Source organism: Brachypodium distachyon, chromosome 1 (genome assembly GCF_000005505.3).
Source record: "Brachypodium distachyon strain Bd21 chromosome 1, Brachypodium_distachyon_v3.0, whole genome shotgun sequence".
In the NCBI taxonomy this organism is placed as follows: Eukaryota; Viridiplantae; Streptophyta; class Magnoliopsida; order Poales; family Poaceae; genus Brachypodium; species Brachypodium distachyon.
The window spans coordinates 53,454,053-53,505,131 of NC_016131.3; the positions used below are offsets into that span (position 1 = coordinate 53,454,053).

Here is a 51,079-nt window from a genome sequence, read left to right on the forward strand (position 1 = left end):
ATGTGCCGTCCGTGGTCATCGACGATCACCTCCGATCTCGCCATTCTGTCGTTTCCTTTCCTTCGGGCAGTGTAACAGAGGACGGCAAGGACCAGATGGTCTAACAGGGTATGAGGGAGGGAGTTTCTGAATAAATCACACCCGCTGCCTCTTCCTAGCGCTGGCTGGACCGCAGGTTAGAGACAAAAAATTTAAGGGGTTGAAAAGAAAAATCCACTTACCGGAAATTTGCGAAAAAAAAGCGAACCACGTCAGATGCGAGTGTGTCCTACTTTGGCCCAAAATCGTCGCTTTGGACTAAAATGAACTAGCCTGCCAAGTTCATGGAGCCAACTTTTAAATTTATGGAGGAAAGTGAACATTGCTGTCAAGTTTAAGGATTTCCCATGCAATTTTCTCTTTTTCTTCTTGACCCGGAGACAAATTAAAAACAAACTGCTTCCTCCGATCCTAAATTGTTATCGAAATGTTACATGTATCTAGACGCTTTTAAGAATAGATACATTCGTATTTGGGCAAATTTAAGTCAAGAATTTAGGATTAGAGAGAGTAGACTTTATTTTTAAGTACGCGGTAAGTACGCACGTATACAGAGAGAGGTTGATGCTCCTATTCATGAGTCGACGAGGGTGTAGAGCTAGATGCCTTCAGTAACCCATTTCACCATTTGTCATCTAGCTAGCATAGTAGTAGGCTCGGTTCGAAAATATTATGAACCTGCCGTAGTTTTGCATGTAGAATCCATGCATGTATATGGACGTGCATGTGTCTGAAAAAGTACTTTGACTCAAATTTACACAAATATGGATATATCTATTTTAAAAAACGTCTAGATACATGAAATATTTCAACAACAATTAGATCGGAGTGAGTAGATCAGCAGTCAGGAGATGACGCGGTGAACGAAATAGTTTGGGCAACGGTACTTTGGAAACAACATTCTTTACAGAGACGTAGGTACAAAAGTAAACGATATCAGTCAAGATACTTTTCACGTTCTTAATTGGATGGCTCGTGTAGGATGCACGCAGGACGAGGTTTTGCGCGCATGTTTTGACTCGCGAGGATTCTCCTCGGCATGACGCAGAAAAAGCACTTCAGTCAAGCATGCAAACTGACTAACTAGTGAATTTTCGAGAAAACGTACGTACGACCTCGACCTCTTAAAATGCAGTTTACAAGGAAAAAAAAAGGCAGTTTCAAAGCTCTTCATTACACGTGCTTTGTTATTACCATGAATAACGCGAAAATTTACAAGAATTATGACATGATGCCATTGTTGCCGAATCTTATCAGTTTGCAATTCTATGCCGCCTCATTTTTAGTCATTTTAGTTAGAAATTAATCGATTGTTCGGCCTTTGGATCTGCCTCGCGTTTTAAGATTCGGAATAAACAACGGAGAAGAGCGTGTATGAATGTTTTCTAGATACTAATCCAAAATGATATTGTCGACTAAGATTAGCGTTTTGCTTAGCTCTGGGTGATCCACGTGAATTTTGTGAGAGGGTACACGTAAGAGAAAGGATGTTTTTTTTTGGAACAAACTAGGTTACCAGGCCCGAGCTAATGTTCAAACGGCATGCATAGAGGGGGTGAAAAAAGGAATTAAACTCTTACAAAGTTACTTTTTGCCTGTTTGGACATTTCCATGCAACCAGCTAATGTCAACCACGTGAGTTGAACAGAAATAAATAGACATTGTGGACTGCGTTCATGTACAATGCATGAATTATTTTTCACACTCGTGTTCTGAAAACAGATTCTCAGTGTATAAACTAATGTTAAGCGACCCAGTATATTGCTTCTTTAAACACATATACCCTCAGTCCCATATTAAGTTACTCAAATTTGTCACAAACATGGACTGAAAATCAGCAACAGCTTAGTTTTTACGAAAACAATTACAGTAAGACAGTAACAACTATGTAATTTTGCGTGATCTTCCTTAGGCCCTGCTTGGCAGCTATGTAAAACTTTTCACCTGTAAATACTTGCAACTGTATTATTTGCGTGTACCGAAATTACCGGTGAATAAAAAAACCTGGGTTCGGACTGTTTGGAAGAACACGGGTAGATCGTTTTCAGAACTCATGAAAAAATACAGTGCAGAGCACCACCAAGACCAAATCAAATCAACAAAATTAACACAAACCCATAGAATCCATGTGAAAAGCTGAGTTATACACAAGAACATTGGATCATCGGATGGTTTTCGCTATCGTTGCCATCATCGCCGTTGGCTGCCGCCGTCGCCACGCCATTGGATCCCATTGCTGCCGCGGAGCGCCGCCAGGATCCCCTTGCTGTCGCAGTGCGCGCTAATTTTTTTAAAATAATACGATTTTTTAATCATTTTTAAAAATAATATGCGTTTTTAAAAAAATTTAAAAATAATACGGCCTCGGCCTGGGCGAGGCCGATTGGGCCCAGTCGGCCACGGCCAGGCCGACTGCAGGCCGCCTGTCTAGCCCGCGGGGCCCCCACACGCCAGTCGGCCTGGCCCAGGCCGACTGGCCCAGTTGGTTTGGGCCAGGCCGACTGGATTCAATTCATTTTTTTCTGGCCCAATTCGAAGTAATTCCATATTCTTTTTCGGATCCTTCCGGTCTTTTGAACTAAAATACTCGACAGCATGGATAAAAGTAACACGCCGAATCCGATTGCAAGTAATTAGTCTTCGCTGCTAGTTCGTTGCATGATCAACGCATACACGGCTGAGGCCCATTTTTGTCTCGAACCCTTGCGGTTTTTTGAACTTAAAGACTTGACAACTTGGATAAAGAGTAACATATATCGAGAAATTGCTGGACAATTTCTGTGTCGATTCTTTGCGGTTTGTTTGAACCGAAAGACTTGATATTTGGATAAATTAACATACATCGATAATGTGCTGGTTACGGAACCAACGCACGAGTAAATTAACATACATTGGTAATACCCCAATTGGACATAATTAAAGATACCAAATACATAAAAACACAAGCACTACTGAGTCCACTTAGGCCATTTTCCGCTCGTATCGCCACGTTCTTCTGCAGCCTTTGCTACGGCGGCCCTTTCTCTTTGCCTCTCCCTTTCTGCCTCACGAGCATCCTTGCGCCTTCGTTCCTCCTCTTGCATCTCAAGCGCTTTCTCCTTGTTTTTCCTTAGGCTTCGTCAATCCAACGACGTTGTTCCTCCATATTAAGCTTGGACGCATACACCGAAAGTGAAGAACAATCGTTGCAGCACCCTCACAGTTGGATACTCTGGGTGCACGAAGTGTTGGATGTCGACATAGGTGCCTGGATTACGGGCTTGCAGTTACGAAATGTTGTACTTAAACCTTACCCTGACCTTATGCATGATGTCCTTCACTTCCATTGCTTTGCTCTCCACTATCTCCGTGTAAAGCAACCGAGCAAGAAGCGTCGACGAGATGTTACGATGGTCTTGAGGGATACTGGGAATGACACATGTGTGCAACACCAAGTCACTCACAACCCAATCTGTGTCATACTTAGGAACATAGCCATGCACCCTCCCGGGACAATCTATTTGTTCGCACTCCATTGTCAGATATTTTTGTGAAGAGACTGTTGTTTTGAAAACCCTTTGCGTGGACATTGCCCAAGCAACTATGGCATCCTGCAGATGTTTCTTGTCAGGAAATTTGGCACCCTTCGCAATGTTGTTCTGATGATATTGCCATGCAGAGTCATGCCCATCGTTCACGGTCATAGCTGAAGAGAAGTGCTGATTCCATGATGCAGGAATCGGCACCTCCTCTTCGTCCGACTCATGAGACTCATCATCATAAGAACTACGACCATCTGTATCTTCATTCTTCATCTCGTTCTGCAAGTGACCATCTTCTTCGTCCGCATCTGCCTCGCCAGTGTACTCATCCTCTCCTACTGCCCCGGAGCTCTGGCCTGATTCATAACCACCACCTCCAGCATTCGACACAGAGTTTGCATTGCACAAGTCATAACTTGATTCACCCTCGCCTTCAGCTGGATTGGTCTCATGAGCGACAACCTGGATTAAGGCGACAGGTGCAGTTCCCCTTTTCTCGCAACTTTCTAACCAGCGCACCCACTTTGATGTCCGGTCTATCGGCCTCAAACCCAGAAAATATTTTAACTTGACTTGGTCCACAACGCTTGCACACGGACGGTGTATGTTTCAGGATTGACCGCTAAACATCCTACCAACCATTCCTGCAGCTGACTAAACGTCCATGTTTGAGGGGCCGTTAGATCCAACTCCACATACTTAAACTGACTCAGATCAGCTCCGTGCTCGGTTGTTAAGACAGTACCGAAACTGTAGTAAAAAACAAACTTCACTACACCGGACATCTCTGATACCTAAAAAGATGTTTAGACGCGTCAATTAGTAAGCAGTACGGCATATAAAAAATATTAATACGCGTCAAATACTAACCAGTACGGCATATAAAAAATATTAATACGCGTCAAATACTAACCAGTACGGCATATAAAAAATATTAATACGTGTCAAATGCTAACCAGTACGGCATATTAAAAATATTAATACGCGTCAAATACTAACCAGTACGGCATATTAAAAATATTAATACGCGTCAAATACTAACCAGTACGGCATATTAAAAATGTTTAGACGCGTCAAATACTAACCAGTACGGCATATTAAAAATATTAATACGCGTCAAATACTAACCAGTACGGCATATTAAAAATATTAATACGCGTCAAATACTAACCAGTAAGCATATAAAAAATATTAATACACCTCAAATACTAACCAGTACGGCATATAAAAAATATTATGGCGCGTCAAATACTTAGCAGTACGGCATATTAAAAATGTTTAGACGCGTCAAATACTAAGCAGTACGGCATATTAAAAATATTAATATGCGTTAAATACTAAGCAGTACGGCATCCAAAAAAATTATATTCTATCAAAACATATTACTCCCGGCCATAATATTTAGATGCATCAAATACTAAGCAGTACGACATTAACAGTTGTCCAAAATAATGAGCACTACCAAACGCTAAAACATACTTCTATATATACGTACACACATATCCTCATAAACATCTACATTATAGGATAAATACGTGAGAGATTAGGATTTACCCTTGAAGCGTGCGAACCCCAACCACGAGCAGCCTCACGGTCACCGGATGAGCACCACCACCACCTCCAAACTCCTCCAAACCACCACCATTGCCCAAACTTAGGAACACGAAATTAGCTCAAAATGTTCAACGAAAATAGTAGATCAAGGTGTCATTGGGTGCTAAATAGCAAGGGGATGCAGTTTTGTGGGTTAAACGGGAACAAATCTCACTAATTTTGGCTAAAAATTAGGGGCATTTTTGAGGAGGAAGAAGAGAACAGCAAGAACAGAAGGGAAGGGCAAGGAAGGGTGAGCTGGGCGCTGGGCTGCTCGGGCTCGGCCTGGGGAGGAAGAAGGGAAGAAATAAAGGGAAAAAGAGAAAAGGCGTGCGGGCCCGCGCGCGGTCGGCTCCAGTCAGCCCAGGCGAAGCCGACAACCCAGTCGGCCTGGCCCAAGCCAACTGGGCGCCAGTCGGGCAGCCCGGGCGCAAGCGGCCTGCAGTCGGCCTGGCCGAGGCCGACTAGGCCTAATCGGCTTGGGCCAGGCCGACTGGGCCCAATCGGCCTCGGCCTGCCCAAGGCCGTATTATTTTTAAAAAAAAATTAAAAACGCTTATTATTTTTGAAAATGATTAAAAAATCGTATTATTTTATAAAAAATTAGCGCATCCCGCCGTTGGCGCGGATCGCGCTACTGCTGCCGCTAGATCCTCTCGCCGCCAACCCCCGTGCGCCACTGGATCCCCTCGCCATCGGTGCGGATCCCGCCGGTCGATCCGCACCGACCACCGCCGTGACGTTGGTTCCCATCGCTTTAACCGTTGGCAATCCCGTTCCTGCCTGCGCCTCCTCGTCCCCCCGATCGGTGTGAGCCCATCGTCTCTCTATACGTGTGGATTTCTGACAGACAGAAGAAAATCCAGGCCTCACCAGGTCCGTCATATTTTACCGGGGCAACGGGCGGTAGAGGGGTGGAAAATATTACTAAAACGGCCAACCAAAAATCAGTCTTACCGGCCTGCGTTGGAAAATAAATGGGCTCCGGAAAATACCCCGGTAAACAGGCCAAAAACGACCATCCAAGCAGGCCCTTAAAATGAACTTGGATGATAACCAAAACAAAGTTAAATTTACTTCTTCCCTCAAATCTATATTCAGGGTCACTTCAAAAGGCAATGAGATGAGATGATTATGTGCTTAGGCTGGTCCTTTCATTCGTCCGTCGTCAGATCCTTCAACGAGGGACACCAGGGCAAGGGCACGCAATAACACGAAAGCCTTAAGCAAAGATCACGCACAAATATATACCAAAAGACGTTGGTTCAGGACTCCAGCAATGCACAAACAACAAAAGTGTGGTCAACCTTCGGATCCAATCTAAAGGGGCAGTATAAACGGCTGGTTGGTTCAGGCCCGTTCATATGTAAAATTGGCAACACCAACCGAGCTATCAAATGGCGTAGACACGAAATACACCTACAGTCAGCTAACCGCAAAAAAGCACCCTGTGAAAGGCTCACATCATACTTCAGGCCTAAACACAATGTTTATGACCTCTTTCAGGTTGTTGCAGGGCAAGATCTCGATGTCAAGATTGAGTGGCTTGAGCAGCTTCTCTGAAGTCTTGGGTACGACACACTTACGGTATCCCAACTTCGCGATAGCTATCACTCGCTTATCCATTCTTGGCACCTAAAAGAGGAAAACCATATTGCAGTTCAAATAAGCTGAGAGACATTTAACCTCTCGATGTCAGGGGAAAATAACACACAGGACTAGCAAAAATGGATATGCAATGCACATTTCCTTGTGACAGATTAATTCTCCATATTTATCTTAACACTGGAGCATATGATGCAAATCAAAACAGAACAAAATTTTCCAAATAAGGGAACAAAGCTGACCGATAATCCTTGTGCTTTGGGTCAGAAATCCAGTACTCCCTCCGGCCAGAATTACTTGTCGTTGATTTGTTGTACTAAATCTGAGACAAGTAATTCCGGCCGTAGGGAGTATCATTTACTTACGATGATGTAATCTAACAAGTGACACGTTGAAAAAACCTAGCAAATCAATATCCAAATGATGCTATTGCATATCTAACTACCAGGGAGTTCTGTTTTCTTAACAGATATTTTCAGGCTGACACATTATTGTATACATTAACATTTTACGACCCGTTTTTACTTTATTTTCTAGCCAAGTTATTTCCTGGTCACTAGTCGATGCAGCGGACGGGGTTATTCTCCTTCAAAAATAATCCTAGTCAGGGCACCGTGACTTGGTAGTTGGAACCATTGTTAGTGAACCCATCATTCCAATACCTTTTTCGAGAAAATTCAATGCATTTGTAGAAAGGAAGTTTTACGGGTGTAAGACTAGGACATTACTCACCACCCACGACAAGGCTCAGGAAATATGTAAGTCTGGCCAAATATATACAAGTAGGCCACTGAGTAGGGCTGACCTCACATCCCACTGAGTAGGCCAGATCTGGCGTTACCCAAACAACAGGAAGATGATAGCCCCAAGAGGCAGCCGTGAGTAAGGGCATCCTCGGCTAGGGCTTTATTGCCTCTGGAGTCAGCCCTGGAAAGTGACCAGGGAGGCCCGAGGGGTTTTGTTTCGAGTAACAGCTTCCCCGTAGTTCCATTATGAACCTGATATTCGTTTGAGTTTCTAGTGTCCTATCTCCTAGTGATAGTATGCTTAGCTGGGGACATATCTTCCATAAAAAATGGTCAGAGGTATAATTCCAAAGCACTATTTAGGCAGAAACTATTAATAGCTTAAAACACAACAATGTAATTCCAAGAAGACCTCTGCATAGGCTTGGGGAAAAAACATAGGTCGTTTCATTTCCGCATAACATTGCCTTTGTCAGATAAAAGCTCTTTCTATACCAAAAAAGTGGTACATGAAGAAAAAGAATGCAGACTTACAGTTCTAAGTTCACCACCAAGACCAATCTCTCCAATAAATGCAATATCATTTGGGATAGGAAATTCCAAGAAACTGAAAACATGGAGAAAAAGGGTTAGATGAACTGAACAAAAAATATTGACAAAACAAATCTCCCACCAGCTTTTTTTCAAGTAAAGAATGATCAACACAACAGAACCATGTAATGCGCTACATTAAATTGCTGTTGTATTGGTCTGGAGTTCATTCGGTAAATTTTACTTAGACCTTGTAAGCATGGTTGTTAGTATCACAATACGTATCGTAGTATAGATCGATACTGCTGACGAAGAAACGATAGTACGATACTGATACTGATAACCTTGCTTGTAAGTAGCCCCTAATGTTCTAGTACCAGAAACCTAACACAAGGGCCATAGGGCAGAAAAGAACTTAAGGAGGGAGCTATGGTACTAGCAAATTGCAATAACTATCACGTACCAGTTATGACTTCCCCAAAATAAACCAAAGAAGGAATTACCTGCTGCAAATTGAAGCTGCTATGGCCAGATCTCCTGCAGTTTCTTTCAACTTGAAGCCACTAACCACATTCAGGAAAATAGTCTGCAGTCTAACAGAAAATTCGTACCAGAAGCAGAATATGGGAGCAAAGCATAAAAGAAAAATCTAAGCACTTAATTTATCGTCAAGATTGGCCACAATCCTGGTGAAACTAAGGAAAGTGTCAGTCAAACTTGCCACAGTTGGACCACTACGCATTGTGTCATTGCCCCTAAATCAGGACCAGATATATGGCCTGACAATGGTACAAATTAGGTATCTTGAAAGGCCACTAAAGAAACAAGCCTACATGTGACTCTAGCCTAATGATAGTTTCTCTGAATTAATGCCAAAACTTTGCAAGTAAATAGTTAAGAGCTAGACAAATAGATGTTTGATGGACTTACACTATCATCAAGTTTTAGACCTGCCTGCTTCATAAGAACCTGCAGGATCAAGAAAATATATTATTTTTACTTTTTGATATTTTTGTGCAGCTCTACCACCAAAATACTTCAGCGATATAGAATAATGTTGCAACACCATCCATCCCACTGGATCTAGTCTTGCAGTACTGCCTGTCATCCATTGCTCTACCTAGGACATAGCATAGCCAATGCTTATGAAGGAAAAATGCTTTATTTTTTTAGTGCTGGTACGATCACATCCTACCAGCACTAAAAAAAAATGCTTTATTGTTTACTATGAAGACAACTAAACACTTACTGATATTATCACATCAGCCCTGCTTGACGGTATGCCAACAACTTGTCCAGAACGAGAACCAGAAACACACAATGCCTGAAATACAAGAAAAAATATCCGTCTCATGGAGAAGGACATGTAATTCTTAAACTGCAATCCTATATGTACACAAGGAAAGAATATATTCAACAGTAATAATGGAAGATATTCACAAGGAAATTATGTTTACGGTCCAAGTTTCTCAACTCAGCTGAAATATCCAGAGAGCAAAGATCCAAAGTAACAAACAGATGATCATCACAAAGTCCTAAGTAGAGTGAGGTAACAAAAACAATCATCAACGCCACAGTCCATGTGACGTATTAAACAGATACAAGAATTAGAAAAACAGTGAGTTCAGTTGATAACACAGTATAGGTTTCCTTACAGGAATTTCATTTATGCCAAAGTCTTCACTCCAATGAGGATTTTGCTAGTCAATGATAAGATTCGTTCAAAAAAGACAAGCACGCGAACAAAAGAAACAACACTAAGTGTTAGAATGAAAATAAGTTACAGGCCCAAGAAGACACCAATGATCATGAAAGGCAAGGATGAGAACAAACAAACGACATGAAGTGCTAGAAGGAAAAGAAATTACAGGCTCAAGAAGACACTAATAATTACATTATGCAGTACCTGAACTTCAATAGCGAAGGCCCTGGATCCATCCAAAACAACAGCTACAGCAAGCCCAGCTAGTATTTCAGAATCAGAGTCATGTTGAGTTAAGAACATCTCGCTAGGATTCAGAACAGCTTGCAGACCATTTTCTGACATTTCAAATACACCAAGCTGAGAAAAAATAAGCATAAGTGGCATACATCTTCTGGAATCAATTAAATAATTAAAGTAAAATGAATCCAAATACACCAAGTTGGGAAAAAAGAAGAATAAGTGGCATACGTCTTCTGGAATCAATTAGGTACTTAGAGTTAAATGAATCCAACAAAACCTTGAAATCTTCAAAATAGTAGTAAAATGTATAATGAAACAGTTTGAGACAGTTTTTTAGATGAAATCATGAACATGTAAGCATTCCAAATGAGAGAGTTTATGGCACAGCTGATTTGGAAGGTAAAAACAGTAGCACATCACTGTAGAATCCTTGCTGCAGCAGCAGCCAATCTCATGCCTAGTGATTTCAATCGGATATTCAAATTGCTGGAATGTCACAGTACTATGCAATATGCTCATGGGGAGACTCTCCCAGCATCATGGTTCAATTCAAGCCACCTGGATTCGAGTCCCCCATCTACTTTAAATGTGAAGCTAAGGGAGGGTTCTTAGTAGTACATACTCCCTCCGTTCCGATTTGTAGGGTGCATAACTCTTGGAATTCCGATTTCTAAGGCCCTTGCACTGGTTGGCCATGATCTACTGAGATTACCCCATGAGATATGTGGTCAAAACAATTGAAAACAAAACCTCACACCAATCTACCCCTCCCCTATTCCCAGTTTGTCTGCTTGTATCTCACGGGGTGAGCGGGGGTTGATTCCCTTCCCATTACTCCTCCTTCCATCCTTGATGAGAACATCATGACCATTAACGCAATGCTGGCCAATTACACACAAATCACAAGAAGTCGTGCCAAACAAATAAGCAATCATGTGAATGCTAACCTATGTTTTTATTATTATAGCAGAAACATCGCTATGCTTTCAACTTCGTGTTCCATTCTTCTCACCTAGATTCCATGCTGAAGTATATCTTCAAACCATGAGTACCACACCAAACCATCGATGGGACAATCACAAGAAGTCGTGTCACACAAATAAGTGATTAGTTGAACGCTAACTTGAGTTGACTTTTAAACATGATGATACAGCTAGGCTTTCATCCTATGTTGTATTGTTTAATGAACTTAGGTGTCATGTCGAGGTAAGCGAAACACTTTTGAGGCCATGAAGAAAGAAGTTGTCAAAACAAGCCTTCGTGGAAACCTGAAACCTTCACATTATGCCTCTGTTCTTTTGCTATGCCATCACCAACCTGTAAGAGCAACGTGCCAATGGGTCATATATACAGAAGCTACTTCAAATTTACTTTCCAAACAAACGGCGCATCATTTGGAGTTGTGTAGCCAAAGTTATGACTAGTTTGGTGGGAGGTGTCCAGGCTGTTAACAAGCTCCCACCAAACTAGTCATAACCCTCCACCAAACTAGTCATAACTTTGGCTACACAACTCCGAATAAACCTGAAATAGCTTTTGTATGTATGACCCACTGTCACGTTGCTTTTCCAGGTTGCTGATGGCATAGCAAAAGAACAGACGCAGAATGTGAAGGCTTCAGGTTTGCTCGAAAGCTTGTTTTGACTTCACGAGCTCAAAGGTGTTTCGCTTACCTCGGCATGGCACCTAAGTTCATTAAACAATACAATAGAGGATGAAAGCCTAGCCGTATCATCAAATTTAAAATATTAACTCAAGTTAGTGTTCACTCGATCACTTATTTGTGTGACACCGACTTTTTGTGATTGGCCCATCGACGGTTGGTGTGGTGCTCATGGTTTGAAGATATACTTCAGCATTGAACCTAAGTGAAAAGAATGGAGAAGAAATTGAAACCATACTAATGTTTCACATATAATAATAGAAGCATAGGTTAGCATTCAGCTGATCGCTTATTTGTTTGGCACGATTTGTTCTGACTTTATGTAATTGGCCAGCATTGCGTTGATAGTCGTGATATCCTCATCAATCTTCCTTCTCCAACTAATCAACCGCCATGGAAAGGGAGGGAGAAGGGAGGTTGGACGAGCTGCTAGGGCTTCGCAAGGTGGACGCGGTCATCAGCGGCGGGACAGAATTGCTAGGCGTGGCAGCAGGCGGGCATGGCAGCCTGCAGGACAGAAGCACGCATCAGCGCGGTGTGCAAGAGCACGCACAACAATGGCACATCAATTTCAATCCATAACATGTTACTAAAAAAATTTCAATCCATAACAAGTCAAAAACGATTTCACAAGCAACTTAACTTCCACTAGAATTTAAATCCAATAATCCTTGCAGCATACTCATAGCCATGCTACTTGCCAGCCTAGTCTGCGCCACCACAGCCGGCCAGCTCCAAAACGCCGACAACGTCCAGCTCCGCAACACCGATGACAGCCAGCTCCTCGCTGCGCTTGCCGGCCGGAGTCGCCCGTTGGGTCGACCTCCTCCGCATCGTAGTTTTACAATATCGCCTAGAACGTTGTACCCTCCGCTGCGATGAGGGCGACCGGACGCCCACCTTCGACAAGCACTACAACCTTCACCTCATCGCATCCTGGCTCCACAACCACGACTGCCGCACTGAGCTGCAGCCCCACCACCGCCCTGCATCACTTCCTCTCCACCTAGGCCGCTCGGTCGGGTCTTTATAGAACCGCAGCATCAAATGGATGGAAATATGATGAGATTGCTAGTGATATTTGCTGGATTTGGAGGATTGATTTTTGGAACCGAGTCAACCGACTGCTGGGAGTGGAGCAGAGAGGGAGAAAGCGAGTCAAACTTGTGATTGTGGACGCAATGGGAGTAGCTGCTTCGGGAAGGTACTAGCAGTATTTCTCTGACTTAATTAACTAGTAAAATAGTGACATCATACCCCAGACATGTGAATTAACTAGTACAATGGTGACATGATACCCCAGACATGTTAATTAACTAGTACAATAGTGACATGATACCCCAGATTGTGTACAACTAGATGATGCCCCACGCGTTGCCGTGGAACCATGTTAAAACAAATGCATAAATAAATGTTTAAAAATAGCTAAAACTATTGGAAAAAATAAAATGTGTTTTTGTTTTACATTTAAAAATATGTGACAAAAGGATGTACAAAAAGAGAAAAAAATCCAAAAAAGAAGACATGATTGAATTGATGAGGTGGCATGATTTGAATTGTTAGATTAACGCAGACTTGTAGATGAATACATGCACGACTTGATGAGGTGTCATAGTTTGCATGTTGAGAGAAAATATGAAATGGGGAAACGTAAATGAATATATGCGTGTCTTGAGAAAAAAAATGCATGATTTAATGAGGTGGCAAGGTTTGCATGACTTGCAATGTAGTGGGCCTAATGACATGGCATGCTTGCACGTTGAGAGAAATAGGTAGTGGGTGCATGATTTAATGAGGTGGCAAGGTTTGCATGACATGCAATGTAGTGGGCCTAGTGAGGTGGCATGATTGCATGTTGAGAGAAATAGGTAGTGGGGATCTCCTATTTAGATATAGAAGATACATCAACTAAGCAAAGACATGATAAATCAAAGAGTAAATAAGCAAATATTAGTAAGAGATCAGTTTGTTTTGTTATAGGATGAAGTGTCGTCTGCCGATCAGAATATGTGTTTTGTTGTCGAACTATGGCAGTGTTGAATGTACTTTTGTTTTTCAGATTGTGTGTACTACAGATTTTCGTATTCTCTCTTTTAGAAACTCTTGAAGAGGAACATGAAAATCTGCGATACACACGATCTAGAGTAAACTACAGTACGCACAATCTGAAAATCAAAAGTGCATTCGACATAAACTATCATAGTCCAAGAACACAACATACAATCCGATCGGCGAACAACACTTCATCATCCTACAACAAAACAATCTGATCCCGTGATAATATTTTGCTTATTTACACCTTGATTGATCATGTCTTGATGTGTTGTACACAATTTGGAGTATCGTGCCAGTACCGTACTCATTAACATGTCACAGCAATACTACAAGTACGTCCCCGAAGCAGCTACTCCCTCACCTCCACAGTCCACAAGTTTGACTCGCTCTCCCTGTCGGCCTGTCTACACTCCCATCAACATGTTCTTCAATCCTCCAGATCCAACAAGTCTCATTAGAGTTCCTCATATCCCCACCCATTTGATGGTGCGGTTCTATAATGACGACCAAGTGGTCCAGAGCAAGGAATGGAAGGGCAGTGGTGGATCTGGAACTCAGGGTGGCGGTGGTGGTTGCGGAGCCGGGATGCGACAAGGTGGAAGGCAGCAGTGGAGCTGGCCAGCAAACACGATGGGGAACTGGTTGAAAAGCGCGCACAATGCTGACGGCGCAGCTGCCTACGGTTGCCTCAGTCTCCTAAGGCAATCCGCTCGCCTTCTATGGTCATGCCCATAATGTGCCCAATGAGTGGCACTGTGAGGGCGAGCCGGCGAGAGGCTCACGGCCAATGGATTGGATGGTGATGGTAGTCGGATCTAGGCCATGAAGCAGGAAAACGGCTGATTTACGATCGGTCTGGCCTAGATACCTCTTAAGTAAAAGTCCAGTCAGACCGTCAGCGTTGCCCACGGCGGTCTTCATCTCTTCGGTCCAACCGGCAACGGCGGCCTCGAGTTTCTGTAGAGAATGCGGTGTCTCGGACCAGGCGCCTGTGGTTGCGTGTATGCCTTCGCGCCACGAGGAGGCGGGCGAGGGTTGGGCTACCCTTCATGATCTTCTTAAGCCACTCCCGCCGTAGCTTCTGCTTGGACTTATGTGAGGCGGGAGAAGAACTTTTCTTCTTCAAGGTGAGCTCGTGCTACGGCTGGACCCTGGAAGAGTTATGTGCCCTATAAATCAGAACAGATGGGTCATGTTGTATGCTCCGCTGAACATATTACGTTCATGAGAATGTCGAAGTTCAAGGAAAGGCAGAAGAAGTAAGAAAGGACCAAGACGAGGAAAGAAGAGGGTAAATGGAGATGTCTATGCAACAGCAAGATTGCTATGAGAAGGGATTTCATGTTTTTCAATAATTTGAATTTGCTATTATACTTGTAGAATATAAGGCCTAGTAGTATCAGTAAAGTATTGTACAGTCGTCGTAAAAAAATATTAGTACAATCTCTGAACAGCAATCTTCTAGGGGTTTGCTCCATGAAACTATTGCAGTGGTGCAGCCACGTCAGAATCATTTACTGATCATTCAATTATCTTCCACTGTGTCAAACTAAAGAAGAAAGTAGGCGCAACAACTGGATAGCAGATAAACTGTTTCTGGCATGTATTAGAACGGCTACAAGGGAGGAAACTCTAAATGAGTTAAACCTTCTTTTTCTTTTTCTAGAGCAGCACCATTTTAGCAGGAGGCAACATGACAGGTAAGAATGGTCTTCTGCTGTTAAAATTTTACTTACTAGACACCAATCAGAATATCACGCCAGAAAAAGGCAACTAAGGAAACAATATCTTAGCACTTAACAAGACAGGCAAACCTGAGATAGATGCCATTCACATACTTAGAATAAACAATGTTTGATAGAAACATAGCAATATACCTCATCCGTTGAACCGAAACGATTTTTCACCGACCTCAACAGTCGATGAGATAAGCATCTCTCTCCCTGAAGAAAGAGAACCAAACTTTTGTAAGGTTAGCAATATATGATGTGGAGTTGCAAGAAAAATGGTAGAAAACTAATAAAACAAATAAGAGATTGAAGCAGCAAAATTTCAGAAATATACACCTTGGTCATCTTAGGGATATAGACTAGTATTAATTTTTTGAGAAGGCTATATGGAAGGGGTCATTCTGTGAAAGCAATCATAAGAGATGAATCTGGAGGTATTGTGTTAGCTTAAGATGCAGAAAGAGAAGATGATCTGAAGAATAGGAAAAAATGTTTTAAAATGGACAATCTTTGCATAAGAAAGCATGTTAGTGGCAAGCCACAAGGGAAACATGGACTGGTCAGAGAATAGTTGTTTTTTGTGACTTGTCACACTAAATCAACTCGAAAATGGAAGGAAAACTCTTGTTGGCATGTGGTTATTTTCTTTATGTCAATTCCTGTTGTTTTTACACACGTGTTAGCAATGTGGAGTTGTGGACAAAGGTAGCTTCTGGTAGACCATCATGAACATCTTACTGTGTTTAATAACTTAACAGGAACCCGAGTTGAAGATCTTTCAAAAAAGACTTCAAAATTAAAACATTCCCATGCAGCACCAAGAATTTGGTGTATGCACACATATATTTAGCATATAGTCTATAAAAATCTTGTAAAATCCTAATATGTAGCATATAATCTACAACAATCTGCTAAACTCCTAATATGGCCATCCAATATGACCACTTTAGAAGGAGAACATGTGCTAGTTAGCAGTAATTTACCAACCTCCATGTATAAAACAACATCCACTATGTGCTCTAGAATTCGAGGGCCAGCAATATCACCAGTTTTTGTGACATGTCCAATCTGAAAATAGGGGGGTGCGGGAGGTTACAAATGATGACAAGAAAAAATACCGGCTTATATAGGACATACAATAAAATTCTCACAGTGTGTAACTTACCAAGAAAACAGGGATATTTGTCAGTTTTGCAAAGCTTAACAAGGCAGATGTGCATTCCTTGACCTATGCTCCGCAAAAAATTAAAACAAAACGTATGAGCATTTTTAAGACTAACACCATTATTTAGTAGTATCAGAACTTATGTTACATAATATCTGGGATGCAATATGTAGCTCACAAAATTAAAATGCTACTAGATCCAATGCGAAGATTCTGAAAAGTAATCAAATTCTTCTTTTGGGTCAGCTAATGAATTGAACATTAAAGAGTCAGTAAAGTAGGGAGAAAAACATATTATAGATGGCATGCAATGTGAACCTATGATTTATGTGATTTAGTTAGACATGGCATGCCGGGTAGACCTTAAGACAATTGTGAAAATATTGATTAAGCTAACAAAAACACCTGTGTTTGATTCCCAGCACTTCCAGCAAAGGCTCTTAGATAAACTGTCTGAATTGAATCAACAATAAGAGCTCTTGGAGATAATGGCTGGATTTTGTCCAAGATATCCTGTGGAACAAGAAGCAAGAGGAACATGGACAGTTTATCATTTATGATCTGCCACAAATATGAAATATTTTTTGTCTAACTAAGAAACTAGCGACCCGTCATCTACCAAAGCATAGTACATTTTAGGTTACAGGCAGGTACCCAGCTTTACAAGAAAGCTGACGGTGTCAGACTATCATAGATCATAGTATATGGCCATTAAGCTGTTTATTTGGTTCACTGACGAAAATTGAACTATGCACATACAAAACAATGAAACATTTGGTAGATGTGAAGTTACTGTCATACTATGGAACCATAAAAAGAAACTCCAGATCTGAGTAGTTCATTATGGAACAAAATAAAGTGCCTGCATTATCAGTACTCAGTAGCCCTATTAGTTAGTATGAAACAAACTCTCATACTCATAAGAACAACAAAGAGGATCCAACACACTTAGCACTTGAGATTCCAGAACATAATCACATCTTGCTTAGTTAATAAAACGAGGAGTTGTCTGAAAGTAAAAAGTAAAATTGACCTAGTATATTTCTCATTTCCTTGAAATAAAGATCCTTGAACAAAATAAAAATAGTTGAGTATACATGAACAATGCCAACGAAATAATGTTACCTCAATATCGGTACTAGAATATAGGTATAAATTTTTAGACCTGATACTCATCCGGTCAGCCCTATTTCCAATTTGCTCAATGCTCTGGGGACAAAGTTACAGATTTGTATCAAAGAATGTTCGGGGAAATTACAAATAAAATGGAATTATAAGAGACAGAAGGCAGATCAGTCCATGAATTTTCTGTCAACAAGAACACAAAATAGTGAAGAAGGTGCAAAAGATGGAGATTAGACAAACTATAACTAACCTCCTCACCAGACACATATACAACAGGAGAAGATTCATCGTCTACGGAGCCGTCAGATACAATAGAAGCAAGCTACACACAAAATAGCATTGTCAGGTTTCTGGAGATAAGGAATTAGGAAAATTGCAAAGTTCAATACACAAAATATAAGTAACCAGCTAGATAAATACTAAAATCTATAAGTATATGGTGGATATATGAATGCATGAATCTAAATGGTTGAAAACACAAGAAGGAAAGGCAGAGAAACTAAGAATGAATTGACTGTGTATGTATTTTACCTGTAACATCAATGAGCTCTTGCCAACACCTGGATCCCCACCCACTAAAACCAAGGAGCCTGCAAAACTAAATATGTGAAGGCCATAGATGAAAAATACAAGGTAATGCAATGACAGTGGACTACAAAAAAGTAGGTAGTAAAAAGGACTAGTAAAAGGCAAATAGCGCATAATGCATTAATGCCGGGGAATGCAAGTGGCATGCTACACGTACACTTCCCCAAATGTGGTAAATGGTAAACATAACACAGGTAGAATGGAACAGGGTGGAAAGAGAAAATAGTAGAACAAGGCTCCCACCAAAATGGTATGAAATATTTATTGCTTGGGTGCCACGATAATTATTCATTAGTGGCAATCTGATGACCTATCCTTTCTGGTTATATATTGTCTACCGCAATGCATAGCTTTCATTCCAATCAAAGATAAAAAACACGAGTGGAGACGATTAATGCCAGCATCTGATCCATGGCAAAAGGTAGGGTACATCAAACTGAGTTCAGACTTGCAGTAAGTAATTGAATTGAATCATCACTGTTTCTTATTTCCTAATACCAGGCAACTGATTCTCAACTAAGTAACTGATAAAAAGATAGCATTACTTTCCCAAGATTTATCTATAATCATACAGGTAGCCAACATTTTTTAATGCATAGGGACCATGGATTTGCATTTTTCATATGAATGAGAACGTGTATGAGTTAAGGTACCTGATCCTCTACTCAACCAGATAGGGGAGGGGTTCTGGGTGGGGTAGTGTGGCTGGGTTGGAGACAAGTCCATGGAAATGTGTCGACATGGCATGTCATGTACCACGACAGCGAACAGGTTAGAGGAAGCAGGGCCAACGGGTTAAGATTTATGTTTATCAACAACTGCTGAATTATTATTCATGTCTACAAAATAATAAACATACTTTAAGTTATCCACGCATCAAAGGTTGATATGTTTCTGAGGTGAGAATACTGAAGTATCTTAGTCGCCATAAAAAGTCTCAAATGCTATAGGATTTTTTGTTTTCTTAGGGACATGAACTTTGCTACAATCAGAAGTTTGCTAAATACAGGTACAGATGGAAGTATGGAACGTCAACAAGATTTAGAAAAAGTGCAACACGTGGGCAGAGTATGCAAGTTCCAAGCCAAATCAAGAAATAGTGCAAGAAGAAAACAATCTCAAATTACCAGCAAGATGAAAAACAGATAGCTAACTAGCACAGGTTGTGCTCTGTGTTCACTATGTGGTAGTGGTAGCTCACTCTAGAATTTATACAAATAATAAAATCCCTGCTCTATGCGTGACAAGTGACGATCTTCCTGAACCAGTACCAAGGAAGTTTGGAGTGGTGTTTTACCAGGAACGATGCCACCCCCAAGCACCCGAGCGATTTCCATTCCAAAGTTCCCTGGCCTGCAAGTAAGAAAAACAATTACCATATACTATCCTATAGCCAATTAACATGCATGTACAGACTACAGAAGACAGAACAATCATAAATCTGAACATCTTAACATCATTTCTATTAAATACTTTAAAGAAGGAAACGAGGGGAGCTGACAATCCCCTAATTTTGAACTGGGTTCAGAAATTTTACAGCGGTATGCGCCACTCCGCCTGGCCAAACCCCTTGGTGACGTCCCGGAGGCTCTGGGGCACCATCTCCTTGCTCTTCTGCGGTATCCACGACCGGATCACGTGGTGAGACCCCTCGGCTTCGGGGGCATAATCATGCTCCGGGGGAACGACGTACTTGGTCAGGGTCCCCGCCTTGCAGTGGCAGCACACGCCCCACCACTGCGAGGATCCTTCCCCGCAGTTGCTGCAGACGTACGAGACCTTGGCCTTGGCCGCCTTCCCCCCGGCCCTCCTCGCCCCGGCCACCGCCGCCCACCTTCCCTCTCCCTTCCCGCCGCTCGGTCTCGCCTTCCCCTTGACGATCTCCTCCACGCTCTCCTCCTTCCCGACTTCCTCCCGGTCGGAGTTGGACGAAGGGGTCTGCGTGACGAAACGGCCCGCGACGGAGTCGTACACGCGCCAGGCGCCGGAGTCCGCGGGGGCATCGGGATTCGGGGCGGCGGAGGCCGAAGCTAGCGGGCCGAGGGTGTCGGTGAAGGGGTCGTAGCTGGCCCACCCGTCGCCGCCGGACGGAGCGGAGGAGGAGAAGAGGCGGAGGTCGGCGAGGAGCGGGGGGCTAGGGAGGCGAGGGTTTGGTAGACGGATGGTGGTGCGGCGGGAGAGGCGGAGGAGGGAACGGAAGGAGGACGGCGAGGGAAGCATCGCGGCGGAGGAGCGGAGCATTTGGGCGGATTCGAAGCGAGCGGGTTTTGCAGGGGTTTTTGGTCGGGATTTTGCGGAGCCGGAGTATAAACGCCGGCGCGGGAAGGGGAAGGGTCGCGCGGTCGCGCCGCACCGGGGCAGGAGCGGCTATCGGGACGGGTGAGGTGCGGGAAAAGTTGTTCCGGACTTCCAGTATTTCCCTCGTGTCGTGTGACACGAAACCGACGAAAATGACAAAAAACTTTTGTGAGCGAGCGTGTCTTATTTGATGTCGTGCGATTATATCGACGGAAAAATGGTTACTTGCTTGCTGCACAGAAATGATTATCTGCTAATTTTGTCAGTGAATTCATGAAGAAATGTCAAGGTGCGAAGGGTGGCTTCGATCGTTTCATCGTATCGTTCTATTGTAATTTTATTTTAGAATCAATAAAATCAGATTGTCTTCTAAAAAAGTTATCATTTGGATCGGATATGTTCGTCCGTCGGAAATCCCTGCATCCGTTTAAAAAACACTTTTACACACCTGGCAACATCAAGGAAAAGGATTAACAGAGTTCAAAGAATGGAGCTGCTATGAGATTGGATACCATGTTAAATTTTTATATATTTTTTTGGAAATGAAACAATAGGTGAATTGCCTACTGTATATATTCAAAAATCAAAAAGGAAACACTGTACAGCAAAAACAAAAGGAGCAATCCAACTACAGGTGTCTAAATAAAGCTATCAATCCAGGCCTTAATTTGGCATGTGGTGAGAATTACTAAATTTAAATTTATTAAGAGGGAAGTCTCTTCTATGTTTGGTGGTGAGAAATCATGGAAGATTACACTATGAAATGTAGTAGAACGGTTCCTCGAGAACAATTCCCATGGACACAATTTTACGAGCTGCACTATAGATAACAAAAACAAAATCCTAAGATGGTGGATCCTCCGACTATCTTGCAAATATTTTTTGAATCGAAGTGGCCACACATGTTAATTGTGCTTTTAACTTCAAAAAGATGTGCTTGGTGTCTAGACTATCATCAAATTCTTGATCTCACTTGTTACTCTTCCTTGTTCCGTCGAAATTAATGAAAGACGTAGAACCGGAAAAGTATTTAAGTCAGCTTTGGTCCTTCAACCGTTATCAAAGTCTAAATTTGGTCCAAACTTTTGATAGCTGATTCGACATTGAGAGATGAGTGGAACCACATATCAACATTTGCCAAGTAGCTGGTTTATCTTCTTTTGTGACTCCCGCCTCTAGTAGTTAGTGGATCTTACAGTTTGCTATCTTTCGTCATGTCGGTCTTTTCTCTCGTAGATTTGACGACAAATTAGTGGTTCGATAACCTGTTTCGCAAGGGATATGTTTTGAACATAGCGCGTTCAACAATCTTAAATTCTCATTGTTTTGGGGTAAGCAGCTCATGCGGATATTTAAAACCTATGAAGTCATGAAGTCAGTAACTTGTGTAAGATTGGACTTCTAAAATTTCATCGCTAAAATGGAGAGATATTGACGGATCTAGCGATTTTGACTTCAGACAGTTTTGATGCAGCTTTTTGTTTTGTTATGGTAGGGATTTTTATTCTCAGTTATTGTCTCAGATTTTTATTTTTATTTTATACTGTGTTGCTTTTTTTCTTTTTTTTTTGAGAAATGTACTCTGTTCTTTTGGATGAGTAAAGTCAAATGTTTCTCAGAAAAACAAAGAAGAAGAGAAAGACATCACAACAATTAGTTCCAGATCTCCACCCTCCATCCACCGCCGGTCATGGCAGCCGAAAACCAGAACCATCGAAAATCCTTCTACACATCTCCTCTCAACCATTCCATACCTTTTTCTCCCCCAAGCTGCTCTCTCTTGCCCCAACGCTCCGATCCAACCCAGTGCGGCTCTAAAATCTCTCCTCTAGTCCACCGCCGACGTGCCGCAAGCTCGGGGACCGGGGTCACCGTCGCCGCCTCCCCCCTCCCCAACCCTGCGCCTCTCACGTGAGTCGCCGCCATCGCTGTTTCCGTTCTGCCTCTTCGCGTCCCTGCTGTCTCCGGTCTCCACCCCGCGCACAATATCTTGGATTTTGGTTTTCGAGGTATGCGCTCTGGGTCTTGCAGTACTAGTTAACCCAACGTTAATGTCCACAAAATTTTGCGTATCTGGGTGTGCACCACCCCGGATCACCATCCCAACAACTAGAATTCTAGATCCGTCCCTGTCTGGTCACCTGAAGTTGGTTAGTTTCCTAGTCCGTAGTCAGGATCAGATCGACATTTCACTAATACTCCTTAATTGTTATGACCAAGTTAAAATCGATAGCATTGATCTTGGATGATCGATTATGCATTTTGCTGCAAGGGGATTGTGCTCTCTGTATAGAAGGTAGTGAAGTTTACATTTTTAATACACATCATCTATTCATGTTGATGATTATAAGGCGATCCAGGGGCGGAGCCAGAAAAAAAGAACCATTGGGTGCATTGCATTATTATCATGGGGTTCATATGTAGTCTTTGGTCCAAATCTTATTGAATTATATCATTATCATTGGGTTCATTTGAACCCAATGTCTATACTGCAGCTCCGCCCCTGAGGCGATCTGTATGAAAATCTGTATCAGTCCATTGTGAATAATTGATGACTTTTCGCCAATAAGGTTGAGTTCATTAGTTAGTTGTCTTCTAACATGTCCAGTTTATTTGCCTCTGATGTCTTTCTCTACAGCTAATACAGGAAATTTGCCCTTATCTTTGCTACACCTTTTGTCGCTATGGGGACAGTTGCAATCTACAGCCTTTTCATAATTAACAAGTCTGGTGGCCTTATATACTACAAGGTATCTTCATATACTCCATGTCGTCTTCTACCTTGTAGAGACGAAGTCTTAACAACATGCGCATCTCCCCAGGACTATGGCTCGGCAGGGAGAATGGACACTAACGACAGCCTGCGCCTAGCAAGTCTCTGGCATTCAATGCATGCTATCTCCCAGCAGCTGTCCCCTACCACTGGCTGTACTGGCATTGACCTCCTACAAGCCCACAACTTCGACCTCCATTGCTTCCAATCCCTCACAGGTCTTCATTTCCCTCAAGTTGATAAATCCTTTCTGCAAACATATAGTTGGTTTATGTATTTATTGGTTGGAGTGGATTCCATTTTCTTGGTGGATCTTTCCAAATTAAGTCTTACGAGATGTAGTTTTATTTTTCACTCATTAGTTTGATTCCTTGAACTTATACAAAGTTACCCGTTTCTTGTTCTGAATGTTCAGAATATAATCTCATGAGAATGCAAACTGTAGCATCAATGTATCTGGCCTTGGCTGTTGTTAAGCTTACCCTGATTTGTATCTGTTCTGTCCATTAATTTTGTTATTTTGAGTAAGGACTAAACAATGACAGTTATATTAAGTATTCTTTGTGTTCTTGACTTCTTGGTTAGTTGTTTCCAAACATGTCAGGTCCTTTACCAGACTTAAGTTATCAAGAAAATTTTGCCGCATGTAGCCTCCATTTTCTCTTTATCTGTTGAAGTTATGTTTTGAACACAAAAACTACATAATGAACTGACTGACATCATTGAATTCTGTTACTTGATGATTTTTTCTTTTATTTGCTATCTAGCAGCCATAACCCATAAGTCTTGCAATGCCTCGGACGTGTAGCCATCATAAGACTAGATTGATCAATCTAGTTGCATTTGTTCTGGTGCTTAATCCTGGTCGGTATATGTGAAATTTGTTGCATACTACCCATTGTGCTCTACTTAGTTTTTAGCTGCAAGATCATTAAACAAGTTTGATAGATAAGTAGACGGCTTAGTATGCCAGACTATTTACTTTCTACAGTCGGTACACGGCAATATCTCTACTATGTAAAGAAAAGTTTGGCACTTTAATCATATTAATAGCGATGATAGCTGTGTCTGTTGAAGTCCACAATGCCATTGGCATTTGGTTTAAAGGTGCAGCGCCACAGAAGGCTAAGTGCAGTCCCTGTTGGATAACTTATCTCTTCACTTTTGAAAAATGTCCTGTTGCTGAGATTTGTGACATTCAAATTAGGAGGGGCTAAGTGTAGTCCCTGCGTAAGTGACAATATGTATCCCATATTGATCAAGCAACAAAATAACCAGAAGTTCTTGTAAGCCCCATGTCCCCCATCCCACCAAAGGGATTAGGCTCTGTCAGTTAATAGATCAGGTTGAGTGCCTTATCCCTAGTCTTCAGACCTTACCAACTGCCGCACATGGCCCTGTGTTCTATAGGAACTGGGAAATGAACTGGTGAAGTACTTCAGATAGTTTGTGCGTATTTAGTTATTTATTGCCAAAAACACACATGCTGTGTTCTGTTATATGATATATCTTTAGTTATATCCATATGCAAAACATTTTATTGAATGCGAACACCACTTTATTGGATAATCTTGTAGTCTCTAAGTAGGGCCTATACCTAGAGCTAACCTATCTTGTCATATTTTATTTAAATTTATTGGGTTGAGATTTGATCTAGATGGTAATTCGATATCTTGAAAAATGTTATATTAATGATTGGTGTGATAGATATTGCCAAAAGCAGGTCCATTGCGAGTAGGGTGGTAACCCTCTGTTTCTTTTTTCCATATACTGTCAGTTTTCTAGTTTGAAATCAGCATGGCCCAACTGTGCTCATGATTTCTTGACGGTTTCTTTAACTATTAACCATGGCATTGCTTTGACACTGTCTAGTTACTGACCTTTCTGATTTTTTTGGTGTGCTTCAGGGACAAAGTTCTTCGTTGTATGCGAAACAGGTGCTCAAAACATGGAAATCCTACTGAAAACGATATATGAGCTGTACACGGAGTTCGTCTTGAAAAACCCATTCTATGAGATGGAGATGCCGATTCGGTGTGAGCTCTTTGATCTCAACTTGGCTCAGGTCATTCAGAAGGATCGTGTCGCGCTTCTGGGCCGATGAAACATAAAAAAAAAACATAACGTTCACCGTTTCTTGTAACGTTTTGTATTCATGTACTAGCTTTTGTATTTGCTCAGCTAGAATATGTTTATTCTTGAATGTGTTCCTGATGACCAATGGGAGAAATGTGCTGCAGGCTTGCACATCTGTAAATCTTGTTTACATAACTCTGGGTTACAACATTTTGATGACAGCCTATGTGTCTGAGTCTAATATTGGTCAGCTTGGATTTTCCATTTCTCCATAGTTTGACAAGACTATGCATGTGGTCATGTGGGTAATGACTGGTGTTCCTGTTCTTGAATCACTGTCATTTCAGGTAGGAAAAAAAATCGGATGTTGTATGCCTGTCATTTTGGACCGTGGGAATTCTGGTGATGAAATTTGATGGCCTATATATCTCTTCCTATTTCATGGACATCAGGTTGAACTGTCGCTCTAATCATAATATGATTCGCAAGTCAGTCATTTTCATGCTGATAATATGAATCACCGGCCATGTATGGAGCTCAAATTGCTTCCTCTGTCTAGCAACAAGACATGGCTCAATCAACATACATTGTCAGAGCAATAAAATCTGTTTTGACCTGTGCATATTCTTTATAAAGCAATTTCTTTGTTGATATACAGTGTACGACACTACTACCAGCAAAGCCCTGTCTAGATTGAATCTATTTTGTAGAGGCCTAAAGGCTCTACAAAAATACATTAAATCCAACAGGGCTTAAGGCTCAGAGGCTGCAATGAAGACAGTGGCTAAAATCTTACTACTGTATGATTGTAGATGCTACACCAGTGATTTATTACACAACACGAATACACTATAAGATCCAAGAAACATGGTTAATTTACCACCTGGCACAGTGGAATGGAACTGAGAACCATCTCATGAGTTAACAGAGTTATTACTCAGAAGCCCAAAGTCATACTGCCGCCGCCGCATCTGCTGGTGCCCTGGCAAACCATAGGAGGCTGCTCATTGTGTCGACAGCGTCCGCTCCGGTGGCCATGGCAGCATGGTCATTGAAGCAGTGAGCTGGTGCCTGCCACTGGGAGTCCTCCAGTACCCCTCCCACATTGAAGCTCATCACATGTTGCTGCATCCCTGGGAAACAATAAGCACAACATCACTTTTTTTAGGTCAAGAGATTTGTTGCGAGATCACGAATCATATTACAGGTCTCATGGAATATGCCAGTAAAATGGAATTAGTGAAGGAACTGACTGAACAAGTGAGGAGGTTCAGTGTGTGAGGTTCCATTCCGAATGGTGAGAGATTTGATAGATTCTAAGAGTTTAGACTGCATCCCTACAAATGCAAAAACTGAATTTTGTGGAGATCGCAGAGTTGACATACTGTGTTAATTAATAATTTTCAAATGAAACTAACAGCTCGTTCCCCTCATTTCATTTGGTAGAAATAAAATGAAATCAAATTTTTGATAGGATTTCATTTGGTTGAATTTGAATTCCGGATTCAAAAATCATGTTTGTCTACCACATGGACATGGATTTGTAGAATCAGAGACAATCCAGAGAAATTATGACTTTTAGAAAGGAATTGCGGTTAGATACAGTGTGATTCCATAAAATTTCAGATTGAATTCCTGCACCAAATCCAGCGCTTGGTTTCTGGAATCCAAAATGAATTCCAGGATTTAGGCTCAAATGATGGGTGCAAAACGAACTGTAAGAGAAAACCACACTATTTAGGCGCGGTTGCACAAAGATTCCAGAAATCTACTGAATCCACAAACTGCAGACTGAAATCCTGCCACCAATCACCACATCGAACTAGAGGAATCAACAGCTGCGAAACCCCAATTGCTGCATCAAGAATTCAGAGAGTTCCTGAACGGGTTCATTCGTACCAGTGTAGAAGTTCCAGCGGACGGGGCGGTGGGTGACGACATCCTCGTAGTACCAGATGAAGTCGACCTTGGTCCAGACGTGGCAGTCGAAGCCGTCGGTGGTCTCGCGGCCGAGGTAGACGGCGCCGCGGAGCCAGTCGGGGGGCAGGATGCCGACGGCGAACTTGATGGTGCGGCAGGAGGCGGAGTCGAAGATGTAGGAGGTGCCGTTGGTCCACTCGACGTCGTACTTCGGGTCGCCGGAGAGCTGGCTGCGGATGAGGTTGAGGTTGCGGCCCCGGGGCCAGTCGTAGTAGAGGTCGATGAGCTGCAGCCGCCCGCCGCTCTCCGTCAGGTTGGTGAACATCACCGCGTGGAACTGCTCCGGCCACGGCGTCGGGACTGGCGGAGGAGCCTCGGTTGTTGTCGCCGCGGGGTTGGACAGCGCCGCCCCGGCGGTTATGGCGAGGAGTGGCAGCAGCAGGAGCAGCGGCGCCGGCGGTGCCATCGGCGTTTCCTGCGGCTTATCCGGGCTTATCTCTCGGGCTCTCTGCTTAACCGACCAGCCGAAGCTATGGCCCACGGACTTCACGTTAGCGAGGAAAGGTAGATCGGCAGTGTTGGCCCACTGGTGACGCAGCTGTCCGCGCACAGGACCATCTCCACTCGCCCGACCTCCTAAACGGGCTCAGGGGACGTCGGGCTTAAGAAACCAGCCAGCCGGCCTTTCCAATTTATTTTTAATTCGGTGCTGTTCGAATTTATTTTTAATTCGGTGCTGTTCGAAAAGTTATCCGACGTTTTCAGACCGAACCCGACCCTGGTGATCAAAGAAATGGAACAAAGAATCAGTGGAACCTACTAGCTAGAGAGGACAACATGATTAATGCTAGTCTCGAGTTAGAAATCTGAATGAGGTCAAAAAGCCGGTTTGTGAATCAGTCAGTATATTGGCGATTCTTGAAGATCGAACAGTTTGAAGGAAGCGGCGAACTGAGAAGCAAGCAGATACCATCACTCTCGTTATCGTGGAACAACACAATAGATTCTTGCCTTGCCTAGCTTAAACAGAAGAGGCTTGGTTAGCTTCCTTCCTATCAGCAGCTGTTCTTGCAACCAACTATTCTTTAAGTACGCTGTGAGTAAGCTAATAGGGCCCTTGCGGCACTAGACGCCACAAGAATAGTTGGTATACAGCTTGTGTGCTTAGTCTAGCCTTGCAAGCAACCTCTTCCTACCAGAGGACTACCATATACCGATCCTTGCTGTTACCGCAAATCGATCAATTCGTTACTTTTCATCGGAAGAAGTAGCAAGCAACTCGGAAAGATCTGAAATAAGGAAATGCGCGGATCGCTTCTTCTACCCTTCTCTTATTCGCATTTCCTGCTTGCTATTGAAAGAAAAGCTGTTACTGCTGCATATTCCCTTTTTCCTCTAATTCGAGCGAGTAAAGGCGCAGCTTCTCATCTTTGCTTTAGAGTTTGAGGCTTTCTAATATAGAATTGGATTTAGTTTGCTCTAGCTATCTTGCTGATGTTCATACTATTAATGAAAGCTGGCTCGAGCGGGGCCGCCGGCGCAACGCGTTATTGCGACGGGCCCGTCTTTGTCAGCGACCAATTAAAACTCCCCACCGGTTTCTCACCGGCCCCTTCTCGGCTCCCGAGTGGAAATTAATGGCAGGAGCCCGCCGGTTGTCACGCGGCCGTGTTTATCGCTGTGTTCACACGTCTGCCGGTTCGCATTGCGGCGATATAAAAAGAGGCGACCAATGGCGAGCATCGGCACTCTCCTCGCTGCGCCTCCTCTCCTCCCAAACCCTCCCTCTCTCTCTCGCCCTAAACCCTCCCGCCGACGAGTCCATGGCTGCCAGCGGTTTTGGAGTGGCCGAGGCCCTCCACGAGCACGAGTACCCGGCGGCGCCCAATTGCCGGCTGCCGGCGCTGGACGCTCAGCATCGGTGGCATCCCGACGCCGCCGGTGCCGACAGGCCGGGCTGAAACCACCGCCATCAACACCCATTGGTGGCACGGGCTGACGGTGGCGGAACGCGACGACCCTGGGTGGAACCGCGTCACCGGGGCCAACTGGGCGGCGTTCTTCACCGACCGCCACGCCGTCGACATCGCGCAGTACGGGGGCCAGGACAAGCGCCCGCCACCGGGTCGATTCAACATCGACGACCGGCGGCGGTTTTGGAGTGGGTGATCCGTGGCGGTGCTCGCGCACATCGCCGCTGGCGATCACCTCCGCCTGGAGGCTCCCCCACCACCACCACCGGCACCGGCAGGAAGGCACCAGTACGGCAGCTCCGGCGCCTCCCGCTCCTCCGGCTCCGACTCTTCCCGCAGCGCCTCCTCGCCGGCGCTGCGCATCAAGGAGGAGCCGGGGGCGTCTTCTACCCGCCAACAGGGGCCGGAGCCGCAGTGGGCGCCGGCACCTGGCGCCAGGACGGCGACCCCGAGGAGTTCCCGAGGCTGCGGGCGGCGGAGCGTGACAACGAGCGGGAGGCCGAGGAGGCAAAACGCCTCGGCCTCGCCATGACGGATGCTGAGGCGTTGGCGTGGAGCGCCAAGGAGGCGGAGAGTGAGGCCGCCGAGAAGGAGGAGGGGAAGAGGCCGGCGGCGGAGGTGAAGACGGAGCCGATCGAAATCAACTCCGACGAGGCGTATCTCGCCTACTTCAGCGACCTCGACGGCTAGGCGGCCTTTTTTTATTTTAGAATTATGTAATGAAAAAAGAATTATGTTTAATTAAATTCCGCTGAGTTTAGTGAATTATCTATTTTGAAATTTTGGGGGTTTCTTATTGGGGGCGCGGCTGGATCACGGCAGAATCCTAAACAATACAAACCTCCGGGCCCCCAAACGGCCTAAAAAACGGCTGCGCCGGACGCCTAACGGGGACACGGATGGAGATGCTCTTGCCGCTCTGGCAATACGTAGTCCTTTCCGCGATAGAGTCTCACAGGACTCGGTTATCTGAATACGAGACGGTCGGCTTGGTCTGTCCGAATCGGTTGCCCAGATATATCATATCATATGGATCTATATATAGGAGCACTGACCCCAGCTTCCCCAACCCAACTTTAACCAGAACGGTCGATAGGCAGGCGTCGAGACGAAGGGACGAAGAGCGCTATAGCAGATCTCCAGACTTCCTTCTTCGCAACAAAAAAAAAGATCTCCAGAGACCAGACTTCCAGAGCGGCTTCGATCGGTCATCTTCTAGCTTGAGCGTTTCGAGATGTTGTTAGGCGGGTGGGTGATGATGATTGCAGCTACGCACTACTGCAATAAGGCCCTTGTTCGACCAGGTATACCTTTTCTTCTCCCCTTTAATTAAGTTTAATTACAACAAGTAAGTATTCCCTACCAATTTTGTACGGAGTACTAAATTCAGGCATTTATTATGGATCGGAGGGCGTGTTACTTTAGATATTTCGGCTTTGCTTTACACCTCACAGTAGAATAATGTGCATATATCGTTACTTTGCGTGGTTCGCAGAACAGCGCAAGAGAGCAGAGAAAAGGGGTGAAAGAAAAGCCATGGTGAGGGAATACACCTGCGCGGAGCACTCCAGGGCTTTCAGAGATGTGAGTACACTACTGCAGCGATTGTTAAATATATCATAATATCTATAATAGGAGTATCAAATAAGTATAATTTGAAAATATGTATCATAGTGGACATGTTTTTAGATCTTTCTATAAACTTGATCAAGCTCTAAATTTTTTGACTTAGGACAAAGTTAACATGTTACATTTAGGAACTAAGGAAGTAGCTACTTGGCTTTTTGATGGAAGACTTGTTTCCCTTTTAATTGGTTATTATTGTCTTTGAATCTGTTGTTTTTATTTGCAGTGCATCAACAGCAACGACCAGGATAGTACCAAGTGCGAGCTCTTCCATCGACTGCTTGTCAACTGCCGCGCCAATTCATAAGAAGCATGTTCGAGCTTACTTGTCACTTATCCATGCTTCACTGGGATTTATAGATGAACAGATTAGTCGTCATCGATAGTTTACCATAGATATACTGATTTACAACTGTAATATACGATCATTTCCTGACTTGCTATTTGGTTTATGGATGCAAACGAATTCCGGTGCATCAGAGCCCGCTGTGAGATGATGTCCATGTTCTAGCGCTCAAACATTTGTTATTATTTTGCGCGGTTTCTATGAGTAATAGTTTACACCTGATAGTTGATCTGCAGACTCCAGACATTCCAGAGGCCACATCTAATTCTTAAGTTTCAGTGTTTCACACTAATGCCTGGGTATGTTTAACTTCTGCGAGGTAGGAATGGATACGGAAACGAGCTGCTGGGCAATAAAATTTTGATGAAATTTCGGTTATCTTGGTGGGCATCAAAGTTTAGCCGTTTGATCAAAAATTTCAGTTTGACCTCAATTTAAGCCCAGCGCAAAACAGCTCCATGTATATTTGCTCTATTAAAAAAATTCAGTATGCCATTTTTCTTTTTTAATGAAAACCGAGTAATTAACTTCTCTAATTTGTGCTTGACAAAATTACGTTTTGCTACAATTTTGATAAAATTTGGAAAAGTTCAGGTGGAATTTTAAACTCCAAAATCCAAAATAGGTTCTGAAATTCCGGTCATTTCGGTGGCTACTGAAATTTTGGTGAGCACTCCAGGACCTTTAACGATGCCCGTTATTGCTAGAACCTGACTACCTGAACTATAATGAATTATTACTTGTTATTATCATCACCCAACTAGCTATTGCTTTGATGGTTCCAAAAGATTTTCAGTGCTTCACAGCCAGTGAGAGGAAAAGGTGTTCATTCTAGCGCTCCCTCTCGCTAAAACTCTTTTCAATTTGCCACTGGTTTTAGAAAAATACTAAATGTGTACTGCTCAGTTGCAACGAGACCACAGGACACAGGTCGACTCAGCGGCCTTCTTTATTTCAGAAGTTTACACATGATAGTTGTTGATCTACAGACTATAAGAGAGTATAGACGCAACATCTGAAGCTTAAATTTCACATCAATGCATGGGTCTATTTGACAGGCGGACACAGGAAAGTTAGTTTTCGTCACCTCACTTCTGTGAGGTGGGCATGGAGAGGGAAACACGCTGCTGTGCCGGCGACTCTTTCCACTGCTGTGTGATAGTCTTGATCTGGGTGAAGAACTGTACGCCCGCCTTGCCTGCAATTTCATGTTTATCGTGTTAGGCACTGTCGGATGCGACTGCTCTAGCCAGCCAAGAGTGTGTTTGTGACTGTTCGGGAAGGGTTGGGTGAGATTTGCTTGAGAACGGGGCGTCGCGTCATACCGTAGAAATTCAAGTCTCCTGCAAAGGAGGCTTTGCTGCCAGTGAAGGAGAAGAATGGCAGGGGTACTGGGATCGGCACATTGATGCCCACCTGCAAAGGGAGGCCATACAATGTGAATAACATGGTCGTCTTACATGGCGTTTTAGATACTCTAAAACTATGTTTTAATCAAATTTAAATGTCACAGTCTCGGTTATATCTGAATGGGCACTCTGATCAATTTATATGTGTGGATTCGAGTTAGCAACCAACTTGGATTTTCCAATTTGGACAGACACACAGTACTGGCCTACGTCCACTATTTTCTCCAGAACAGGTGATGTAACCAGCTAGCATACAAAATTAAGAAATATATCCTCCACAAATATGCATGTGACGCGGGGGATGTATGTACTACCTGGCCAGCTTCAATGTCTGTCTGGAATTTCCTTGCAGAGACACCAGATGTGGTAAATATGGAAGCGCCATTGCCATACCTGAACAAAAAGACATGATGGGATAATTTATAAATCCTTAATTGCGACGTATGTTCTGCTTGGGACTTAGCTCACAGGAGAAAAAGATTACTTGTTTCTGTTTACAATTTGTATGGCATCATCTAGGCTCTCTGCCTGCAATTGAGGACTCAATCAGTAGAATAACAATTTGATGATGCTTGAAGGAAATAACTTTTCCATACCTTCATCAAGAGAAGAACTGGACCAAAAATTTCTTCCTGTTTCAACTTTCAAGTTTAGCAAGATTCAGGCAAACATAACAATGTGCATGCAAATTTGTTATTCTATTTTGGACATGATGACTAACGAAACAGATGCAATCATCTAATTGAACACTCATGATCATCACCTATAGCTTACAAGTACTGAACATTGTTATTTAATAAAAGCTGCTTATGAACAGCAAATATTCGATATCCAACATGTACAGTCTTCCGTAATGCTAAAGTTTCACAGAAATATGCCATACTATTCATAGAGCATGCAATGCACTAGCTATCAGGCAGTCACAATGTTTTCAAGGGACATGCAAATCAGACATAGCTGGTCCGCTACAAAGATGCTAGGAGATTGTCAGCGTACTACGAAAACATTAATTCCAAGGAACCCTATATGCAATGGGCAACACACACATTTTGGGCAGTCACAAACACCTTGGGTAACAGTGCTCTATAGTAATTCACTAGAACTTAGAACTTACAGGTCACACACATCAATCGGAAACAAATATACCTTAAGATGCCTTCCATATTTTAGTTTGTACAAGATGCAGAGATCACCGGTCCTATGAATATAGCAATGTAAAATATGAATACATTTTGACAGATACCTTGTAACATTCCATATCACTTTTAACATCAGCCAGGAGGGTCGGGCCCACAAAGTTTCCATCCTCGAAGTCAGGAACCTGACAAGTATACATCTATTAGACTCTGGTATACCAAGACCGTTGCATGCAGGTAAGCAACTGAATTCTCAAAAATACCACAATCTCTCTCCCATCAAGCACAATACGAGCACCACTCTCAATGCCGCTTTGGACTAACTTGGAGATTCTGTCCTTGGCCTGTGGGTAGCGAACAGTTAGGACAAGTGATCCACCAAGAAAACAAAGGGCTCTAGTACCAAAGCTATTAAGACAACAGTTCATCATTACTAAAAACAGATGTAACATTTTCAACAGGATCATATTCCACATTTAGGTCACATGAAGATTAGGCATTTAACTTGTCATGGTTAATTCGCCTCAAAAAGCTTTCCATTCTTAAGAGGCAGCTACTGTACACCTCAACTTACACAGGTACATCAACCAATCTGTTTTGACTTTTGAGGTCTCTTCTCTTGGGCTAACTTTTTTCCATTTAAATTTTGAATACGCCTAAACAAAATGAAGATTCTAACTGCAACGTTCAATAAATCTTAAATCTTTGAAAGATATCGAAAGAAATACTATCTCCATTCTAAAATAGATGACGTCCTAGAAAAAAAATGTGCAATAACTTCTCTAACTTTGACTCATAGTATTTTGATAAATATTTAGGTTGGTCATAGAGAAATAGCATCATTAGATTTGTATGAAAAGACAAATATCATATTTGTAAATATTTAACTAACTAGTTCATATAGAAAGTAACAGACAAAGTTAAATATTGGAGGCTGTGTATATATCCAAAACTAAGGGGTGGCCCGATCTTCTCGTTGAGCTCGTTGTAGATGGATGATAACTCGCGAGACGCTGACGAATCTCTGGCTGACATCTATTTAAAAAGTGTGGGATTGCTGTTTTTCTTCACAGGGTCATATTTGAAGATCAGAAGTTGGGAACATAGTTATTTTGTTTACAGATAAACAAGTAATTACATGTGAAAAATATTCCCAAACTCCAATCTTATTTCCAGTATGTATCTATAAGTGGCAAGATATGAATAACATGTATGCAGCAACATTTGTTAGAAAACAAACCTGTCTGCTGATAACTGGACCAAGGTCCGCATCACTAGCTGTTCCTGAATTAACTACAAGGCTTTTCGCACGTTTTACTAGTTCATCCTCCCTAAACAAAAGACAAGATTGGCTAAACAACTTTTCTTGGATAGAAATTTGCCTAAGAAATTATCTTGGATAGAATTGTACCATGGTTCTGAACCTCCAACAAAAACAGCAGTGCTCAATGCCATACACCTTTGCCCGGCAGCACCAAAACCAGCAGCAATAAGGGCATTGAGTGTGGCATCTCGATCAGCATCAGGAAGGATAATGGCATGATTCTTTGCACCCATGTTACACTGAGGAAAAACGACACAGTTATTTTATGTTACACTGCTTACAGCACGAAATGAAGGAAAAATGGTTCTGCAAAAAATCATGATCAGAAATGCTAACTCACCTGGACACGCTTCCCATTTGCAGATGCTCTAGAATATATATGCATACCTGCCTGATCGTGAGAGAAGAGATATCACAAAATATCATTCTGTGGGAAAGCAAATGACTGTTTGCTAGCTTTGAGCACAGGAGTACAATAATAATATTAAACACAATGTGGTACGTGCTTATAAATCTAATGTAAATGGTTAAAAAAACAGAACTTATAACTAGACATCTCTGATAGATGAGAACACATCTCTCATGCCATTAGCATGTGTACAGTCAACAGCAAGAACACGTGGGTCAGCACAAGTAAGTCCTATTGGAATATTGGCAAATTCAGAATTGGAGGTCAGGATAAAAAATGTCATGTTTTGAAGCGCTATAGTATTAATAGCACGCAAGATTAAAAAGAGTCATCTATATATGTGATTTAGAATGCTTGGATATACTAGCTTCCTAGTTGTTCAAACAAGTTCGGGTTAATGACCCAAATGAAAAGGAATATGCCAGTAGATATTATGCGGAACAAAATCTTAGTGAGATGGTTGATTGAAAAAAATATGTACCACAAATCAAGGAACAGGGAGGTCATTGGCCAACTTACTGTATTGGAACCAACAAAAGATACTGCCTTAATAGCCTCATCATCACAAATGTTGTTGACAACATCCTGGTGAGGTAAAGCAGAAAAGGAATCAGAATCAATTAGTAACCTAACAAGCCTGGGGACTCCAGCAGAATACGATCGTAGACGTCATTCTTTTCAGAAGAAGGAAAAAAGCATAATAGATTCGTGCATCCCATATGAGCAGATAATCCCACAGAGCAATTAAGGCAAATGTTATAATGAAGTTTCAAGACCTGCTGCCTTGCCAATGTTATACAGAGTTAAGAAACAATAGCTGTATAGCATTGCCCAACAAGTACCAATCATTTTTTTTTGTTCAAAGCTCTAATAAGTGCACCAGAAGTACATGAGAGACAAAGTATAAACTTAGCGACGACTGATGAGCAAGCAAAGAAAAATAGACTAAAGAAGCAACGTGGCTAAGGATACCATACATGGGTACCATGAACAATGTTCAACACACCCTTTGGTAAACCAGCCTCCATTGCTAGCTCCGCAAGCATCATAGCAGCCCCTGAAGATTTGGCAAATATTATACCATCAAACTTCCGAAATCCAAACTGATCATGTGCATTTTTGCCAAAGTAGCCTAAATGTACAGAATTTTGCAGGACACATCACTTATTACGATTGTTGCAACTTTTTAATGTATCGGTTCCATGTTTTAGAAATAATATTAGTTATTGTACATCATAATCTTTACTACTCCCTCCGATCCTAAATTGTTGTCGAAATATTACATGTATCTAGACGCCTTCTAAGAGTAGATACATCCATATTTAGGCAAATTGGAGACAAGAATTTAGGATCGGAGGGAGTATCTCTTAGTTAGAGTTGGTGTTGATGGTACGTCCTGCCCCATACATTCCAAAAATTAGGACCCTCAAATATAATACAATTAGCATATTCCTTAGTACATACAATTAGCACCAGGTTTTCCAGAAATTAGGGCCAATAAAGAGAAAAAATTCAGAAGGAGAACGGCTCATTCCTTATGTGAAAAACATTTGTTAGGTCAAAATTAAAATAGTATAATAAACTACACAGCAGCCCGCAATCACTGCTAGTTCAATATCATTTTCCTGTCCACAAGGATCAAGGCAATATTGATCTGGGCAGACAATGAAAGTTGCGTGGAATTAAAGAACTTAGGAGGTTGCCATTGCTTTGGAGGGCATGTGTTATGACAGGCAAGGGGTGCAGCAATGTGTGGCGGTGCAGCTTTCAGGGCGCGACCGGACGCTGGCGGTCGGAAGCGCCATCGATTTGTAGTCCTTCCAGCATGAGCGACCCAACTACAGAGTTGGATTTTCTTGTCATGTGGCAGAGGTTTTGGTAGGTTTGTCACGTCCTGTGCATGTGTAGATGACTTCTAGGCTGAGTATTGTTTGGTTGTGTTGGTTGTAATGTCTGTCTGGCGGCTGTTGGTCGTAGTCCAGTGTTTCAGCCTAGTCTTAGGCTTGTAACTATATTATTTCTATCATTGCATCAAGGCGCAAGTGCATTTTCTTGGGAAAAAATTGCAGACCAGACCACTGGAGATCTCTGAAACATCTCCGCCATAGAGCTAACTCTCTTTCTTGTCCTTCTCATTTTCTTTTTTTTTTCTTTTCTGTTCATAGAAAGTTTAGTGCAGTTTGCATTGGGTTTGGTTTTTGGTCAAGGTCAACTTTGGTGACATGTAAACTTTAGCGCCTTCTCTGTGTTATTCTTCTAATTCAAAAGACAAACTAACATAGATTTAGATGCGTGTTGGAGGAAAAATGATTATCAAGATCGTAGCGGAATCAGCAACCTACCTTGCAACTCTCTTAATGGACGGTAAGCAGTTCTCCTGCTACCACTTATAAAGAAGAGTCTATAAAGAAAGGAAGGAAAAAAATTCTGGTGCTATCAAAAGGTAAATTTGTCCTAATAGCATGAAGAGAAGTACAGCCCAGTTACTAATCTATCATGTTACCTAAGCATGCAGACATGTATTTTTTCTGGTTTTGGTTTGTAAACACCGCAGCAATAACAAGTGTCGTCAACAAACTGGTCAATATTACAGCGATAAAGACAAGCACCTGGATCCTTTTCTGAAGGCTTTAGAACAAAAGTATTGCCACAAGTAACCGCTATGGGGAACATCTGCAGCCAAGTAACATAAGAAACAACTCGAATGATCAAATGTTCTCCCCTGAGTTTAATCATATCAATGAGGACGGACACCAGACATTAACAACAAAATTACTGATAAAGATATGGTGATGAAAAAGTACAGGTCATGTCATGTAAACTAAAGTAAGATGCATCACTTAGTACATTGATAGTTGAGTTCACGAGTCCAAGTAATGAAAACAAAATTAATGTCAAAGAAACAGTGAAGTCGGACATACCCATAGAGGAATCATAGCAGGGAAATTGAACGGGCATATCCCAGCACATACACCAAGTGGCTCCCTGATACTAAAGGTGTCAATCCCATGGGAAACATTAGATACATATTCGCCCATCTGCAGTGAACCCATCCCACAAGCATGCTCCACCACCTCTACAAGATTAGATGTTTTAAATCAAAAAGCTTACAGTCGGTGTGTCTAATAGTCAATGTATATAAGTAAGAAATCTCTCTGAGAAAAAGTTGCTTCACAGAATCAAGCATATTAAGTGCACAACTGTTTTCAGACTACAAGTCCGTAATCACAAAAATAAAAGTGGCATTGATATGTCATGCAATCTAAAAGGCGTGAAGACTTTATTAAAAAACATTATACTGCATCATAAGGATAACTTGCTACTAGAGCACACAAATTTTGTATGTGTAAAGGTTTTAAAACAATTTAGCATGTAGCATTATGCATTCTAGCTTCTAAGCATAAATTAAGATGAATTACTATCTAACTAAGGAGCAAAAGGGCAAAACAAGTCAAGGATGTGAAAACTCACCTAGCCCACGGAATACATCGCCCCAAGCATCTTTAAGCGTCTTCCCCTGCTCAGTTGTAATGTTCTCTGCCAGCTTATCCTAATATCACCACCAATAAGCACAGAATTATTACAGCAGGAACCAATCAAGGAATGAATGAGTACTTGTAAGCTCTCCAATAAGCCGATTTGTAGTATCCAATGGTTACTTTAAAAAAAAAACTAGAACTGTTTACCATGTTGGCCCGGATGAGTTCCTGGTATTTGAACATGATGCGCTGCCGCGTCGTGACCGGGGTGCTGCGCCACCCAGGGAAGGCGGTCCTGGCGGCGTCCACGGCAGCCTTGAACTCGTCGGCGGTGGTGAGCGGGATCCGGGACACCACCTCCTGCGTCGCCTGAGACATGGTCACACAGAAATGTCCGCGTCACATCTCCACACTCCACAGTTCCAAATCGACCAACTCCAGCGCGAAAATCGACCAATCGGGAGCGGGCTAGAGGCGGTGATGACTTACAGGATTGGTGACGTCAACGTGCTCGTTGGCCCGCGACTCGACGAACTCGCCGCCGATCAGGAGCCGCACCCTAGGCTGCGAGCAGGGACACAGTCACAACTCACAACATGAGCTTATATAGATAGGAATAGATTTGGGGGTTCCGGGAGGGGCGTACCGGTGAGGAGGCTCCCTCGGCGAGCCACGAGGCGGCTGCGGTGGAGAGAGGGGCGGCCATCGGTGACCGGCGGAGACCGGAGGCTGCGAGGAGTTTTCGCGGAGAAGGGGTCAGTAACTGCGGCCGCAAGCGATAGGGAGTGAGGCCGCGGACGAGTGAGTGACCTACCTGAGCGGAGGAGGACGGCGCGAAGCATCGCTGGTCCAGCGCCGGTGGTTGCGTTTTGGAAGTGGGCGGGGGGGCGTCGGGAGGGGGAGGAGGAGAAAGCGGGGTGGCGAGGAGTGGTTGTTGGTTTCGTATTTGTATCCGCCGCCGATGATTAGGCTGCGCGGCGGCGGCGGCGCAGATGACGCATTGCCAGCTAGGATAACCAGTATAATACGGAGTACCATAATTTATGAACATAGTGAGCACAACCGTTTGCCCACTAGGCTTTGGGAGCGAATGGTGAATCTTTTCCAATCAACCTTCTTCTCTCGCACCCTTTTTGCTGCCTGATCCATCTTGTGTCGTCACGCGGACGAAACCAAGCGCGCTCCATCGTTTCCTCACTTGTTCTGTGTTTGTAAATTTCCAACAAGGTAGTTACTCTTTTCGTTGCATAATTTTAATCAATTACGTGTACCTAGATATTTTTTAGAAATAGATACATCTATTTTTTTAGCAAATTTGAGATAAAAATTATGAAACGGAGGGAGTAAAAAACTACGTATATGAGTTGCTCACTTGCAAAGACCAAGGAGCAGATGTTCTTTGCGTTAATCTCCTAAAATAAAATAAAAATATAAGGTGATGGCATGCGAGTTACTATGTAACAGTATAATGCATATTTTGCATGTATAAGTTAGTGTATACCATTATTATTGTAATCAAGAGTCATGGCAAACACAAAAGATATAAAAAATCCAACTGCGCTCAATATATCATGTACATCATGTTTTAATTACTCCTTCCGTCCTGATATACGAGGCACGCACGCATGCCAGGATTACAAATTTAACTAGCAAAATATGAATCTAATGATATATTTTTTACGCAAATAATTTATATTTTGAATTGACGATCTTGGGATGCGTGCGTGCCTCATATATTGAGACGGAGGGAGTACTAATGATCCGTCAACTATGGAAACTTAATTAATTACAAATCAATTCATTAATTTTACATCATGGCTAATTTGGGAAGTTTTTAAATCAATCATAGAAACCCTCGGTTACATACAAATCTTTTTATTAATTTTATATCGCGAAATATTTGAACCAATTACAGAAACTCTCATTCAATATAAATCAATCCTACTAATTTAAGATTATTCTAATATTTAAAAACATCACTATCAATTTTTCGTGTATTATTTGACACATGCATTGCACATACAAAGTTAACAAGAGCAATGTTGAAAGTCAAGAAAGCTGAAAATAGTACGGTGAATACTATCAATTTTGACAGTCCATAAAACCGAAAAGAGCACCGTGAATAGATCAACGAACCAAAAGGAATAGTATGATGAAATGAACGAAAAAGGGCCCATTTCGATGGACGGCGTGGTCTATTAATTTGTGCGTTTATGTTGAAATTTTGTTTAGGCCCTCTTTTATTCGCAGGATTTCAAAGACAAAAAAACATAGGAACTGAATGTCATGTCATATTGAATCCTAAATGTATTGAAAACATGAGATTTTGCAATAGTAGCCATCTGTTTGCACCGCAGGAAAACACATTAACTTACTTCAAGGTCATAGTTGTCATAGAAACAAAGTCAAGCTCATAAAAAATTTCCTTTGGAATTATATGCAAAGCAACTAATTCATAGAAAAACTGCATGCCAAGTAGTTTATAGGAAAAATTACCAGGGACATGCGAGGACACATCCGCGTGTGCTGACTATGCACCCGGCCCAGGGAGGTTCGGCGCACCCGGCCCGGGGGCTATCCCCCGGGGGTCGTGCGTGCAAGGCGAGAAAGGCACGTGGCACACTTCAACTATGCGCATGTTGCAGCTTTGCAGGAGAGTAAATGCAGCGCTAAGCAGGAGTGGCAAGGAGTCCTTCCTGTTCATCGACAAGGCCGACCGGGCAGCCCGCCCGGTCCCATCGACCCAGGAAGAGAGGGGGCACGTGGAGGAAGGCTTCCGACGGCTTCTCCAACTCTCTGTTCCTAACTTGTCGAATCCCCTTGTGTATAAAAGAAGGATCAGGGGCACCGAAAAAAATGGTTACAACCTTTGGTACATCAGAAAATAGAAATGGAGAGGAGAGGAAAAGTGTGTAATAGGGATAGACTCCGGGAACGAGGGGGTGCACCGGAACTGTGTAGCCAATTGAAGAGAGAAGAAATCCAGACAAGCGGGACGTAGGATATTATGTTCCGGCGGTCCGAACCTGTGTAAATCCGGCATGTGTTCCTGTGTCTTTGTTCGCTACTCACTGCCGGCACAACTCCCACGCCCACCACGAAGTTATATGGTTCCAAACCCTACAAATCAAATGAGTACTATAGGAAAATTTTCGTTAGAATAGAATCCTCCTAAATTTCCATAAAACATTACGGGTAAAATTTCCATAAAAAGTTATCAATCAAAGAGGCATTGGTAGCGAACAATGATAGACGCCTTTCGCAAAAGTATCCGGATACCGTGAAAAAATATACTTCCTCCGTCCCAAAATAACCGACGGGGATTTGTACTCCCTCCGTTCAACAAAAGATGTCTTAAGTTTGTCAAAATTTAAATGTATCTAGACGTAATATAGTGTATAGATACATTTAATTTAGTCAAAGTTAAGACATACTTTGTTAGACGAAGGGAGTATAAGAACTTATGTCAAAATTTAGATGTATGTAGACGTCACGTAGTGTTGGACGGAGACAGTACAAGAATATACAAATCCACGTCAGAGGGAGTATAAAAAAGAGGTCAGATCGAGCGAGTGCCTGCAAATTGGGGGAGCTCATGCGACCGCCAGTGACGCCTGTCCCGCGGGCTGACGGGGCGGATCGGGGAGGCGTGATGTCTTCTCCTTTTTTTTACGGAACAAGTGGTGTCTCGTGCAACTGCTCGATGGTGGAGAAGGATAATCTTTTTCTTTGGAAGATCGATTAGGATAATCTGAACTTGGGTTATACTCGTAGTACGTGCAGTAGTGGAGTGAGTATAATCTAATTCGGTTTGGAGCTACATCAGCTTGTGCACAGACTTCTCTTTTAAAGCAAGTCAGGCATGTTCAAATAATCTGCATAGAATTCCCTAAAAAAGATCTGTATAGATTAATTTTTCTTTTCTAACACAAAATCATAAAAACGTACACACTACTAAACGAGTTTTCTCTTCTGCGCGTCACGTGCTTCTCCCCTACCTACCTTTTCTTTTTGTCGGCCCTCCCTCCTCTCTCCCTCTCCTTTCTAGGGCGCCACAGACCACAGTGCCCCGCCTCTCTACCCCAGGCCGCCCCGCCGCCTTCTACCTCCGCATGCGATGCCGCCTTCCTCGCGTCTGCCGCCGCCTTCTTCCTCGCGCCGCCGCCTCCTTCGCGCGCCCCACCGTCTTGTGCCGCTGCAACCATGCGAGATTTCCAGCAGAGGGGGCGGGATCCACGTGCAAGGGGCCTCACCTCTGGCCATTAACGCACCCTTGGGAGCTCCCCGCCAGGGGAGGAGGCTGCCGGTGTATTCCGCCGCCGTGCAGAACCCTCTCGCTCGGCGCAGGAGGCCGCCGGTCGATCCCGCTACCGCACGGCCAAGGGAGGCCCATCTGCGTCGCTGGAGTCAACGGTAAGTTTCTTTTCATTTTTTAAATTTTTTCTGCAAAATAAAAATAATGTGTCCTTGATGAAGCGTTAAAGTATAGCTAGTAACCTACTTTTTGCCTAAAATCAAGGAAAAGAAACACTTTAGACTACCAAAAGAAGGGTGTGAGCAATTGACATAGTGCACATACATTGGGTTAAAGTTTTTTTTTCTTCACAATCCGCTACGTGCTTGGCTCCCGAGCTGAAACTCTTGCTAATAACAGAAACATAGAAATAAGAAATCTAAGAAAAAGATCACATGAGTCCTGAAAGTGACGATTATTATTTTTTTCTCGAACACGCCGAGCGACGCGTCATTTCCATTAAGAAAGCGCAAAAAGCGCAAGTACAGCGAGGCAACAAAATGGGACCCAACGGATCCCTAAAGCAAAGAAAAAGAGAAGAAAGGAAAACAAAGGCCAAAGGCCACTATTAAGGGGTAGGAACCAGCACTGAGTCCGGGGGACGCGCGTGTAGGGGGAGGCGATCGAGTGCCCATGCACCGGCGGCACGCCACAAGTCCGCCTCAACAAGGATATCCTCGGCAAGCCGAGCCCCCACCGGACTAACACCCTCAAAGATGCACGCATTCCGCAGCTTCCAAATGCGCCAAAGGGAGAGGTTGATAAGCGACCGCACCGCCTTCGATTTCCCTCGTAGCTGTCGGGCTCCAGCCGCTAGCCCCGTGAGACTCTCGGAGGCACGCGGGCAGACAGCAAAGGCCCCCCCCCCTTGGAAAGAACCGTGTGAAGAACCGACTTGGAGAAAGGGCAATGCAGGAGGAGATGGGCCATGGTCTCCGGCGCTTGATCGCACATCAGACAAAGCGCATTGAAAGGGAGATTGCGGCGTTGCAGGCGATCCGCTGTCCAGCATCGGTCGGCACAAGCGAGCCAAACCCAGACCCGAAACTTCAGGGGGGTCCAGCACCACCAAATCTGACGCCAAGTCGGAGAGGCCGGCCGGCCCTCGAAGAAGTGGAGGAAAGCCGACTGCGCGGAATAAACTCCTGAGCTCGACCAAGTCCAGCGGAGCAAGTCCTCCTGGCCAGGAGTGAGGGTCACGTTGGCCAGGGATTCAACAAGGTGAAGAAACTCGACCAACCCTTGGGCATTCAGGGGTTCGGAGATGTCCTGAATCCAAGAGTTAGCCAAGAGGCCCTCCGCAACGGTGCGTCGGCGGGAGATCCGACATGGGACGGCGCAGAACACGACCGGGGCAATGGCCGAAATCGACCTACCATTGAGCCAACGATCCGACCAAAAGAGCGTAGAACGACCATCGCCAGTCACAGAAATGCAAGCCTCACGGAAGAGAGTGAGGACCTGAGGGCTAAACCGGATGCGAAACGACGCCCAAGGCTTAGAGACCTCAGTGCGTTGGAGCCACGGCCACCGGAGCTGGAGGGCCGTGCTCACCAAGTTGGCATCACGGACACCCAAGCCGCAAAGGCGGATCGGCAAGCAGACCTTGGCCTATGCCACAGCACAATGCCCCCGCAGAGTGTCCGTACGACCCTTCCAGATTGTTTCTTATTAATGGCCTTGCCAAACCACTTGGACGTGTCGATAGCGAGTGGAGTGTGCACCGGGATGGCCGAAAGGACCGACTTGACAAGGACAAGCCAGCCCCCCTTGGACAACATTCCAGCACGCCAACCGGCCAGCTTGCGATCCATCTTGTCGAGGATGGGTTGGAGGTCCTGTCGACGAAAGCCTGGAGATGGAGAGGGGCGTTCCAAAATAGGAAATGGGGAAGTCCCGGATAGCACAGGCGAGGTAGTGCGAAACGACCTGAAGATCACGAGGACCACAACAGATGGTAGTAGCCGACGATTTTTATAAAGAAACTAATATATACAATCTCTTAGATACAATAAATTATCAGCCTAATCATCTACATTAATTAGCGTGACAATTGTAACCCCGTCTTTCATCTACTCCGTATATCACACCGTCTCGCCTCACATTCTCACAGTCGCCGTCGTGTCGCACGCCAAGCCCCCCTTTGGTGTCGCCGATCCCCATAGCTTCAGTGCCTGGCCCCTGGCCCCGAGCTCCCCCCCATGGTCACCTCCAATGCTCGTGACATCGAAGGCTTCCCCGTTCCCCTTCGCTCCTCCTCTCTGATCTGTCCCCCCTTCCATGGTCCCCTCCGGTGTTGACAGCGGCAGTGCCTCCCTCGTTCCCCTCCGGTGTCAGCGCCGCCCTCTCGCTCCCTCAGTCTCTCGCCCCCAACAGCTAGCGAGAATTAAGAGAATCCATTTTAGTTTCTTCCGCTTTTGTTTGTCCGGCCATGACAATCAATTTTGTTTATGGTTTACCCCCTTGCTGCAGACCTCATGGTTGCCATGTAAACATTCGATGTTTGCCTATCCTAGGATCTCAGCTCGACTCCTGCTTAGAGTTTGTGCTCATGCCTGTGCTTAGAGGGCAAAGTTTCTTTTTTCGCTCTTGGACAATTTAACATCTCTAGATTATTATGAATTTGTTTGCAGGTTAGAATATGTGTTTTTTTAATGTTTTTATACCATCTACTGGTTCTCTTTATGAATCTTTCTTTAAGCTAAGCAGTTCAATAGGAAGATCAATCAGTTAGCGCCAAGTTCGCTTGTCTAGCTAGTTAGTCACATAAATAATAATGTCTCCGCGCTGTCCGGCTACATGTTTCACATTTTCTTCTAAACAAAATAAATCTCAATATTTGTTCTTCTCTAGCATGCATGCAGGTCACAACACCTCAATAACTATTGAGGATGTAGGGAGAGAGGTGAAGATTCCAAAGGTTTACTCAGGGCACTCAAATCTCAAAACTTATGATCGATTCATGTGAGGATGCGCCCTTAAAGTCTACATAATGACGAGTATGTTTTCTTATCTTACCTTCACCACATCCATAATTTTTTTATTAGATTTAAATATTGTGCATATTCATGTCATGTGTTCTGTTACCAAATTGGAACATCTCACATTATGCACAGAAGGGCTTTCTTTTTGTTATAAGCAGTGTCATATTTCTTGCAAATTATATGCAGATATACATGGTGATTAATTAATCGATGTTTTATGCACATGTTATTGGCAAGGTTGTGTGAAGGGGGAGAGTTATTTGACAGAATTTTGTCCAGGCAGACCATTTTTTTTTCGGATACAATTTCTGAATATGAAAACAAGCATAGCCCTTGTCAAGTATTGGTATTTTCAGAGGCAGGAGGTACACTGCGAGGTCGATGCTAAAATTACTATTTAGCAAATATTAAGTGTAGTTGCTTTCTGTCATCTTCAGGGTGTTGTTCACCATGATTTAAAGCCGGAGGTCCGTGGAGTCTTGATCTATTCTCTTTTGTGTCCATTATGCTCACTGAATTTAAGTTGTTTTGTTACCTACATCCTGGTATGCAGTGCTAATTATTCCGCCCTTGGTTTATGATAATGTCATCCTTCTTGTCGAGATAATTTTCCCCTTCAGCACTCGAGATGAACATTCGCCTATGAAGATCATCAGTGTTGGCCTCTCAAATTTTATTGCGCCAGGTACTGACTCCACTTGGAGATTATCTCCATAGAAGGAGTTTCCATTTTATCTATGTCTTTGATCTATTATGAATTTGACAAATATGTTAAAGCATCTTGACACTAATGAAATACTTCGAATGTTGTTTAAAACATGTGGGCCGAAGTGGCAAAGGCTAATTTGTATTGTTTTTAGAGATGAAAGGTTGAATAACATTATTGGTAGTGCGTACTATGTTGCTGAAGAAGTCCTACATAGGTCACATAGCACAAAACCAGACATGTGGATTGTCAGGTTATTATTTATATCTTGTTGCGTGGTAGAGGACCATTCGAGGCACGAAATGAATTATGAATTTTCAGCTCAGTGTTGAGGGATGATCCTAATTTTTTCTGATAGACCATAAAAACTTGACAAATGGAAAAGAGAAAATGGGAAAACATGAGGAACTAGTCCTAGTTCAATTTCAGGGGATACTTGCTATTGCCTCCCACTATGCCCATGGTGAATCATCAAAACTAGGATCAACCCTCAGCACTCTGTGGAAAATCCTGATTCACTTTGTGCCCAGAATGGTCTGCTGCCGCACAACAAGATGTACATGATAGCACTGGTACCCCACATGTCTGCTTATGTGCTATATGACCTATTTAGGACTTGTGGAGCAACATAGTATGAACTACCAACAATGCATTCAGCCTTTCATCTCTAAAATCAATACAAATTAGGCCTTGCCACTTTAGTACGCATTTTTTAAAACAAAATTTGAAGTATTTACTTGGTGTCAAGAAGCTTTAACATATTTGTCAAATTCATAATAGATCAAAACAACATAGTTAAAATGGAAGATCTTTCTATGGGCATAATCTCCAAGTGGAGGTAGTACCTGGCCCTATAAGATCTGAGAGGCCAAAACAATGATATTCATAGGCAAATGTTCATCTCGAGTGTTGCATAGAAAATTCTGCTCGACATGATCGGTGAAATTACCAGAAACCAAGGACAGAGTTACTAGCACAAAATACGACGATGTTGGTAACAAAGCAAATGAAATTCGATGAGTATAATTGACACAAAGAAGAAAGAAAATCAAGACTCCACAAACCTCTGGCTTCAAATCACGGTGAACAACACCCTAAAGATGAAAGAAAGCAACTATACACTTAATAACTGCTCAATAATAACTTTAGCATCTACCTCAGTGTACCTCTTGCCTCCCATAAATACCAATACTTGATAAGAGTTATTCTTGTTTTGGTATTCAGAAGACGTGTCTGAAGCGGAAAAAAAGTGTTCTACTTGCACATAATGTTATCCAATAACTCTCCCCCTCCAAGCAACCCGACCAATAACAAGTGAAGAAAACATCAATCACCTTGTAATTTTGCATAAATTTGTGCAACAAATATGGCGCTCCTTCTAACAGGAAGCAAGTCCTTCTGTGTACAATGTGAGGTGCTGCAAGTTCGCTAATAGAACACACGACATAAAATATGCAAAGTTCTGGACGATATTTAGATTAAATAACAACATTGTATGGATGTTGTGAAGGTAAGATAAGTAAACATACTCCATTATTATGTAGACATTATGCGCATCCTCGCATGCATCATAAAATTTGACAAGATTTGATTGTACCGACAAAGCCTTCAGAATTCTCACCTCTCTCCGTACATCCTCAATAGTTCTCAATAGTTATTGAGGTTGTCATCTGCTAGAGAAGAAAATAATGTTGAGACTACTTTGTAAATAATCCGGAGACACTATCATTTCTGTAACTAACGTGCTAGACGAGAGCGAACTTGTCGCTAACTAATTGATCTTTCTATTCAATTGTTTAGCGCATAATGAAAGATCCACGAAGAGAAGCAAAATATGGCATAAAAACGTAAAGAACAAATATTCTAACTTGAAATAAATGGCATAATAATCTAGATATGTATAAATTGTGCAAAAGAGGAAAATTCTCTTCAATCGAAACAGAAGCATGAGCACAAACTATAAGCGGGAGTTCAGCTAAAAGGGAATCCTATGCCTACGGGCTTTGATGATTCATGATTGGTTATGTGACTAATGTTTACGTTGAGATAACCCATTGGACAACATGTTTTGTTGTCTTTTATAAATGATGGGTACACATAAGAGAAGACCGACTTATCAACCATTGTACATGCCTAAAAAAACAAATGACATGGTAATACTTTCAGGTAATAATACACAAAGAAATAACTAGAATTTAGATTCAAAATACATGTTTTATATTCGAGGAAATGTGCATACCTACTGGTCACAGATTGATACCGGTTTCGTTTTCTTTAACTTCTTGACTTCGTTTTAAGAGAGAGAGAGAGCGCGCACGCAAGGGTTGACACTTCATGAACCCGTTTCCAAAAGGTTCATGAATGTTCATTTCAGGTCATTCCAAGACTTCGTTTTTTTTATATATAGAGAGAGAGTGCGCGCTGCATCAAAAAAATCAAAACAACAAATAAGTGTGCATGCCTTTGGACCTTACTGGCCCATTTCCAGAACCGGATAATCTTAAGAGTGTCGTTCGGACTTTTCCTATAATATCTGCTCTCTCCGATTCATATTAATTGTCGGATTATTACATGTATCTAGACGCGTCTTAGACATAGATACATCCATATTTAGACAAACTTACGACAATTAACATGGATCGAGAGAGTATGCTCTTATAAACATGATATCTATGCTTAGGTTTTCTTTTTTGTTTATGAAAACTCCTGAAATGGCTTGGAAAAGGCTTGGATCGGAGTAGGATCATGCAGGGAAATACAAGGCGTCCTGAAGAAGACGTGGCGTGCAACTATCGCCGAACGTCGCAAGAACAACGTCTCGGTCACTCCTGGACTGCCTTCACACCAAAAACATCAAAAATCCGCATACCGGCACGCATTGTACTGGCACGGAAGGCCAGACGAGAAACAAACTCCAAAACCCACACCGATTCACATCTGAGAAAATTAATTAAAACCACCACATTTGAGGCACGTCTAGAAAAATCATTTTTTTTTAATTTTTTCAAATCGCCACCACTTTTGTGGTCCGTTGTACTCCCGCGCACTGATTTCGTCGTTGATCACGTTTTGACAATAAAACTGACAAGGGAGCCCACCCGTCGGTGCCACCGTGGCGCCACGCTGGACATCGTGGCCTCCTCTTTCTCCTCGGCCGCCGTCGGGGCACCCTCCTGCTCCGCCTCCTCCCTCCCGGCTCCTTCTGCCCGCGCTGCACCTCAAGCTCGCAGCCTCCGGCTGGCCATGTCCAGGCCCTCGCCCGACCGGCCCTACCCCTGTCGCCCTTCTCCCCTCCACGTGACAAGCCCTCCCCTCATCTCTTAGGCCCCGACGCGCTCACCCGTGGGCTCACGGCTGCCGCCGCCGGTCGCGGCCGAGCAGGCGGAGCGCAGGAGGAGATTGCGCCACCGTCTCCCCGCGCACTGAGGGCGTGCAGAGATGCGGGCTCCGACTCCTTGAGGGCTTTGGGGCAGCGTGGCCGGCGGAGATGGCGGCGACGGTTGTCGGACATGGGGAAGAAGAATGAGGCGCTGGGGCTTCGGGGCACTGCTCGATGTGCCGAGGTGCGCCACACGTGCGCGCCGGCACAACAAGGCGAATGGCGGCGTCGGGGAGTCAGATCCGCCGCTGGAGAAGCCCAGCGACGGCGAGGTGCGGCGGCCGGAGGAGCTGCTCGTCGCGGGGGAGGCTCGGGGCGCAGGGGAGGAGGTCGAGGTCACCGGTGGCTTCGCGAAGACAAGGCAGTGTAGAAGACGTGGTCGGGGCTACCCGGGAAGGGCCGCGCAGGCGCGAGCAGTGCTCGGCCGGAGGCGGGGAAGACCAGGCGCGGGGCTGTGGCTTTAGCATGCGCACATCTAGGAGGTGCGGGAGAGGGTGCGGGAGGCACGGCGATGATTCGAGGGCTAGGGCAGGCCAGAGCGGCGCGGGCGAACACGCCGGAGGCGGCGCAGAGGGGAAGCGGCGCAGAGCAGAGGGGAACGGGCTCGGGTACGATCTGGTTTGGACACGGTGGCACCAGTT

General features: G+C 43.5%; 4 protein-coding genes and 1 non-coding gene across 6 annotated transcripts; 1 reads left to right on the forward strand and 4 right to left on the reverse strand.

Moving 5' to 3' along the window:
• Positions 1-6,375: 6,375 nt before the first annotated feature.
• On the reverse strand, positions 6,376-20,693 carry LOC100824150 (DNA repair protein RadA). Of its 2 annotated transcripts, XM_003561280.4 has the most exons (15): positions 19,844-20,689; positions 19,604-19,659; positions 18,250-18,308; positions 17,969-18,040; positions 17,719-17,802; positions 16,999-17,106; positions 16,594-16,656; positions 16,416-16,496; positions 15,576-15,641; positions 9,942-10,097; positions 9,285-9,359; positions 8,966-9,004; positions 8,539-8,621; positions 8,039-8,111; positions 6,376-6,788 (listed from the first exon to the last, which is right to left on the reverse strand). In XM_003561280.4, exons 1-15 carry the CDS (start codon positions 20,545-20,547, stop codon positions 6,618-6,620), a joined length of 1,890 nt encoding a protein of 629 aa, XP_003561328.1. In that variant the 5' UTR covers positions 20,548-20,689; the 3' UTR covers positions 6,376-6,617. The 2 variants fall into 2 exon arrangements, with proteins under 2 accessions (XP_003561328.1, XP_024313362.1); XM_024457594.1 differs by lacking the exons at positions 6,376-6,788; positions 8,039-8,111; positions 8,539-8,621; positions 8,966-9,004 and adding an exon at positions 9,080-9,194 and having other exon boundaries at positions 19,844-20,693.
• On the reverse strand, positions 13,593-13,925 carry MIR7747 (microRNA MIR7747). Its single transcript, NR_127034.1, has one exon. It is a non-coding gene; the product is annotated as a microRNA MIR7747 (primary transcript).
• Positions 20,694-22,253: 1,560 nt separating the features above from the next.
• Positions 22,254-25,727, forward strand: LOC100821740 (trafficking protein particle complex subunit 4). Its single transcript, XM_003557396.4, has 4 exons — positions 22,254-22,613; positions 23,243-23,354; positions 23,427-23,595; positions 25,285-25,727. The coding sequence occupies exons 2-4, from the start codon at positions 23,289-23,291 to the stop codon at positions 25,479-25,481; spliced, it is 432 nt and encodes a 143-aa protein (XP_003557444.1). The 5' UTR covers positions 22,254-22,613; positions 23,243-23,288; the 3' UTR covers positions 25,482-25,727.
• Positions 25,728-26,046: 319 nt separating this feature from the next.
• LOC100822055 (uncharacterized protein At4g14100) lies at positions 26,047-27,931 on the reverse strand. The gene is made up of 2 exons (XM_003557397.4): positions 27,353-27,931; positions 26,047-26,586 (listed from the first exon to the last, which is right to left on the reverse strand). The coding sequence occupies exons 1-2, from the start codon at positions 27,837-27,839 to the stop codon at positions 26,405-26,407; spliced, it is 669 nt and encodes a 222-aa protein (XP_003557445.1). The 5' UTR covers positions 27,840-27,931; the 3' UTR covers positions 26,047-26,404.
• Positions 27,932-32,181: 4,250 nt separating this feature from the next.
• Positions 32,182-40,051, reverse strand: LOC100822363 (methylmalonate-semialdehyde dehydrogenase [acylating], mitochondrial). The gene is made up of 19 exons (XM_003557398.4): positions 39,890-40,051; positions 39,722-39,804; positions 39,565-39,639; positions 39,283-39,444; positions 39,068-39,146; positions 38,518-38,672; positions 38,206-38,269; positions 36,574-36,653; positions 36,116-36,181; positions 35,528-35,578; positions 35,275-35,426; positions 35,104-35,194; positions 34,127-34,207; positions 33,971-34,048; positions 33,324-33,359; positions 33,212-33,255; positions 33,042-33,120; positions 32,644-32,734; positions 32,182-32,516 (listed from the first exon to the last, which is right to left on the reverse strand). The coding sequence occupies exons 1-19, from the start codon at positions 39,915-39,917 to the stop codon at positions 32,407-32,409; spliced, it is 1,605 nt and encodes a 534-aa protein (XP_003557446.1). The 5' UTR covers positions 39,918-40,051; the 3' UTR covers positions 32,182-32,406.
• Between the last annotated feature and the right edge of the window lie 11,028 nt (positions 40,052-51,079).

Coding starts and splice junctions, on each gene's coding strand:
- LOC100822055 (XM_003557397.4), bottom strand. CDS start 27,839: ATGGCACCGCCGGCGCCGCTGCTCCTGCTGCTGCCACTCCTCGCCATA. Junction 26,587..27,352: donor CCGCTGGAACTTCTACACTG/GTACGAATGAAC, acceptor ATTGTTTCCCAG/GGATGCAGCAACATGTGATG.
- LOC100821740 (XM_003557396.4), top strand. CDS start 23,289: ATGGGGACAGTTGCAATCTACAGCCTTTTCATAATTAACAAGTCTGGT. Junction 23,355..23,426: donor GTGGCCTTATATACTACAAG/GTATCTTCATAT, acceptor GCATCTCCCCAG/GACTATGGCTCGGCAGGGAG. Junction 23,596..25,284: donor TTGCTTCCAATCCCTCACAG/GTCTTCATTTCC, acceptor GGTGTGCTTCAG/GGACAAAGTTCTTCGTTGTA.
- LOC100822363 (XM_003557398.4), bottom strand. CDS start 39,917: ATGCTTCGCGCCGTCCTCCTCCGCTCAG. Junction 36,654..38,205: donor GCCTTCAGAAAAGGATCCAG/GTGCTTGTCTTT, acceptor CCAAATCTTCAG/GGGCTGCTATGATGCTTGCG. Junction 33,360..33,970: donor GTGATATGGAATGTTACAAG/GTATCTGTCAAA, acceptor AAGTTGAAACAG/GAAGAAATTTTTGGTCCAGT.
- LOC100824150 (XM_003561280.4), bottom strand. CDS start 20,547: ATGCTCCGCTCCTCCGCCGCGATGCTTCCCTCGCCGTCCTCCTTCCGT. Junction 8,622..8,965: donor GTCTAAAACTTGATGATAGT/GTAAGTCCATCA, acceptor GTTAGACTGCAG/ACTATTTTCCTGAATGTGGT. Junction 8,112..8,538: donor GCAGCTTCAATTTGCAGCAG/GTAATTCCTTCT, acceptor CCATGTTTTCAG/TTTCTTGGAATTTCCTATCC.